This window comes from Myotis yumanensis, unplaced genomic scaffold (genome assembly GCF_028538775.1).
Source record: "Myotis yumanensis isolate MYYU_CA2020_CCGP unplaced genomic scaffold, mMyoYum1.0.hap1 SCAF_21, whole genome shotgun sequence".
Taxonomy (NCBI): Eukaryota; Metazoa; Chordata; class Mammalia; order Chiroptera; family Vespertilionidae; genus Myotis; species Myotis yumanensis.
This window is the reverse complement of record NW_027223772.1, coordinates 11,481,678-11,553,451: the sequence shown is the minus strand read 5'-3', so window position 1 is coordinate 11,553,451 and position 71,774 is coordinate 11,481,678. Positions and strand designations below refer to the sequence as shown.

At 46.9% G+C, this 71,774-nt stretch overlaps 2 protein-coding genes and 1 pseudogene across 2 annotated transcripts; all 3 read left to right on the top strand.

Annotated features, from left to right (window-relative positions):
- Positions 1–955: 955 nt before the first annotated feature.
- Positions 956–1,486, top strand: LOC138998942 (protein tweety homolog 3 pseudogene; annotated as a pseudogene).
- Positions 1,487–28,703: 27,217 nt separating this feature from the next.
- On the top strand, positions 28,704–54,386 carry LOC138998941 (ubiquitin-ribosomal protein eL40 fusion protein-like). The gene is made up of 3 exons (XM_070400980.1): positions 28,704–28,845; positions 54,021–54,110; positions 54,193–54,386. The coding sequence occupies exons 1-3, from the start codon at positions 28,704–28,706 to the stop codon at positions 54,384–54,386; spliced, it is 426 nt and encodes a 141-aa protein (XP_070257081.1).
- A 10,087-nt stretch (positions 54,387–64,473) lies between these two features.
- On the top strand, positions 64,474–71,117 carry LOC138998940 (NUT family member 2G-like). Its single transcript, XM_070400979.1, has 7 exons — positions 64,474–64,489; positions 66,695–67,412; positions 67,764–67,892; positions 68,342–68,481; positions 68,943–69,187; positions 69,574–69,690; positions 70,224–71,117. The coding sequence occupies exons 1-7, from the start codon at positions 64,474–64,476 to the stop codon at positions 71,115–71,117; spliced, it is 2,259 nt and encodes a 752-aa protein (XP_070257080.1).
- Positions 71,118–71,774: the final 657 nt, after the last annotated feature.

Genomic DNA, 71,774 nt, shown 5'->3' with positions numbered 1-71,774 from the left:
CATATTATCTAGAGTCCTTGGGTAACCTAGGTTAAACTTAGGCATGTTATCTAAATTTACAGTTTTGGGTCTCCAGAACACTAAGTTGACATGCTAACTGGAGCCCTCTGACCTTGGGATAGCTGTGCTGTCCTTCCCAGGTAAAGGAAAAATGTGCCTTCTAAGACCAGTATGAAAGTTATAGTTTTTACCTGAATTAATTGTTACTGAAAGGGCGCACTGCGCAGGCGCAGGCCCTGCGCTCCAGCCCCGCCCCTGCTTGCATCCGGCTGGCTCCGCCCCGCAGTCTGCAAGGTTCCGGCGGCTGGAGGACCGCGCCTGGCGGTAGAGTGGGGTGCTGGGCTCGGCTGGTGGGTGCGTGCGGGTGCACCTGCCGCGGGCCTTTGGCGTGTCCGGCTGCAGGCCCGCACCCAGCCTGGGGCGCCTGAGCCTTGGGGACGCGAGTCCCACCTGTGGAGACCTGCCCTGCGTGCCCTCCGCTGGTGCCGCAGCGCCCCGAGGCCAGCCCCAAGCTCCGAGGCGGTGGCAGCCACGTGCGGGGGGGCCCTGAGCCTGCCCCTCTCGGGAGCAGGTGCTCCGTGCTCGGCCTCGTCCGCTGGGGCTGGGACTGAAGGAGCCCACGTGGTGGCGGCGGCACCAGCGAGGCACCGGGTGCGGCCGGCTCCTGAGCGGCCCCCCGCCCTAGAGCCCAGCGGCAGGTGTGGGCCACGGGCCTCTGAAGGGGCGAGTGCGCATGCACGCGCACCAAGCAGGACGAACAAAGAGGCGGTGGACGCAGGCGGCCGAGCGGAGCAGAGCGCCGACGAGCACCGCCGAGCCAGGCCGTGCAGGGCCGGGCCCAGGAGCGTGCAGGTGATGGGGGTGACCAGGCTGGGGTCGGCGGGCCCCTGAACCCGACGCCCCGGGCTGGCGGGGAGCTGCGCGGTGGCTGCGTGTCCAAGGGGCCGGGCCCGCCATGGCCGGGGTCAGCTACACGGCGCCCTGGTGGGTGAACCTCCTGCACCGGCTGCCGCACTTCAGCCTGCGCTGGGAGCCCACCAGTGACCAGTTCCGGCCCAAGGACCCCGACTGCCAGAGGGCGCTGCTGCTGCTCGGGGCCGCTGCGCTGGCCTGCCTCGCCCTGAACCTCCTCTTCCTGCTCCTCTACTCCTGGCTGCGCTGCCGGCGGCGTGGGAACGAGGAGCACCTGGACACCGACTGCTGCTGCACCGCCTGGTGTGTGGTCATCGCCACGCTGGTGTGCAGCGCCGGCATCGCCGAGGGTTTCTGTGGCGACGGGGAGACCAGCGATGGCCTCCATTGGGCCACCTACTCGCTCCGCCACGCCAACCGCACGGTGGCAGGGGTGCAGGACCGCATGTGGGACACCGCGGCTGCCCTGAGCCTCACGGCAGAGCCGCGATGCCGTGATGGAGCGTGGGCCCGAGCAGCAGGCAGAGCCCGGACCAGGCCGGCATCCGGGACCGCGGGGCCGGGCTGCTCGTAGCGGAGGCGACGGAGCCCCCCAGCGGCTGAGGGGCCTCCTCCCAGCCCTCGCGGGCGGCCCAGGCGCAGCGAGCCCCCGTGGGGATCCCCCACGACATCCAGACCCAGAGCACCCCAGGAAAGAGGAGGGAAGCCTCCAGAGCCAACACAGAACGACTCCCACCCCGGGGACGGCGAGGACTTCCTCCGTGTTCAGTGGAAGGGTGAGATCTCGGACCTGTGGACGTGCGCCCCCGCCCTTCCCTGCGTTCTCGGTAGGGGGGGCGGGGACTGCGCCCTCCATCTTGCCCTGGGTCCTCCACTTTTGGGCAGGGCCATGTGCTCAGCGGGGGCTTCTTCCCGGAGGAGGCCTCTGCTAGCCACACCCAGGATTCCTCTGGACTGGCCGGTGATGGTCGGGGGAGGTGCGCGCCATCACTATGACCGCATCCTGTGTGGTGAGATGCCGACTCGCGCCTGGCCAGTCCGGCAGGGCCCACGGTCCCCTCTCTCTTTGCCACTTGCTGCTGCGTCAGTAAGGAAGGTGGGAGAGCCAGGCCTGGGCTTGAAATAAAAGACTCTTTGCTTTTGCATCGGACTGGCTGGCTCCCTGGTGGTTTCTTGGGAATCTTGAAATCTGGGCATAACAGTTACCATACTTCACTTTACCGTGCCCCAGGTGGTCTCTGGGCTGTTGGTTGTCTGGTTTGTCTTCCTCCTGCTGGGTTATACTTGGAGAACTTCAATTTAAAAAGAAATCTTTTTCTTTTACAAAAAGTAACCTATAGGGTTGCTTCCTGGATGTTGACTGATGGTGCCGCAAGGCCATGTATTACAAGTCAAAGTCATGAAACATTTATGGTGACTGTACTTTCAGATTTGGTATTTTAACAGCAAATCATTAGATTATCCTATAAATATTAGTGGAAGATATTTCAAAATTTTAAAATTTCTCCTTTTTATTAAATTTAAAATATTTTTAAACAGCATTCCCTTTCGGCTTATTTGCATATACAGAGGGATCATGGGAAGCCTTCAGTAACTTTTTAGAAGAATTTTACTTTACTAGGATTCAATTGCTTACAAAGGTTAGTAAATTTAGTGATGTTGTATTCTGATACACAAGGTGCAAACTCTGCTCCACCTCCAGCCTAATTTAAAATGCAGCGGCGAGGAGCTTTTGTTATTTTAAACTACATCTTAAAATTCTACTGCTGTATTTTAAGAAATATCAAACAAAATAACTTGCTTTGCCCTTTCTTAGAGGCAAAAACTTAAAATATGCTTATTAATTTATATTCGATAAAGCTTTCCATGTGATTTCAAGTATATTAAATTGGCTTTATTAAAAAATCATTTAAGAAGAGAGAATAAACTTTTGAAAACATTTCAGGGCCCGCGAAATGTCTCAAAGTCATTTCTTGGTTATAGTTTTGAAATCTAACTTGAAAGACCATCAAACACATATGTGTATATATGATTTAAAGATTATATACCTTTTATAATTATTAAGAGATATCAGTTAAATTTAAACTGATCTTTGTATTTAAAAATTTAGGTTGGGATTACAGAATTTATCCTCTTTTTTCAATTAGACAAATGTTGAAATTTTACTATAATTATATGATTTCTCCCAATTTATTTAACCAGAACTATAAACTCTTAGCTGGCAAGTTAAATATTTAGCATTTCTCAATCAGTAACATTTTTAAGAATAAACTTCAAAAATACAAGACACAATCAATAGATTTAATTCTGTCCTCTAAATTTTTCGTGAGGGAAATTTAGATTAATATTTCAGCATTTTGTTATTTTAGAATATCTAATTCAATTTAGCAAACTCCCAAAGCCTTGGGCTGCCATTGACTGGAAACAGGTAACCATTAAAATGCAAATTAGTTACATTCTTTCTACCAAGGATGGGAAACTGGGAAGCAAGCCTCTCTTTAGAAGTTTCCACTGGTAGGAAATTTTTGGCCTACCTGCTTGTGTGTTGGGGGGAGGGAGGCTAGCCCTTCCTCCATCAGAAATTGCCTTGGGCATACATACTCCTCTGTATTCACAACTTCCCACTTCAACCCCAAAAGCAGCAGCTTCACATTTCTACCGTGAATTGGCTCCACCCCTGAGCCTCAGCACCTCAAAACAAAACCCCAATTTCCAGCCAAATTGTTAGTTTTACCTTTTGTGTCAAGAGCTAACTTTGATATGTTCAAAACTAAGTAAAATCCACTTACTCAATCCAAAACAGGCATTAAAAAGAAAAACCCCAAATGCTCTCTTGTATCCATTTTAAGAGTAGGATTGGTGCTTTCCACTATTACCTGAGTCCTGATCTATCACCCCAGGGAGAGCTGCCAATCCTGCACTTTCCCGGGGTGGAAAGGCTGCAGTGGGGTTAAAGATAAGGCTCCTTGGGCCTACCTTCTCCCATGCCTTTACATTTACCTTTCCGGCACCTTTCCTTCCTCAGAAAAGCATGGACATGTTAAAAGATCAATACGGAGTCTTTTTTCTTCTAGACTCAGTATGGCACATCTTCTCATTCTAAAGATCAATACAGAATCTTCTTTCTTCTAGACTCAGTATGGCACATCTTCTCAATCTAAGTTCTGTACTATCCACCCACTGAAGTATGGTACCTTTTTGCTTTGTTTAACAATGGACAGGTTACTTTGATTTTCTAAATTGTATAAGTCATCCCATTCGATTGAATGACTTATTGATTGAATGACTATCCCATTGATTGTGATCTTACTGGTTATCAAAGCACATTCTTCTGGGAAACAGGACAGCACAATTACCCTAAACTGTTTTAGTAGCCACAGGTGGTGCGTTCCAGTTGACTCAGTGGTCCTAAGACCAGGACAGTGCAATTACTCTAAATTGCCTCGATGGCTCTAGATAATGTGTTTCTATCAACTCAGTGATCCGGAGACCCAGAACTATAATTTAGATAACATGCCTAAGTTTAACCCAGGTTACCCAAAGGCTCTAGATAATGTATTTCTGTCAATTCAGTGACCCCGAGACCCGAAACTGTAATTAACATGCTTAATTCTGCTTCTGTAATCTGCTTTTTTGCGAGCCAGGTGCCTCATTCCAAAACCTGGGATGTAATCAATACCTTTGTGATTTTTGCCTATATAAGTCTGGTTTTGCCACCATCTTATTGTTATGCCCAGATTTCAGGATCCCCAAGAAACCACATCAGGGAGCCAGCCAGTCCGATGCAAAAGCATAAGTGTCTTTAGTCGAGCTAGCTCGGCTCCCCCACCTTGCCGACGCAGCGACAGGAAGCCGAGAGAGAGATAACTCTGTGTGGAGACCGGTTATATAGGGGGAGTTGGAGGAAGGGGAGGAGAAAGGACTGTGCTCTGCCGATTGGCCAGGCACAAGTCGGTGTCTTGTTCCTGGGTGTGGCTAGCAAAGGCTTAGACTTCCGGGAAGAAGCTCCTTGCCAAGCACGTGGCCTAGGTAACATGGAGCACTTACCCTGGGGCAAGGTGGAGGGCATAGCCCTTACCCTGGGGCAAGGTGGAGGGCCTAGCCCTTACCCTGGGGCAAGGTGGAAGGCCTAGCCCTCGCCCTTTCATTCCCCCCTTTGTCTTGGAACTTCCGGCTCAATCATGAGACGGACTGCTTTTCTATTCCACCATTGCTAGAGGCCCGTACTGGGCATATCTTAACAAATGATCTGGTGGAAGGGAAAGAAACCATTTTAGCTTTAACAACTTCTATTGAAATAGGATTTTTCTTCTTAAAATTCCTCCATGGCTATCCATAAGCCAAATCAAGATTAATTTATCTACTGTCCTGATGTTTGCATAAACACAACAAGAATGGTAATTGACTACCTTTGCTGGAATCTCATGGTTGAATCTTAATGTGCCCCATAGGGCCAGGAAGCCGCGCCACCCAGCTGCCATCAGGCCCGCCTGCAGTATCTGCTGAGTTAGGTGAATCCCTCACCTGTAGCAACTCCACCTGAGCCCACGCTCTAGGCTTTAAGCCCATCTCAGTAGCCCTCCTACTTGTTGCGGCCCAGAGTGTGTGGGGGTTCCACAGGAACGCAGAGGCATCCCTACTGCTCCCCTTCTACTCTTACCAACCGCCAATAATGGTAGGGCATGGGCCTGACGCTCCAGCGCCAGCCATCTTCAGGGCTTCCAAGCAGGATACCAGGCTTTCTTCGTGGCATTTTTACTGGCTACAAGTCTTTAGAGCTCAGACAGGGCTCTTTAAAACATGATACTCCAGTCAAAGTTTTCCATTAATAAAACCACTATTAGGAACCAGTCTTATTGAATCTATGCAAAGAAATGTATTGCCATGACTTATTTATCATTGCTAATATTTCAGAGGAATTATGTAAGGAGAAAAACATACTGATCTGCTCTAAGATTTTCTGATTTTTCCTTGCCAATTCCTTTTCATGGAGTTATAACAAAACAGTAACTGTTGCCATTAAACTTTCTTTCTATGCATAACCATGCCTTAGACCTTCTATTCCAAACAGGCCTTTCCCAGCTTTCTACAGTTGAGGTTTGTACTACCCCTGACATGGGCATGGTTACGCAGGCCTGCAAGACAATATACAGGCTGCCAACCATCAACTGTCTCTCAACAGAGACCAAAACCTGATGGGCACCCTTCCCTGCCCAGTTGGGCACCTGCCCTCTTGGCAGCCAGACACCCTCTACTCTTGGGGTTCACCCCACACAGTCCCCTTCCAGGACAGTCAACATACATTCAAACCTGCAAGAGAATCAAAGGTCAATATAACATATCAATACAATGAAACATAATATTGGCATCATGGCCGCTTCAGGCAGCCAAATCCTACTAAAGTCTATTCTTGATCTTCCTATAAATTGTCCTTGTCTCTTTGGAGCCATGTCCATGAAGATGCAGGCATCATCTAAGTCTATTACACAGTATTGTGGGGGCTCCCAGCAGCAGGAGTGATCGCGAGCAATGTTACCAGCATCAGGCAGGTCGAGCACGCCGTAGCTTGAGCTTGAGCGGGTGGCGTTGATCTCGATCGACGCTCCATTTGGTGACGAAGTCTTCCCGGATCACGGATGGGTCCGCTGACCAGACATGAGTGTGATGGACCCAGGTCGCTACGCCGTCTACCTTGAGAGCGGTGGGGGTCGTCAGCACCACAGTGTAGGGACACTTCCAACGTGGTTCGAGGGTCTCCTGGCGGTGCCTTCTGTCGTAGACCCAATCTCCTGGTCTGTGCTGATGAGGAGTTGGGGTTGGGCTGGTCTTGTACAGATTCTAGGGCCTGTTGCCTTCCTTTCACAGGCAGGGGGAGGGCCCATGAAATCTCTGCCCTGAGGAACTGTGAGCCCCACCCTTAAATGTCCCGATCAGACTAGAAAATCCACAAATACCTTTTAAATCTACCCCAGAATTTCAAATTCCCAACCCAGCATAGAATATCACATAGCAAATCAAAGTTCTCAGCAAACAAACAGACAGAGATGTTTACTAGTTAGGCGGGCCAATTCCACCTCTGACAGAGAGCAAGCGCCCTTAGGGAAAGATCCCAGCGGCCGCTCAGGGTACTTTGCTATCCGCCAGAGCACTCAGCCTCAAAGAAATCAAGCTTGTGGTTGTTGTTTTTTTTTTAGACACAAACAGAAATTTCACTAGCTAAACAATTTTCAATAAAGACAGATAACATTTCCCATTAAAAACTTTGAATCACCACAGGAGAAAACAAAACAAAACAGGAATAAACAAAAACACTTTTACACAGGCACATGCCACATTTACAGCACAAAATACCAACAGATAACCTAGTTTGATTAACATATTATCTAGAGCCCGTGGGTAACCTGGGTTAAACTTAGGCATGTTATCTAAATTACAGTCCTGGGTCTCCAGAACACTGAGTTGATAAGTCAACTGGAGCCCTCTGATCCTGGGATAGCTATACTGCCCCTCCCATGAAAAGGAAAAATGTGCCCTCTAAGCCCAGTATGAAATTGGATTACTGCTATCAGTCCCTTTTAAGACTTTGACATAAGCTATTTAACTTTTGTTTAGGGTGGGAACATATAACCTTTAATTGCCCTTAGTTTAAGGAAAGCAGGGTTTTCTAGATTTAAGAGATTAGATTAAATAAATCCGTGCGGCAAGCACACTTCCTGCCCCATAAAACTCCACCTTAAAGCTCCACCCTTGACTAAATCAGAGGGAGGGGCCTTTGCTGTTTCAAGATGGCGGGCCCCAGGGGAGCAGCAAGTCATGTGGCTGACATGGCGGCTGCCAAGTCATGCAGCCCAAAATGGTGGCTGTCTACACTTTTTTTTTTGCAAATCAGGATCAATAAGCAAAGGCATTTAGTTACCAGAATTACACAAATTTTCCCAATTCAATCCGAACCTTAAACTTTTAGCTGACAAGTCAAAATATTCAGCATTTCTCAATCAGTCTAGAATCTAGCTAGCATCTGTTTTTTTCCTTGGGTAAATGATCAGTCTTGGGCTCCATCCTGCACATCTGCAAAGAGACTCTAGCTCAAAACTCTATCCAAAATCGGACAGTGCGCGCATTAGTTTTAAGCCAGCTTTTCTCTCTACACGTGCACAGAAATCCCAGACGCATTTACTTGGGGAGGGGGTGACCTGTTTTCACAGATCCTCACTCAGATGCCCACCTGACCGAAGTCGTGGAGCCACACAAAGGAGGGGAGAGGGCAGGCCCCCTCCCTCCACACTCACACACTTTCACCAGACATTCACTCAGAGTTTAAACAATAACAACTTCCCAACTCCTGAGGGAGCTCTACAGCCTCCCCCAATCTCCTTGAAATGATCAATCACAATACCCAAAGGAGCAGTCTGAGTCCGTCCCATAACATCCGTCCAGTAAGTCCACAGAAAACAGAAAAACACAGACACAGACAAACAGAGGGCCCCAAAGAACAGCCTTCCAACTCCATGGAAGCAACTAGACGATGGCCTTACGCCAAACCGGCGGGAGCGACCTGCCTCGTCTCAGATTCTCAGATTGAGGGGGTTCCTACAGACCTTCCGACTCCGCGGAAGCAAAACTACACCCCTCCAGATGGAGGGTCGAGGCGTCCCCCGACTCCTCCCGCCCTTGATCCCCCTGTGCGTCCACTTAGATCATTGCGGGCAATTACGGATTTCAGAAGTGAGCTCACACAGAACAGATACAGAGCAAGTCCCTGAACAGAGGCAGTAGAAAACTGCCTAGGAATGCTTCTCTTCTACCTTTTTTAAAAGATAGGCCAGATTTGAACCCTTAGCCAGTCAGAGTTTTGACGGTGAGTACCATCTAGAAGCCATTCCTCCAGATACAGGAAAAGTCCCTTAGAGATAACCTATATCACACAGAACAGAATACACAGCACACAGACACTTACCGCGGCCAGTCAGACTCTACGGATTGGGGGGGTCCCTCAATGGTTTTGGGGATCCCGGACGAGCCCCCAAATGTTATGCCCAGATTTCAGGATCCCCAAGAAACCACATCAGGGAGCCAGCCAGTCCGATGCAAAAGCATAAGAGTCTTTATTCGAGCTAGCTCGGCTCCCCCACCTTGCCGACGCAGCGACAGGAAGCAGAGAGAGAGATAACTCTGTGTGGAGATGGGTTATATAGGGGGAGTTGGAGGAAGGGGAGGAGAAAGGACTGTGCTCTGCCGATTGGCCAGGCACAAGTCGGTGTCTTGTTCCTGAGTGTGGCTAGCAGAGGCTTAGACCTCCGGGAAGAAGCTCCTTGCCAAGCACGTGGCCTAGGTAACATGGAGCACTTACCCTGGGGCAAGGTGGAGGGCGTAGCCCTTACCCTGGAGCAAGGTGGAGGGCCTAGCCCTTACCCTGGGGCAAGGTGGAAGGCCTAGCCCTTGCCCTTTCACTTATTGCTATGAGATTTGGGAATGTCCCCTCATAGTCCCGGATTGCAATAAATGTGACTCTTTAATTCGACTTCTTGAGGCGTCCTTCTGTGATTCGCGGGGTACATTACAACATTTGGAGGCCCCAGCGAGATGCAGTCCCTTAGGGGTGCTGTTTTGGACGCAAAGGGAGGCAAAACCTCCCCTGAGCCATTCGTGGAGACTGAGGGATCTCTAGGGGGTGCGCACCCTGAGAAGTTCCAGGGCCCCGGAGAACTCCCTTCGGATCCAGCGAACGGGCAGGGGACGTTCGCACGTCCCTAAAAAATTCATCGAGTCACCTGGAAAATCCTCTAGAGGTAAGCTCTGGAATTCTGGGACCGGTCACTGGTGGTGGACTCAAAAGAGGGCTGGACGCAGCGGAACCTCGGAGTCCAACTCCCTACGCGACAGCGTCTGGGGGTCCTGGTCTGGGCAACCTTAGGTTGTATTTGTCTGGTTTGTTTTGTCTTTGCTAGCCTTTTTGGTTTTGGATTTTTGTGAGCCTTTTTGGCTTTGGTTTTGGATTTGTTTGTAAGCCTTTTTGGCTTTGTTTGTGAGTCTTTTTGGTTTTATTTGTTAGCCTTTTTTGGTTCTGGTTATTGTTTGTGAGTCCAATGTGTTCAGTCTGTCGATTTCGTCATTTTGCTGAAATCCTCTTGGAGGATATTGAATGGTTCTTTCCTTCCTCTTTAACTTTTGGGGGATTGTGTGAATGGATTACTGATCTAGATTATCAAGGATCTCTAAGGGACTTGTCCTGTATCTGGAGGAATGGCTTCTAGACGGTATTCACCGTCTCTGGGACTTCCAGGAGGGAAGTCAAAACTCGGACTGGCTAAGGGTTCGAATCTGGCCTATCTTTTAAAAAAGGTAGAAGAGAAGCATTCCTAGGCAGTTTTCTACTGCCTCTGTTCAGGGACTTGTTCTGTATCTCGGCACAATTGAAACTGATTTGTTGGTATTTTGTGGTGTAAACTTGGCATGCGCCAGTGTAAAAGTATTTTTGTTTGTTTCTGTTTTGTTTTGTTTCCTTTGCAAACAACCTTCTGAACTTCTCCTGAGTTTCCGTGGTGATTCAAAGTTTTTAATGGGGAATGTTATCTGTCTTTATTGTTTAAATGTGTGTCTTTGTTGTTTAAAATTGTTTAGCTAATGAAATTTCTGTTTTTGTCTCTTAAAAAATATAAATGTATTGCTAATCTGAGGAATGTTAACTATTTACATGTCACCTAAAAATTAAGGTTAAGAGTTCTAACTAACTGGAAAGTATGGCTTTGGTGCCATGGGAGGAAGATAAAGAGAAATACTTAATGGAAGGTTTGAGGCATGGTTATGCATTTTTGAAGGACATAGAAAGAAAGTTTGAAGGCTAATTTGAAAGTGTGAAATTTGTGAAGGTTTTGTATGTGATGAGAAGGAAAAGAGAAATGTTCAAAGAAAGTTGAATGCATGATAGGCCAATAAGCTGGGACAAGTAAAATAGGGAAACTGAGCAGAAATCTTATCTTCCCTAAACAAAGGTTAAATAGATTGTGTCAATCTGATTAGTGTCATTTGCTGTCCACACCCAAGGACAAATGTAGTTAGAAAATAAGCCTTGTTTTGATTAGTTCTTTTATTCAGGTATTTTTTAAGGAGGAGGCAACCCGGTCCCTCCCTGCAACATGGGTGATAGCTCCTCCTCAAACTCAAACTCGATTGTCTTAGAATATATGTTAAGGAATTTTAAAAATTGCTCAAACCTTGCCGCCTTGGGTCTGGTTCTGGGTGTGTAAGAAGGGACAGAGTAAGGGTTAGTAGCAGAAGTGAAGAGGCAGGCATGGCAGGAGCAGGCCAGAAGAAGCTGGCAAGGCCATCCAAACCATCCAGCCGCTATTGGCCAGAGCCGCCTGAGGCAGACCTCCTCGGACTGGCAACAGCTGACTCTGACTAGGACAGGCTGGGCTCTTTCCAACTGGGCCCCCATGAACCGATGGTCGAAATGAAAATCGATGGCCAGACTGTGAACTTTATGGTTGGTACAGCGGCAGAGCACTCGGTAGTTACTCAGAAGGTAGCTCCCCTCTCAGGACAGGAAGTCACCATTATTGGAGCTACCGGGACCACAGCTGCAGACTGTTCTGCCGCCCCCGCCGATGTCAGTTAGGCGGCCATCAGGTGGTTCATGAATTCCTGTATTTGCCAGTTGACCTGGTCCCTCTAATGGGCAGAGACCTTTTAGCCAAAATGGAAGCAGAAACCACTTTTGCCCCAGATGGCTCAGCACAGCCTTGCCTAGGTGAAGAGACCTCTCCAATGATCCTGCCCTTAGCAGTGCCGAGAGAGGAAAAATGGAGACTTTATACCCCCCCCCCCCCCAGCCAAAGGCCCCCACATCTGTTCCTGTCAGGCCCCCATCAGGGGACTTGGGCAGTGTTTCTGTTATCTGCTCAAGATCCCAAGACTGTAAAAGTATTTGTTCACTGAAAGGGTGTAAGTGTACATGTTTATCTGATGTTTGTATGTCTACTTAGGTATAATTATTTGTTCATGTAAGTGTGGAAGTCTGTGAGAGGAAAAAAAAAAATGTTTGATTTCAGGCTGAATGCTCTGACCGATAGCAAAATGCCCTTTCCCAAGGGCGCTTGCTCTCTGTCAGAGGTGGAATCTGCCCGCCTAACTAGTAAAAATTTCTGTCTATGTTTGTGTACTAGGGACTTTGATTTGCTCTGTGATATTTCTGTGTTGGGTTGAGATTTTAGAATTCTGGGGTAGATTTAAAGGTATTTGTGGCTTTTCTTGTCTGATTGGGACATTCAGGGGTGGGGCTCACAGTTCCTCAGGGCAGAGATTTTATGGGCTTTTCCCCCTGCCTGTGCTGAATTAATCTGTAAAGGTGGGCGGGAATGAAGCTGGTCAAATGTATTGAAAGGGTTCCGTACCTGTAGCTGCTAGCAGAGGAGGGGCTGAAATCCCCTTCTAGTGCACTCCCTTGGGAGAGGCCTGATTGCTGCTCTGTCACAGGGGACCGGTACCATGGCAGGGGCCTGGTACCCAACCCACTGCCACAGGAGCGCTTTGTCACATGCCGGGCGTATTTCCCCTGGCCAGATAAGGGCTGCTGGCCCCCACCATGCCACCATTGCTGGCTGGAGGCAAGCGCTTTTTCCCAGTGGGAACAGAGAGAAAAGGGCTGCCAGATGAAAATGCTTTTCCCCCCATGCAGGAGCACCTCCACTAGGTCACCTGGGGACCTGCGCCTATCCGGCTCCCATCTCCCGCACCCTCTGCTCACCGGATTGTAATTGCCTCTCATCCCCCGAGGGGTTAGTTTAAGTAGGTGGTGAGGAGGAAATTTCCCTGTGCCTCCTTGTGCCTCCCTGCGCCCAATGAGACCCAAGAACCCCCGGGGACAAGGCCTCCTTGGACACTTTTCACCATGTTCTGTTGGGGGTTTGGGGTGGGGGGGCGAGGGCTTAAAAGGCAGCAGTTAGAAAAAAAAAACTTCAAAAATGAGAAGGATTTGAAGGAATGAATTGGTCACAGCTGGTAGAGGTAGCCCAGAAAGTTGTTAACAGTAGGGACACCCCAGAGGAGAAACAGGGCTTAAGGAAAGGAAAGGCCAGCAGCAAACTAGGAAGGCATTAGTATGCCTATTGTAGGAAGTAGGGGCACTGGAAGAGAGAATATCCTGGGAGGTTAACAAAGGAAAGCGGAAGGCTGAAGGGAAAACTCAGACTCTGAAGGATTTACACTCAGTGAAGGGGACTAATAGGGCCAGGACTCCTTTTCCTTGAGCCCCTTAGAGCCCAGAATAATAATTTGTTAGTTTCCTGGTGTATTCTGGAGCAGCCTATTCAGTCTTGACAGAGCCAATGGGATCCGTAACATCTAAGAAGACATCAGTCCAGGGAGCCACCGGACAAACTGCCTTTTTCCTTGGACATCAAAGAGGACTGGGGACCTTGGAAAGAACATGGGACAGTTGGATACTGCCGCCTGTGGATACTGGGGTTCGCGGAGATTGCTCAACTGGACCAAAGTGGAGCAACGGGCCTTTGAGGAGGTAAGGAAGGCTCTCATCTCAGCACCTGCCCTATCCTTGCCAGAAGTCAGGAAGCCCTTCCACCTCTACCTGAGTGAGGTAAGGGGCATTGGCAAAGGGGTTCTCACCCAGACTCTAGGTCCCTGGAAGAGACCTGTGGCCTATCTGTCAAGAGACTAGACCCTGTGGCTGCAGGGTGGCCAGCGTGCCTCCGGGCAGTGGCCACCACAGCATTGCTGGTAAAGGAGGCAGATAAGCTGACTTTGGGCCAGGAACTAGCCCTGACAACACCCCATGCTGTGGAAGCCCTCCTTCGAGATGCTCTGAAGAGATGGATGTCAAACACCAGGGTGACCCAGTACCAAGTTCTTCTCCTGGACCAGCCCCGAATCTGATTCCATAAGACATTGGCCATCAACCCTGCCAGCCTGCTCCCAGATGAGGATCCAGAGGAGCCATCCACGACTGCATAGAGATAATAGACGCAGCTCGCCCAGACTTGACAGATGTCCTGCTATCATCACCAGACAAGGTACTGTTATGTACAAGATGGGAGCAGTTATGTTCAGGATGAAATCTGGTATGCAGTAGGAGGTGGTAGTCACCCTACACTGCTCAAGGAAACCGAGTTGCAGACCAAGCTGCCAAGGAAGCCGCCCAAAACACCAGTGGGGCCTTTACAAGAGGAGGAATTGGCAGAACAGAAGCAAGCTACCAGAGGACCAAATGGTTGGTGGACTCTACCAGATGGCAGACTGTTGGTCCCAGAGGCTCTAGGTCAGACTTTAGTTGCCCAGTTACACCAGGCTACCCACATAGGTGTCACCAAGACTTCTGAACTTTTGTGAGGCAGGTCACAGGTAAATGCTAAGCAAGGAAAGAGGGTCCCCCTAGGAATTCAGGCCTGGGGGAACCCCCCAGGAGAGCATTGGGAGGTGGATTTCACAGAGATTAAGCCACTGACATCAGTGTATAAGTACCTGCTAGTTTTTATAGACCCTTTCTCAGGATGGGTTTAAGCCTATGCCACCAGGACAGAAACTGCCTATACCTAGATTTGGGCTGTCAGCAGTTATAGGGTCAGATAACAGCCCCGCCTTGTAGTCAAGGTATCTCAAAGTACAGCGAAGGTCTTAGGCTTAAATTGGAAACTCCATTGTGCATACCGGCCACAGAGTCAGGGCAGGTATGAACAGGACTCTAAAAGGATTCTAACTAAATTTATCCCAGAAACCGGTGAAAACTGGACCAACCTCCTGCCTTTGCCTACTTACAGGCCAGGTGTACCCCCAACCGGGAGGGGTTCTCTCCCTTTGAAATCATGTTTGGTAAACCTCCCCCTATCCTGCCCAAAGTTAGGGAAGGAATTAAAAGTTAAAAGTCATAACCGTTCCTTGATCAAGTCCTTGCAGGCTCTGCAGTATATCCAGAGAGCCACCCATAAGCTTGTTCGAGACGCCCTGCCGGTGCCCACCTCGGACACTGTACATCCTTTTCAGCCTGGGGACTCGGTGTGGGTAAAAAAGTTCACAACCCAAGGACTCATCCCAACTTGGAAAGGACTATAGACTTTCTCCCTGTTGATGGCATCCAGACCTGGCTACACCACTCCCAGCTCCTGCACCAGATGGCCTTGATCCCGGCAGCCAGCGGCCTCACCCGTGAGATTCCTAGCCTGGGCTCCACGCAAGCCAGGAAGAGGCTCAACGCCCGCAGGAGGGGAACTGGACTTCAGTGAGGACAGTACTGAGGGGACCGTGGCACTGGGGCACTTAGTAACTGTAAGAACATTTTTTCCTAGCCAGTGAGAAAGTCCAGGGCTAAGTGGGGCTATATGTGCTAGGGAACAGAAGAGCAGAAACAGAATAGAGAATGCCCCTAAAAGAAGTGGGGTGAGTAAATGAAAATTAAATGTGCCAAGCTGGCAGTTTAGAAAAATTAATTTGGTCAAACTACTTGTAGTTAGGGGGCAGTACAATCCCCTAACTAATGAAGATGAGTCCATGATTTGACTCATGTACATAAAACCAGTAGGGAATGAAGTATGGTACCTATTTGCTTTGTTTAACAATGGACAGGTTACTTTGATTTTCTAAATTGTATAAGTCATCCCATTCGATTGAATGACTTATTGATTGAATGACTATCCCATTGATTGTGATCTTACTGGTTATCAAAGCACATTCTTCTGTACCTGGGAAACAGGACAGCACAATTACCCTAAATTGTTTTAGTAGCCACAGGTGGTGCGTTCCAGTTGACTCAGTGGTCCTAAGACCAGGACAGTGCAATTACTCTAAATTGCCTCGATGGCTCTAGATAATGTGTTTCTATCAACTCAGTGATCCGGAGACCCAGAACTATAATTTAGATAACATGCCTAAGTTTAACCCGGGTTACCCAAAGGCTCTAGATAATGTATTTCTGTCAATTCAGTGACCCCGAGACCCGAAACTGTAATTAACATGCTTAATTCTGCTTCTGTAATCTGCTTTTTTTGCGAGCCAGGTGCCTCATTCCAAACCCTGGGATGTAATCAATACCTTTGTGATTTTTGCCTATATAAGTCTGGTTTTGCCACCATCTTATTGCTATGAGATTTGGGAATGTCCCCTCATAGTCCCAGATTGCAATAAATGTGACTCTTTAATTCGACTTCTTGAGGCGTCCTTCTGTGATTCGCGGGGTACATTACAACACCATGACGTAAATTAAGAAACTACACATGAAATATAAATTTGGAAGGCATGGGGGAACCAGGGGAGGCTTCACTTTCTAGTGAAGTGGGCTCTCTGAATCTCCGGACCCACCGCTTTGTATTTGCTGGAAAACACACAGGCCCTTTAGGAATGCAAACAGGTAAAGTTCAATAAACAGGAAAACATGATCAGGTTAGGGGATATTCCTTCAGCTATTCTGCCAGCAGCAGGTAAACAGGAAAAGATGATCAGGTTAGGTAAAATGCCTACAGCTGTTTCAGCACCAGGTAATAACATAGGCAGATTTTCAGCCCTGCTGAAGCCCCAAGATCCACCAGCCTTCTGATGAACTTCTTGCTTAATTCTGACCTGCTGGAATTTTCTTCCAGCAGGTTACTAAGACCCCATGCACAGATGCTGACTCTGCAGTTCTGCCCCTAGTCCTCCCTGGGTTCCCTGTGCCAACAGAGCCCTCTATGTAGCTCCTTGCTCAGTCTTCAGCGTACAGCCTGGGGTCACCTGCTCTGTGATTCGGAAACATGGCTGGGTCAGCATTCTTCCAGGGCATGGGATACAGAATAATTGCCCCCAAACATGTCCACATCTTAATCTCAAGATCTTGTGACCAGGTACTTTATGTGGCAAAGGGATTTTGCAGATGTGGTTGAGTTGAGGTTCTTGAGATGGGGATTTTCCTGGATTACCTGAATGGATCCAATGTAACTCCAAGGGTCCTTATAATATGGAGGCAGGAGAGTCAGAGAGCAGATGTGATGATGAAAGCCACGGTTGGAGTGATTCTTTCCAGAAGCTGGAAACAGCAAGAAAATGGATTCACCCCTGTGCCAGAAGCCAATTCCAGCATGTCATAATTGCAAGGTTTCATCGAAAGGTTGATGAAACTTGAGGACTCAACAAGGGCTGAGTCACATATGTTATTGCCTGTTGGGAATGGCTGAGGGCATTATCCCAAACCTGAAAAGGATGCATTAAAATCATTGCTTGCTGCCAGACAGCTCAGGGCATCTTAATCTACATGTTATTGCCTCCTACTGGTTAAACACCTGAACAGCCTGAAGAGGCTAATTCTCCCCATTCTGACAATGGACTGTGTATAGGAAACCTGACCCTTTCAAGTGTATATCTCTGCCTCGCCTCAGGACAATTTGTGTTAATAAAAAGCATGGGGTCCTGAGATGAGGAGATCTTAGTTTCTTTAGCTGGGCTCCTCTGAACCCCGAATGCCTTTCAAAATTATATTTCGTCTCTGGACCCTTTATTAAGTTACACACAGCCCCTTCTCTAGATTGCTGCACACTTCTAGATGCTGGAACAAGACCCCTGGGACCCCTGGCAGGAGCCAGCCCTGCTGACAACTTGATGATAGCCCCTTGAAACCAATCTCACACCTTCAGAATGATGATTGTGTGTTGTTTACGTCAGTGAGTTTCTGGTAATCTGTTACTAATAATAGGAAACTAGCACAGGGGAAAAGCTAGAGCTGGACTCAGCACCATCTTCCCTGTTGTTTGCTAAAGGGGCAATTGCCCATTTTCTTAAGTCATAGCTACATCATATTTGATATCTTTGAAAAGGTTAGTGAGTGTCTGCCAAATTCAGTCAACAGCAACATGCCTGAATGTTCAAAATCTGTACTAGCCCACAGGCTTATCATGGTGGTCAGACGTCTCCTCCTAACCCAGAAATACCTTTGAAGGTCACTGTTACACCTGCCAATGATCTTTCTCAATGTGAAAGTGACCAAAAACCTTCCAAGCACACACTTGCCAACCAGAATGAGAGCAGGAGGACGTGGTGTGGTCCTTCCAACTCATGGAAGTCTCAGGGCTGAGTAAGGTCTGCGGTGGTGTCTTGTCTGTGGCTACCTTCTCATGTTTCTCTAGATGGCAGTGAAGGACAGAGGGCTCAGACTGCCATACTCATTTTCAGTGAGCAGAGTTGCAGGTGTTGCCATAGAAAATGTGAAATGCAAAGAGATTAAGCAATCAATCCAGTTTCAGAATTAATTTCTTGAGTGATATTTGGTCATTGGGGGACAGTTACTGCAGGGTTTATCAAATATCAGGATTATCTGCACCAGGTGTTCTTAAAGTATAAACTTGTTAGACATGCAAATCCTCAGACCCTTCTCTGGACCTAAGTGTTAGGGCCAGCCTGACAGGTTGAGCCAGGCTGAGGTAGGGAGGTGGGAATTGAGAAAAGAAAGAAAGACAGGAGAGCGGGATCGGGAGGACTACAGCTCAATCGAGGAACTGCAGCAAGTTTATTAACCACACAATGCTTTTTATACACAAGACACTCAATAGGAGGTCTGTCAAGAGGAATGTATTCTTTGTTCCTCTTAATCTCTAAGGAAGGGACAGAGCAGAAGGACAAATTCTCCGTACAGAAAATCTCAGTAAATAGTTACAGACTTCTTGATAAGCCATGAAAGGCTGTTCTCATTCTACAAAGGTTGCTCTCATTCTACTGATAACCGCCATGCAAACAAGTCTGGGAAAACTGTGTGGGTAAGGGTCCCAGCCTTGCTAGCCCCTTCAGGTGTAAGGACCATGTCAGCTTACACCTGGTCTCCAACACGTAAGCATTATAGACTGAGAGTCTGTGTCTGCAAAATTTTTATTTTGAAGCCCTTACCCAAATGTGATGGAGGTGGAGCTTTGGGGAAGAGATTAGGTTATGAGGGTGGAGCGCTCATGAATGGGATTAGTGCCATTATAAAACAGTGCTCTCACCTCTTCCACCATGTGAGGACACAGTGAGATGATGGTGGTCTGCAACCCAACCATGCCGACACTCTGGCCTCAGACTTCCAGCCTCCAGAGCTGGGAGAAATAAGTTTCTGTTGCTTAAGGCCCCCAGTGTGTGGTACTTTGTTACAGCAGCCCAAGCTGTCTGAGACACTGCTCGTCCCCAAACACCCAGCACCTGTCTTCCTAGCCCTGGTGATGTGGCGCACATTCAGGTCTGAACACTGACCTGCACTATTCTGCTGGACACCCCCCTGCAGCACCATGGAGCCACAAAGCCCTGCCTGCACCCTCTCGGTGACAAGGGCTAGCTAACTTCTATTAGGCTTGGTCATCAAAAGCTCATTCTTGTTTCGAATCAAGGCCTGTCCCTGGATCCGAAGCCCACAGGCTCCATTCTGCCTCTGGGAAGCACTTAGACCAGCGGTTCTCAACCTGTGGGTCGCGACCCCTTTGGGGGTCAAATGACCCTTTCACAGGGGTCACCTAAGACCATCAGAAAACACATATATAATTACATATTGTTTTGTGATTAATCACTATGCTTTAATTATGTTCAATTTATAACAATGAAATTGGGGGGTCACCACAACATGAGGAACTGTATTAAAGGGTCGCGGCATTAGGAAGGTTGAGAACCACTGACTTAGACAATGCATCTATCCCACTGATATCCTTCCTTTTATCACAGAACTCTGGGCTCTGGGGTAGCTCTGGTGGCCACTGGCTCTGTCTGAGTAGCAGAACATTCTTGATGGCTCATGCAGTCCCCTGTGGGGAACACAGCAGCACCTGGCAGATCCAGGTCCAGGAGCTGCCAAGGCAGCCAGAGGCCCAGCATGGATGCTGTGCGAGCTTCTTGCCTCATTGCCCGGCACCTCTGCAGTGTCCAACAGTCAGAGCAGGGACATGGGCCACCAGCATGGCTGCCTTTTCCCAGGACACAACACTCCAAGGGAACTTTGTTGCCCTGCCATCACTCACTCTCACTCAGGTTGGCATGTCCTGGTGCTTACAGAGTTGCACCCTCAGAGTTACATGATTATGTGTGTAAAAGCACATTGTGTATGTAACATACTGCAATTATACATTCCTAAGGATGGAGTGGAGTAGAGGGAGAAGGCTTCTTGGAAGGGCTGGGTATATCTGAAAAGCTGCCCAGAGAGTACATAGATACATTTCAGGATTGAGGGAAGAGGGTGGGAGACATGATGCTAGGAACACAGGCAGGGCAAGATCATGAAACACTTTGCATGTCACCCTAAGGAGTTTGGATTTTTGAAGGATGTGGAAGCAAAGAAGGCATGTGAAGAGGGAGTGGAATGACCAGATGTGTAGTGTGGAAAGCTTCCTGGGAAGACAGTACAGAGGACTGAAGCGGTTGGATGAGGCTGAGCGATCACTCAGGAGGCAGGTGTAGTCACTGGCCAAATGTGGACTCAGATTAGGGCGGCCATACTGTAAGTGGAAGAGAGCATGTTAACCCAGGTGGTTCTGAGGAGGTGGAGTCCACAAGATGGATGGCCAATGAGCAGGGAGAAAAAGGAAGGATAGAGGATGCATCCTGGTTGCTTATCTGGGCTGATGGATCAAAGGTAGTTCTATGGACTCATCTGGAAGGAGAAGCAGTTTGGTGAAAGAGCAAGAATCCAGTTTTAGAATGTTCAGTTGTAGATACCTGTGGGATAAAGCAAGTACAGGTGTCTAATAGACTGTTAAATATAGTGTTGGGAACACAGGAGGGAGGTGTGGGATGGAGATAAATGGAAGATACTCTTAGTGTGTGATACTAGGGTCACTGCTTTATAGCTGGGATAAAAGATATTCTAGATCCAGGCTTCTTCAAACTCACCCTCTTCATTCCTCAGGGTTTTTAATAAAAGAAAACCAAATAAGAAATCCCAATATTAAGAACATATTCCTAAAGGTCTTTAAACAGATTAAATCTTCATCTGGCACAGCTAGTTTGAATGTGATCAGATCCATAATGATCTATGCTAAGAATACTGCTGCGAGACACACTTTTCCAGGATGGGCACTCCTCAGTGGTGTGCCCAGTGTCACAACAACACTTGCAGTCAAGGGTATCCGTCCACATCCAACCTACCTCTCTCGCCATGTACCCTCACTGCTTTTGGCAATTATCCTCATTAGAAAGTTTAATTTCTTGCCATCAGCTGACACAATAACACTTTTTAACTTTAAACCTGTGATTAGACTATTCCAAACAAATAGATGAAAAATAAAAAATGTAGTTGTCAAAATGTTCCAAATATAACCAACAATGAACATTATTGGTTCCCCACACCTTAGAACAGAGACCTAAGCAATTTAAAAGGCCCAAGAGGCCCTGCCTAGTCTGGTCCCCACCTCCTTCTGTACTGCAGTGTATGCCTTTGCCCAGTGCCCACTCCTCATCTGCCATATGGGCATATTTGGGAGGCACCAGGCCCTTTTTTCACTAACTGCTTCTTTATAATGACTGCAAATAAACTGAAATACAATGTAAAGTCAAGGGCAGAAATCGGGTCATTTCCTCTCTTTTGGGTCTTGGTTTCTTCATCTATAAAAGAAGAAGGTTGAACTCAATCAGGGTTAGACTCCCAAGAATGAGATCCCAGGGACTCTCCGTGATATGAATGGGGATCAATAAGATGATAAAATGGAACTTTTGCTCACAAAAAGGCTATAGAATAAACATTTACTAAGTGCCCACATATGAAGTTCATGCTTTTTCACAGTTACTTAAGTAGGTGCTACTATACTGATTTTACCATTTCCATTTTCTGACAAGAAAATAGTCCATGAAGAAGTGAAATGATTTTTTAAGGCAGAGCTATGGTTTTACAAGGCTAAATAAAACAAAAAAAATATCTCCCCCCCCTTTTTTCCTTGTATTTTTAAATTTACTTTTAAAAATTTAATATAGCTGGTATATGATATATATACCTTACAATGTGATCACCATACTTATTGTAGTGGTTATCTGTTACTGTTTGTTTTTTTGCTTTTAAATAGTATTATATCAACTTAATAATGCAACCAAGATTATCCAGATAATAGAGTGTGCTGGGGGGGTGGGGGAGAGGGAATAATTGCATTTTGATTGACAGATACCTTTCAAAATACGACCCATAGGAGAAGGCAGATTATCATATGTATCTTTCTCAATAAAGTTGGGAACCTACGTTACAGTTGTATTTTAAAGCAGAGATCTTCCATATCAAAAAATACCTACTAGGACTCTAAGAAAACTTGACACAAAATATGTGCATTGATAATTAACTACCAAAGGTGGCGCAATTCACAGTAAAAGAAATGAGGTCAGTCCAAGTCTGAAATTTTAACTTTTGTTTTCTCCACTTAAAGCATGCTTTATCCTTTAGAAATTTAACCTTGATTTTTAAGTTTATTTATAGAATTGTATTACATGAATGTGTTTATTTATTTGGCCTGAAATCCCTCCCACCTCCCTTCACTGGGTAACTCACATTTACCTTTAGTTATCACCTAAATATTACTTCCTGAGGATCTCACCTCCCTGGACTAGGTTAATTTCCTGAGACCACACTTCTAGATAATATTGCCCTTGGCCATCAGGCTACTTTACACTCTTGAAATGTCTAAATTCTAGATTTTAAGCCTCATATAAGGCAAGGAACCACATTGATCCATTTGCAGCTCAAACCTAGAGGTCAGTCCAGTTTCTGAGTCATAGTAGTCAGTCAAAAATTAACATTTGTTCAATAAATAAATGAACGGTAAACTACATAGTAGAAAAAGATGTAACCTATAAGGTTTCTTCCAGATTGAAACTTAAAAGATTTCAGAGGGAAAATATCTTCCCACCAGAAACAAAAGATTGACCAACCAAGTTTTCATCTTGTCTGATCTTTAATTCTAAATAACGGTGGTAGAAAATTAGCACTGCTTAGCAACCACCTTAATAATTCTTCAGTTAGTCTCACACTATTACCCATAATTGTTGTGAAATTTAACTAACAACTCCCAGAGCAGGTGTCTGGAGTCATAGTCAAGCCTCTGGGATGATGAGAATAGCTTGCATCTAGTGTGGAGAGGGGATTTCCTCCAAGCTCACCTGGCAAAGGAAGGACTTTTGTCAGGAACAAGGGCTTTCAATGCAAATGCATCAGGAGAAGTGCTCTCAGACCAGGAGGCACTGTGCTTTGAGGCCACTCGGGTTTAGTGTGTGCAAAAAGCTTGAGCACAACCCATCAGAGATTTGCTCTAATCTCTGCTCTTTTTTTATGTGTGTTAATTCAATTTACCTCAAGTTAAGTTTAATCTGACACTGAGCATCTGCTGTGTGCAAAAAATTGTGCTGAGTGACTTGTGATGTCAAGATGTGAAAGGCTGAGAACTCTGGCCCTGGAGCTGTTTGCAATTCAGCAATTCTGATTCCAGCCCTGTAGATGAGGAGAGATTCAGTGTGCGCTTACTGAACTGATAATTCTAACCAGCGAAGGTCAAGTTCAACAAAACTATCCCCCAGAAGGCACAGGCACAAGATTCGGAATGAATGAGCAGTGATGATGTGGGCTGAAAGTTAGAGAAATGATATCAGGTCAGAACACAGGCACCCTAACCCTTCCTGCTTCTCCACCCCACGTGCTCCTGCTGTAACGCCCTGGACGCAAGCCGCTGTCACAAAGAACCAAGAGACGCTTCTCATGCAAAAAGCAAAGGGTTTATTGTTTCCAACATGTTGGGGCTCACAGCTTACTCTGAACGCAGCAGAGCAGCGGCTGCCAGCCCCGACCAAGGGTTTGAGCACACATTATATACTCTTTAGCAAATGGGGGAAGTAACCTGAGGTCATTCTACTGGAGATCTGGCGCCGTGTCAACATACCTATCTGCTTTCGGCGGGGAGGGAATGTAGTTTGGAATTTTTCACTAATGATCTGGCTTTCTAAGTGAGTTAATGCCTGTCTGGTTTTTTTTATCAGGCATTTGTCCTTCAGTTCCCTCCCGGGCTGCAGCCATCTCCCGTAACCTCCCTGGCTGCAGCTGTCTCCCATAAAAGTTGTTTGTTCTGTCTGCCCCTTCTGACCTTTCCTGATTACCCTGGTGCCGTTTGTTCCATCTGCCTTTTCTGACCCTCCTGACCTGATTATATTGGTGCCTCTCATTCCCCCCTTTTTCTGTGGACGGTTTCTAATCTTAGAGACCTTCAGGCTTAGCTAAGGCTGAGTATTGTTGCCTGATAATAAGGAGTTTAATGTCCCCTACCCTCTGTTGTATGAATTCCATAATTTTATTTATAATACAGGGTCCTATAGAGAGGATTAACAACAGGATTATAAGCGGTTCAGCAACTGCTGATAAGAGGGTCCTTAACCATGGCGACTGTGTAAACTAAGATTCAAACCAACTTTTCTGCGCCTCCCTCTCTCTCTGTCGCTCGGCCAGTCGCTGCCGGAGTTTGGTCATGGACTCCTCTACTACCCCTGTATGATCGGCATAAAAACAACACTCTTCCCTGAGGGCTGCACAGAGCCCTCCTTCCTGCATAATCAGGAGATCTAAACCTCGTCTCTTCTGTAAGACCACTTCTGAGAGTGATGTGAGGGAGACGGACTGATTCCACCGTTGCTAGAGGCTTGTACTGGGCATATTTTAACAAATGGTCTGGTGGAGGGGAAAGAAACTATTTTAGCTTTAGCAACTTCTATTGAAATAGGATTTTTCTTCTTAAAATTCCTCCATGGCTATCAAAAAGCCAAATTAAGATTAATTTATCTATTGTCCTGATGTTTGCATAAACACAACAAGAATGGTAATTGACTACCTTTGCTGGAATTTCATGGTTGAATCTTAATGTGCCCCGTAGGGCCAGGAGGCCACGCCACCCAGCTGCCATCAGGCCCGCCTGCAGTATCTGCTGAGTTAGGTGAATTCTTCACCTGTAGCAATTCCACCTGAGCCCACGCTCCAGGCTTTAAGCCCATCTCAGTAGCCCTCCTACTTGTTGCGGCCCAGAGCGTATGGGGGTTCCACAGGAACGTAGAGGCATCCCTACTGCTCCCCTTTTACTCTTACCAACCGCCAGTGATGGTAGGGCATCGGCCTGACACTCCAGCGCCAGCCATCTTCAGGGCTTCCAAGCAGAATACCAGGCTTCCTTCGTGGCATTTTTACTGGCTTCAAGTCTTTAGAGCTTAGATAGGGCTCTTTAAAACATGATACTCCAGTCAAAGTTTTCTGTTAATGAAACCACTATTAGGAACCGGTCTTATTGAATCTATGCAAAGAAATGTTTTGCCATGTTAGCATCGCCAAATTTTGGAGGAATTACATAAGAAGAAAGACATACTGATTTACTCTAAGATTTTCTGACTTTCCTTGCCAATTCCTTTTAATTGTTGGCATTAAACTTTCTTTTTATGTATAACTATGCTTTAGACTTTTTACTCTAAACAGGCTTTTTTTCTCTTTTCAGACTACCCCTGACATGGGCATGGTCATAAAGGCCTGCAAGCAGTACACAGGCTGCCAACTGTTAGCTGTCTCTCAAAAGAGACCAAAACCTGATGGGCACTGTTCCCTGCCCAGGTGGGCACCTGCCCTCTTGGCAGCTAGGCACCCTTTACTTTTTGGGGTTTACCCCACATAGTACCCTTCTAGGACAGCCAATATACATTTAAACCTGCAAGAGAATTAAAGGTTAATGTGACATATCAACATAATGAAACATAATATAGGCATCATGGCCGCTTTAGGCAGCCACATCTTCTGCTATTAAACATGTGATTCTATAAATTGTCTTTGTCTCTTTGGAGCCATGTCCATGAAGATGCAGGCATTATCTAAGTCTATTCAATGTTACCAGCATCAGGCAGGTCGAGCACGCCGTAGCTTGACGAAGTCTTTCCGGATCATGGATGGGTCCGCTGACCGGACGTGGGTGTGATGGACTCAGGTCACGACGCCGTCTATCTTGAGAGCGGTGGGGGTCGTCAGCACCACGGAGTTGGGTGTAGGGACCTTTCCATCGAGGCTCCAGGAGGTGCCTTTTGCCTGGGTGGCGCCAAGGCGCAGCCAAATGTCCTCGTGCGCCCTCTGGAGCCCTCTCAAGAAAAGAGACAATTCTTGCAGCAAGAAAGTCAGGAATGATAGGGGGTGGGGCCTGACCAGCTTCATTCTCGTCTATTTTTACAGATTTCAAGGCCCATTATCTTTCTTCACAGGCAGGGGGAAAGGCCCATTAAGTCTTTACCTTGAGGAACTGTGAGCCCCATCCTTAAATGTCCCAATCAGACTAGAATTCTAAAATCCCAACCCAGCACAGAATATCACATAGAAAATCAAAGTTCCCAGTAAACAAACAGACAGAGGAGTTTACAAACATACTTACATCTTTTTAGTGAACAAGTATCTTTACAGTCTTGGGCTCTTGAGCAGATAACAGGAACATCATCTAAGTCCCCTGATGGGGGCCTGACAGGAACAGATGTGGGGGCCTTTGGCTGGGGGCGGTATAAAGTCTCCATTCTTCCTCCCTCGGCACTGCTAAGGGCAGGATCATTGAAGAGGTTTCTTCACCTAGGCAGGGCTGTGCTGAGCCATCTGGGGCAAAAGTGGTTTCTGCTTTCATTTTGGCTAAAAGGTCTCTGCCCATTAGAGGGACCAGGCAATTTGGCAAATGAATTCATGAACCACCTGATGGCCGCCTAACTGACATCGGCGGGGGCGGCAGAACAGTCTGCAGCTGTGGTCCCGGTAGCTCCAATAATGGTGACTTCCTGTCCTGAGAGGGGAGCTACCTTCTGAGTAACTACCGAGTGCTCTGCCGCTGTACCAACCATAAAGTTCACAGTCTGGCCCCCGATTTTCATTTCGACCATCGGTTCATGGGGGCCCAGTTGGAAAGAGCCCAGCCTGTCCTAGTCAGAGTCAGCTGTTGCCAGTCCGAGGAGGTCTGCCTCAGGCGGCTCTGGCCAATAGCGGCTGGGTGGTTTGGATGGCCTTGCCAGCTTCTTCTGGCCTGCTCCTGCCCTGCCTGCCTCTCCACTCCTGCTACTAAACCTTACTCTGTCCCTTCTTATACATGCAGAACTGGACCCAAGGCAGCGAGTTTTGAGCAATTTTAAAATTTTTTAACATACATTTTATCATTCATGTTGCAGGGAGGGACCGGGTTAGCTCCTCCTGAATGAAAGAACTAATCAAAATAAGGCTTATTTTCTAACTTCATTTGTCCCTGGGCGTGGACAACAAATGACACTAATCAGATTGACATAAACGATTTAACCTTTGTTTAGGGAGGCAAATGCAAAGCATTTACTCCAAATGTCTTTGGTTTAGGGAAGACAGGATTTTTGCTTAGTTTCCCTATTCTACTTGTCCCAGCTTACTGGCCTATCATGCATTCAACTTTCTTTTAACATTTATCTTTTTTTTCTTATTACATACACAATTTTCACAAATTTTATTCTTTCAGGTTAGCCTTCAAACCTTCTTTCTATGTCCTTCAAAAATGCATAACCATGCCTCAGACCTTCCATTAAGTATTTCTTTACCTTCCTCCATCACATCAAAGCTGTACATTCCAGTTAGTTAGAACTCTGAGCCTTAATTAATTTTTAAGGTGACATGTAAGTAATTAACATTCCTCAGATTAGCAATACATTTATCATTTTTTTTTTTAGAGACACAAACAAAAATTTCACTAGCTAAACAATTTTAAACAATAAAGACATATACTTAAACAATAAAGGCAGATAACATTCTCCATTAAAACTTTGAATCACCACAGCTAGCAATTATCAGTTTGTGAGTATACAGGCCTTGTTGACGTCATCTTGGGATAGCTGTCTGTCTCTCTGTGGTCAGCGACTTCTCGTAAACTTCAAAAATACAAGATACAATTAACCAACAGATTCAATTCTACCCTCTAGATTTCGTACGAGGCATATTCAGATTAATATTGTATATTATGTCTCTTCAAAATACCTAGATGAACGTTTTTTATCATTTGATTCAGTAAACTCCAAGTTCCCAAGTTCCTAGCAGCTATGGAAAACCACACCTGAGGCTGGCAAACAGGCCTGGCCCAGCCCTTGACTTTAAAACCACCATTTTTCTCTGGGGAAAGTCAAGAAGCAAATTTGTAGCTACATAATTTCTTGAGATTCAAATCCAATTATTATTATTAAGGCATTTACTTTGGCAAATTTTGTAACAGAGGCAATCTTACTGAATTTTCTTTTGGAGGCTTGTTGCTAGAACAAGCCTGCATTGCTTCCCTGGGTAAAATTAGCCATTTTCCTTAGGAAATAATCAGTCTTGGGTTTTATTCTGTACATGTGTGAAGAGAGTCTAGTTCAAAACTCTATCTAAATGTCCAAAAACAGGACAATTGCGCGCATTAGTTTTAAACCAGCTTTTCTCTTTACACGTGAACAGAAATGCCAGACACATTTTAAAACTTTTCAATTACAAGAAGGACTTTTTGTCATCTAGCTGGCGCGATCTCCATGGGAAGAGCCCTGCTCCCGTCCAGAGTAGCCGCGCCGCCCCCAGGTGTCCGGCCCGTGGGCTCCGCGCGGGACCTTTCCCAGACCTTCCCCCGGACCCGACGCCGACGGGGGCCTCGCTGCTCCCGCCTCCCGTGAGCCATGCGCCGGCCCCGCCCCCCCGCGCTCCACCTGGCTCCACTCACTGCCACAAGCCCGGGGCCAACGCTGGCCAACGCCGGCCACCGCCGGCCGCTGCCGCCGCCGCCTCCGCCGCCAGGCTCCACGAACGAGTCCGCGCCCGGCCCGAGCCCCCAGCGCCGCCCCCCGAAGGCGCGCCGCCGCCCATGGCGCTGAGCGAGCGCAGGCCCAAGCTGCGGGGCTCGGGCCGCCCGGACTGCCGCCACCCCTCCCGGCCTCCGGCCTCTTCCAGGCTGCGCCTCTCGGGCTCCAGCTCCGGCCCAGCGCCTGCTGCCGACCGGGCCGGAGGCCGAGCTCCCAGGGCCGCCACTGAGGGCGGTCACCGCGCACCGTGCTCCCTCACGCTTGCCCCCCCCCCCCCCCCCGCCTTCACACTCACATCCAGGAGGAGCAGAGGGTGGAGGGGAGGGAGCAGAGGGTGGAGGAGAGGGGAGAGCCAGCTTCACAGGGAGGATTGCCGGCTCAGAAGCAGAGACCGAGGACCTAGGGAGAGAACCAGGGGGGAAGAAGGGCTTGACCCACGCCGGGGGGTTCTCACATAAGTCTTGCCAGACTAAAATGTAAGGCTCCTGGTCTGGGTGTCTGTGTCGGCCAGGTTGAAAAACCAGATTCCTCACTTCCCTGATGAGAGGCAGATGGAAAGACCCCTCCGGGGGCCATCCGACATTAAAGGTGGGCCACTCGGACGAGCAGAAAGTCTGCCATTTACTCTTTCTGATGATAAGGGATAGATTTTGAGCTCGTCCCTTGACTTCTGACCAGCGGTCCAGGGTCAGAGACAAAGGAGTAGAAGCACTCTGGCCCATGACAAACAGAAAACACAGACTAATGACAGACAACAAAGAACAAATAACCAGAACAGACACAACGCGTTGAGACAAAAATCGAAGGATCCAAAAAGAAGGTTTTTCAAAGCCAATTGACCCAGCTGGCAACAGAGTTTCAGAACAAACGAGAGGAATCCAGGCACCCCTGGTCCTCTCCAGACTCCACCAGGGCGTCCCCCGGGGATGTGGCCTGCGACCTCCCGACACGTCTGTCAGCCGCAGTCGGGGGAGGCTCACGCCCCTCCCCGACAGCCACCAAACAAACAGATCTCTGACCAAACAGATTTGCCGGCTTCAGACAAAATTCGAGCTCTCAATATCTAAGCGATCGCTATTCTTATCCAAAAAGGCGCCGTCACTTACCCCAAGAAGCGTCTGTTGGAACGTTGATACCTGAAGGCGGCTGCGGTTAATCTCGGTGGAACCTCCAAATGTAACGCCCTGGACGCAAGCCGCTGTCACAAAGAACCAAGAGACGCTTCTCATGCAAAAAGCAAAGGGTTTATTGTTTCCAACATGTTGGGGCTCACAGCTTACTCTGAACGCAGCAGAGCAGCGGCTGCCAGCCCCGACCAAGAGTTTGAGCACACATTATATACTCTTTAGCAAATGGGGGAAGTAACCTGAGGTCATTCTACTGGAGATCTGGCGCCGTGTCAACATACCTATCTGCTTTCGGCGGGGAGGGAATGTAGTTTGGAATTTTTCACTAATGATCTGGCTTTCTAAGTGAGTTAATGCCTGTCTGGTTTTTTTTATCAGGCGTTTGTCCTTCAGTTCCCTCCCGGGCTGCAGCCATCTCCCGTAACCTCCCTGGCTGCAGCTGTCTCCCATAAAAGTTGTTTGTTCTGTCTGCCCCTTCTGACCTTTCCTGATTACCCTGGTGCCGTTTGTTCCATCTGCCTTTTCTGACCCTCCTGACCTGATTATATTGGCGCCTCTCACTGCAACAATCTCCCAACTAACAGTTCCTCTGAATGAATACCCACTTGGGATTTAGTTTCACAAGTGTGATCCACCTTCTGCACGTGCTGTGGCCTCTGGGCTGCTCCAGCCCTACCTGCCTGGGAAACTACTTACCTTCAAAATGTAGCCCAGGCTCATAGATGCCTCTGACAGAGCCTCCCTCCCCCTCAGGAGCTTCAGATCACTTTGTCATCACAGCTCTTTCAGGAGGACATCACATTCCGGCTGCATCTCATTCCCACAGCCCCTCCAGGAGCTGTAGGATGCTGGAGGGCAACCTGCCTCCATGTGCACCTTGGCGTCTGCCACAAAGAGGGGGCCCTCCGCAGTTAGAAATTCTTTCTCTTCCCTGTATGTCCACTGATGTGGCCCTAAAATACAGATTACTTTCATGGGAAACGGACCTAGAAGATCCCAGGAGGCCATACGATGACTAGATAAATATTATTAGACTGAGTACTATTCTCTTTCATTGGTACACTTTCTCAAGATTGAAGAGCTTTCATATGCATTATTTTCTTTCAGTCCTTACAAAAACACTGATTTAAGAACCTTAGAATCATCTGAGCTAGAAGGAACCTTAAAGATCATATGTAACTCTTTCAAACAAAAACGAAGAACAAAGGTTAAAATATTTGCTCCTAGTCTTGAGATTTAATAAGAAAAATAGTTTTCTACTGCAGCAAAGCAAATTACCACCAACTCAGTCGCTTAAGACAATAATACTCATTTATTAGCTCACGGTTTGGGTCAGAAGCCTGGCCCTATGTGCCTGGTTCCCTGTTCAGGGTTTCAAAAGGCTGAAATTCAGGCATCAGTTGGGCTGCGTTCCCACCTAGAGGCACTGGGAAGGGCCACTCCCAAGCTCAGTTCTCTCACTTGCTGGACCAAAGACATCTTTCCTTGCTGACTGCTGGCTCTTGGCTGCTGGAAGCCACTCTGTCCTTTCCACATGGCTGCCTCCACCTTCACGCCAAAAACAGTGCATCAGATCCTTCCCATACTTCAAATCTCTCACTTCTGCTGCTGCTACCAGTTAGAGGAAATTCTCCGCCTCTGACAGTCTGGTGTAATTAGGTTAGGCCCAGTAGGGTCCTCTCTTTTTCTTAACATCAACTGTACCAATTGTTGTAATATAACCTAATTACAACAGTAAAGCCCATCAGATTCAGTCCCAAGGACTATACAGGGTTTGTGCAAGGAGGTGGAATGGGAGGGGAATTCTTAGAAGCAAGTTAGAGTCCTGCCTCCACACAAGGGCCTGAGCATCACACAGACATGGGGCTGACACCAGCTCCACCTCATGCCATCTCTGCAGTTCACAGTATCATTACATTGGAGCCCCTGTTTCTTCATCTGTAGGATGAGAACAGTAGACACGCCACAGGGGTTTTGTAAGGGGTAATGAGAAGGACATAAAAAGTGGTTTTCAGGTGTAAGACACTACCTGGCAGGGTTTAGTTGAAGGAGTATGTACAGGTGTGGCACCACTAGACTCAAAGTACTTAAAGTTAGAGGAAAATTTGTCTCTTCCAACCTGCCAGACCAGGACTTCCTCCCCTGCAGTGAGCCGTACTTTGTCACAATGAGATGGAATTTAAGGCACCAAGAAATGAAGAGCAGCCACAGGGCTTCAGACAGCGCTTTCTTCCTACCAGAACGCTGAGCTGCCTCGGCTGGAGTGACCAGACAGCCCTGGACCCCCAAACAGCGATGGTTCACCCATGAGAGTTGGGCTTAACTCAGAGGACAGTCTACTGATTGGAGCAGGCACAGTGGAGATTACCAGGCAGATGTTTTTGCAGGAATGACAGCCTGGCTACTCTGCCCTGTTCTTGAACGTTCCTTAGGGCAGAAATTGTGAGTTATGATAACAAATAATCATAACTCTCTTAACTTACAACACCAAGGGGAACTTCTCCATTGTCCAAAAGAAACACTGAAAGCCAGCCAGCACACACAGCTGTGGGAGCCGCATTCTCTCTTCCTTCAGTGTGGCTTAATTCCTGAGACAGGAGCACACAGACGTTCATTTAACTTGCTTAGGATGATAGTTACATATATTAATCATAATTTCCATGTCAGCAGAAGAAATCATTATGTGATGATCTCCTCAACCCTTTCTTGCTAAATACATAGAATAGAGCACAACACTTGACACATAATAGATATTTCAAAAATGCAGTCGCTGAGTGAAAAAATTAATAAAACAGTGAGCAGGAACCCAGTTCTCCTATCCTTCATCCACCAGCCTTTCCAGTACACTCTGATTTCTACTATACTGACATGGTGGCTGCCTTTTGAACAGGTTTAATAAGCAGTAGTAAGGCTCTAGCTGAGCTTGAACATGCCAGCTCTCACAGCCACTAGCCAATTCCAAGCCTGCCTGGAAAGAGCTGTGCAGCTGAGGAAGTGAGCAGCTCATTGACCATCTGTCATCTTCCTTCTCAGGGGAGCTGAGTAAAGGAATTGGGAAGGTTAATGAGTCCTCCCTAGCTCATGTGACCTGCACAATCTGTGGGAGTAGGCCTTGTCCATTTGGGAAGATAAACACCTACCTCAAATGCCTGGAGTATACACATGCCTATACAATGATTAGAGTTTTCTTGCCATAGTGATCTGTGACTGTTTTAGAGGCTAGGAAGGGATACGGGAAAACTACTTGGGCATTGTAATCAGACAGTGCAGGGTTTGAAACCTTGATTTCTCCACTTAATTGAATAACTTTAGTTCCTCTCTGAGCTTCTGTTTCTTCACGTACAAAATGAGAATACTAATATTTTATCCTGTGGGGATATCATGAGTACTAAATGAACTGAGTGTGTACAGCATTTAATGTAGAAACGGGCATCCATTGAAGGGGCTACTCTGATTGTTGGCATGTAGGTAACTAACCTTCCTCTTGAATGCCCATGTGTTTGTTTCTTCAAATCATCCAATCATTTAGTCCATAAACATTCACAAAGTGCCTAACTTGCCAGTCACTGTGCGAAGTGATGGGGTTGAAACAAGTAGGAGGACTGGTCAGGGGAAGGGGTTGGAAATTAGCATTTACTGAGAGCCCACATTAAGCCTGCTCTGTGCTAAGAGCTAGGAATCTCAGGAAAACAAGTCAAGAGCATTCTAATTTAATACCTGCTTCTGCTTCTTCATTTCATGCTTTCCTTCATGTAAGAGACATCAAAGCTCACAAAAGCTCCTTTGGTTGTCTGGTGACCAGAATTTCCATTGGACCGGTCTTCTCTGAATTTCACTGTGGAAAAAGAGTGAGGAAACCTGAGACGCTTGCCCTACACTCCAGCCAGGGCCAAGCTCAGTCTCAGCTGCCACTACTCCCTAGACATCTTTGGTTTCCCACTCACAGCCATGAATAACTGCCTTCTCAACAGAAACCTCGGTGCCCTTGAACTCAGCATGATTGCTTTCTACAGTAATTGTGTTGTAGCAAGATCATCCTGCCCTCTTAAGGGCTTTTGTTTTTTGTTTTAATCTTCATTGTTGGCAGAATTACATATGCCCCCTTCATTCCCCCATTGACCTCTTCTAGCCGACTCCGCCCTCCCTCCTCACGCATTCACCAACATATTGTCTGTGTCCATGGGTTATGCATATATGCATACAAGTTCTGTGGTTGATTTCTTCCCAACCACCACCTACCCACCCCTGCTGTCCCTCTGAGACAGGGTTGCTGCGACTGTTCGTGGTCTTTCTTGGTTCCAAATAAATTTTTGGAGTATTTGTTCTATATCTGTGAAATATGACATTGGTAATTTAACAGGGATTGCATTTAATCTACAGATTGATTTGGGTAGTATAGATATTTTAATGATGTTAATTCTGCCAATCCATGAACATGATATATTCTTCCACTTGCTTATATCTTCCTCTATCCGTTTTTGCAATGTCCTATAGTTTTCTAAGTACAAGTCTTTTACCTCCTTGGTTAAGCTTATTTCTAGGGATCTTCATTTCTTTGTTGCAATGGTAAATGGGATTGTTGATGTAGTTACTCTGAGAATTCATTATTGCTGTATAAAAATACCATTGATTTCTGGGTGTTAACTTTGTATCTGCTACATTGCTGAATCCACTTATTAAATCTAGTTTTTTGATGGAGTCTTTAGGGTTTTCTATGTACAATATCATATCATCTGCGAATAATGAGTTTTATTTCCTCCTTTCCACTTTGGATGCCTTTCACATTTTCTGCTTGTTGGATCACTGTGCCTAGTACTTCCAGTGATATGTTGATTAAGAGTGGTAAAAGCAGATATCCCTCTCTTGTTCCTGTTCCTAGGGGAAATGATTTTAGTTTTTGATGTGGAGTATGATGTTGGCTGTAGGTTTGTCATATATGGCCTTTATTATGTTGAAGTATGATCCCTCTATTCCCACTTTGCTGAGAGTTTTTCTTTAAAACAAAAAATGAGTATTGGGTTTTGTCGAATGCTTTTCTGCATCTATTGATATGGTCATGTGATTTTTGTCCTTCAATTTGTTTATGTGATACATCACGTTTGCTGATTTGTGAATATTGTACCAGCTTTGCATCCCTGAAATAAATCCCACTTGATCGTGGTGTATGATCTTTTAAATATATTGCTGTATTCGATTTGCTAATATTTTGTTGAGGATTTTTGCATCTATGTTCATCAGGGATATTGACTTGTAATTCTCTTTTTCTGAAGTGTCTTTATCTGGTTTTGGAATTAAGATAATGCTGGCCTAATAAAAATAAGTTGAAAGTGTCCCTTCCTCTTGGATTTTTGGGAATAGTTTGAGGAGCACAGGTGTTAGTTCTTTGAATGTTGGTTAAAACTCCTCTGTGAAGCCATCTGGACCAGGGCTATTGTTTGCTGGCAGTTTTTTTTTATTACTGCTTCAATTTCATCAATTATTATTGGCCTATTCAGATTTTTTGATTCATGCTTATTCAGTTTTGGAAGATTGTATTTTTCTAGGAACTTGTCCATTTCATTCACATTGTCCAGCTTATTGGCTCATATTATTTTCTTACAATCCTTTGTATTTCTCTGATGTCATTTGTTACTTCACCACTTCATTTCTGACTTTATTTATTTGGGTCCTCTTTGTTTCTTGATGAGTCTGGCTAAAGGTTCATCAACATTGTTTATTTTTCTGAAAGAACCAGCTCTTGGTTATTATTAATTTGTTTGTTTGTTTGTTTATTTTTGTCTCTATGTCATTTGTTTTTGCACTAATATTTATTTCCTTCCTCCTACTTACTCTGGGCTCTTCTTGTTGTTCTCTAATTCTTTAAGTTGTTTAAGTTGTAGGGTTAAATAGTTTAATATTACTTTTTCTTGTTTTTTGGAGGTAGGCTTCTAGTAGGACTTGTTTTGGGTCCTAACATGTGGTCTATCTTGGTGAATGACCCATGTGTACTGGAGAATGTATAATCTGCAGCTTTGGGGTGAAATATTCTATAAGTATCAATTAAATCCATCTGATCCAGTGTGTCATTTAGGGTCACTATTTCCTTGTTAACTTTTTGTCTGGAAGATCTACCCAGTGAAGTCAGCAGGGTGTTAAAAATCCTCTACTATGACTGTATTGCTGTTGATCACTCCCTTAAAGTCTTCTTGAAGTTTTAAAAAATAGCCCTAACCGGTTTGGCTCAGTGAATAGAGTGTCAGCCTGTGGACTGAAGGGTCCCGGGTTCGATTCCGGTCAAGGGCATGTACCTTGGTTGCAGGCACATCCACAGTGGGGGGTGTGCAGGAGGCAGCTGATCGATGTTTCTCTCTCATCAATGTTTCTGATTCTCTATCCCTCTCCCTTCCTCTCTGTAAAAATAAATATATATATATTTAGGTGCTTCTACAGTGGATGAATGTTTACCAAGGTTATATCCTCTTGTAAGATTGATTCCTTTAGTACTACGTAGTCACCTTTATTGTCTCTTGTTATAGCCTTCATTTTGAAATCTATTTTATCAGATATGAGTATTGCTACCCAAGCTTTTTATTTTCCCATTCACTTCGAAAATTTATTTCCATCCCTTCACTCTCATTCTGTGTGAGTCTTTGTTCTGAGGTGGGTCTCTTGTAGACAGCACATATTTGGGTCATGTTTTCTTAGCCACTGACCTATCCTATGTCTTTTGATTGAGCATTTAATCCATTTACACTTAAGGTTATTATTGATAGATGCTTCTTTATTGCCATTTTAATTCTTATGCCTAAGTTTCTCTCTCTACTTTTTCTTCTCGTTATAGCAGTGCCTTTAGCATTTCTTGTAATGCTGGCTTGGTGGTGATGTACTACTTTAGCCTTTCTTTTTTTGTCTGGGAAACTCTTTATTTCTCTATTTTGAATGACAGTCTTGCTGGATATAGTAATCTTGGGATCCTTGCTTTCCATTACTTTGAGTACTTCATGCCATTTCTTACTGGCCTGTAGAGTTTTTTATGAGAAATCAGGTGTCAGCCTTATGAGAGCTCCTTTGAGGGTAACAATTTGCTTTACACTTGCTGCCTTTAAGATTCTTTTTGTCTTCAAATTTTGACATTTTAATTATGATGTGTCTGGGCACGGGCCTTTTTGGGTTCCTTCTGCTTGGGACTCTCTGTGTCTCCTGAACTTGTATGACTTTTTCCTTCAATAGGTTAGGGAAGTTTTCTGCCATTATTTCTTCAATTACATTTAGTATTCCTTGCTCACTTACTTCACCTTCTGGCATTCCTATGATGCAAATACTGTTATGTTCATGTCCCAGGGCTCCCTTAAGCTGTCCTGTTTGTTTTTTATTTTTTTCATCCTCACCCAAGAATATTTTTCCATTGATATATTAGAGAGAGTGGAAAAGAGAGGAATACCCAGAGAGAAATATCAATGTGAGAAAAACACACGTATTGGTTGTCTTCTGCATGCATCCCAACCAATTGTTTTTTTCTTTTGGATTCTCTGCCTGAGTGATATTTTTCTACCCTGTCTTCTAATTCACAGATCCAATCCACAGCTTCCCCTAATCTGCTGTGTATTTCTTTCACTGTGTTCTTTGTTAGTGCTATGCCATTCTTCATTTTTTATTGGTGTTTTTTCATAGTTACTACATCTTTTCTCATGCTGTTGAGCATCCTTGCCATCGTTATTCTGAACTGTATGTCTGGTAAATTTCTTATCTGCATTTTATTTAGCTCTTCTTCTGGAGAATTCTCTTATTCTTTCACTTGGGTTTTTTTTTGTCTCCCTGCTTTGGCTCCCTTTTTGTGTTTGTACCTATGTATTAGGTAAAGCTGCTACAACTCCCAATCTCTAGTGCATGACAGTATCAGACACTGTTTCTGACTTCCCATGAGTAGCCCTCTTTGGAGGTACCAGCATTCCACAGCTTTTGACTCCCTCTACTGGGGATGGGTGCCTTTAGAAAGAACCAAGATGTCTACTTTTCCTAGTGCCAGACCCCGAATTAGGTCAGGCAAAGACTCAAAGCCTCCAGAGACCCACCTCTGCTTGCACTCTGATTGTTATTCAATCTTGATAAACTTCAGGCTATGGACCACAGGGTGTGGTTTTCCAACAATGTGGGACAATTGCTTCTATCTGCAGGCTGATTATTATTCTCAGTCTCTTAATGGGCCTCAGAAACTCCACAGGGTGGGATAAGGATTTTTCCAATAGAGTGGGGCAATCACTCTTCCCCTCCCCAGGAAAAAGCTGCCTGGGTGGAAAAGGTCTGCTGGAGAAAGATATCCTCTGCATTATGAGGGAATGAGTCAACACAGGAGACCAGGGTGTCTATCTTCTGAGCTCTAATCCCAGAGCCCCCAACCCTGGCTTTTGGTCACATAGCTCCTGTCCTCTCTGCCCTCCTTCTGCCAGAGCCCAAGATGAATGTCTGCACATGAAATTTTCTGCATTGGCCTTTTAAGAGGGTACCTGCATTTCCAGCTGTGTCAACCCTGTGGCTTTTCACCCCCAGGTGTTATGTGGCCGCCTTTCTCAGTTCTGGTGCTCTGGGCTGGGGGGACCAGCTTGGCGTTTAGATCTCAGAGTTCTTAGTGGGAACTCTACACCATTGAGATATCTCTCCAGAACTTCAGCTGATGTCTGTGGGAGCCTGGCCAGCCCTTTTGCACCGCCACACTTTCTACCATTCTCTATGCTGTTCCCACTTTCTGTCCTTGGTTATCAGGGTTCTCTACAGCTAGTCTTCAGTTGATTATTCAGGATGGTTTTTCTGTATTTTACTTGTTATTCCAGTTTGGTCCTGGAGGCATGTCTGTTTAGTTTCCGCTTACTCCCCGCTATTTTGAAATCCCCTTTTAAGGGATTTTGTGGTTTGATGCTTGTCCCAGGTCCTCCTAGTCAATCATGTTCATTTATTCATGTTGTCAATTTCATCTATAAGTCATCTCAGAAGTCACGGGACTAGTGACATGTTTCCACAAAATTTCAGGAAAAAAGTGGATAGTACTAGAAATGAAATTACTCAGAGAGCCACAAAACACTTGTCATGGTTTCACTAAACCAATCAACAAATCTCCAGCACAATACTTCATGAACAATTAACACTTAAATGTAAACGGACACTATAAGTATTTTCAAATCACAAATGCAGGAAACTTTTTACATCCCTTAGATGGGAAGATATTTCTAAGCATGACCTCAAAGGCAAAAAGCATTAAGAAAGAGAACAGACAGAGAAACCAAGATGGTGGCATAGGTAAACACCGGAGATTGCTGCCTCGCACAGCCACTTCAAAAATACAACTAAAAGACGGAACGGACATCATCCAGAACCACAGGAAGGCTGGCTGAGTGGAAATTCTACAACCAGAAGGAAAGAGAAAAGCATACCGAGACTCAGAGGAGGTGCGGTGCTGAAGTAAAATACAAAGGTGCGGAGGTGCATGCGGAGAGGGCTGGCGGCTGAGGACATGATTGTCCTTTTCAATCGGGAGGGAGTTTCACTCTCTGAGCTCCAGTTCCGGGAGAGTCTCTGGGGACCCAGACTCATATGGGAGAAACGGGACTGTCTGGCATCAGTTGGAACTCGAGGGCAGCTTTCTCTCAGAGGCGCTCCCAGCAATTGCCTGGGTCTCTGTGGGCAGGACTGACAGCAGCCATACTGCTCACTCCGCCCGCCCTGTTGATCCCCTGAGACCCCGCCCTGCCCACACCCTGCATGGAGGCTTTTGCATATGAAAGGCCTGGCCCTTTGTAATGTGAAAATTACTTAACAAACTGCAGCTGCCCCAAGGCCCCAGGGCAACCTGCATTGCTTTACAGCTGGCTTCTGCTGGGTAGCCTCAGGCAGGGGCTAGATTAGCACCTCCTTAGATCCAAGAGCCAGTGTACCCAGTGGTCAGAGTGGGACCATCCAATTACAACTCCTCAGATCCATAAGGGACACACTCAGGGGGCAGACTCAGTGAGCACCAATGCCTCACTGAAGCAAGTCTTGCCCCAGATGTTCTCCCACCGTAGACACAGCTGATTCTCACAGCCAATTGGCCTGGAAGTCAATTCCTCTCAGTGTTAACTACAACAATCAAGGCTTAACTACAACAAGCCTGTGCACAAAGCCCACAAGTGGGTGCACCAAGGGTGTCTACCTCAGGTAATTCTGGAGGCTGAGCCACTGAGCCCTATAGGACACTTAGCACAGAAAGCCACTATATCGACACAGCAAATCATAAAAAATGCTGAGACAAAGAAACAGGACACAAATGACAGAAATGGAGGAAAGCAAACTACTGGATATAGAGTTCAAAACCACACTTTGAAGGTTTTTCAAGAATTTTCTAGAAACCGCCAACAAACTTAAGGAGACCTACAAGAAATCTAATGAGACCCGCGAGGTTGTGATAAAGGACCAACTAGAAATTAAGCATACACTGACTGAAATAAAGAATGTTATACAGACTCCCAACAGCAGACCAGAGGATCACAAGAATCAAGTCAAAGATATGAAATACAAAGAAGCAAAAAACACCCAACCGGAAAAGCAAAATGAAAAAAGAATCCAAAAAAACGAAGATAGCCTAAGGAGCCTCTGGGACAGCTTCAAGCGTACCAACATCCGAATTACAGGGGTGCCAGAAGAAGAGAGAGAGCAAGATATTGAAAACCTGTTTGAAGAAATAATGACAGAAAACCTCCCCTACCTGGTGAAAGAAATAGACTTCCAAGTCCAGGAAGCGCAGAGAACCCCAAACAAAAGGAATCCAAAGAGGACCACACCAAGACACATCATCATTAAAATGCCAAGAGCAAAAGACAAAGAGAGACTCTTAAAAGCAGCAAGAGAAAGAAAGTCAGTTACCTACAAGGGAGTACCCATATGACTGTCAGCTGATTTCTCAACAGAAACTTTGCAGGCCAGAAGGGAGTGGCAAGAAATATTCAAAGTGATGAATGCCAACAACCTACAACCAAGATTACTTTATCCAGCAAAGCTATCATTCAGAAGTGAAAGTCAGATAAAGAGCTTCACAGATAAGGAAAAGCTAAAGGAGTTCATCACCACCAAACCAGTATTACATGAAATGCTGAAAGGTATCCTTCAAGAAGAGGAAGAAGAAGAAAAAGGTAAAGATATAAATTATGAACAACAAATACACATCTATCAACAAGTGAATCTAAAAATCAAGTGAATAAATAATCTGATGAACAGGATGCACTGGTGATTATAATAGAATCAGGGGCATAGAAAGGGAGTGGACTGACTATTCTTGGGGGGGAAAGGGGTGTGGGGGATGTGGGAAGAGATTGGACAATAATTGTGCATCTATGGATGAGGACAGTGGGGGGGTGGTGAGGGCGGAGGGTGGGGTGGGAACAGGGTGGAGGGGAGCTATAGGGAGAAAAAAGAGGAACAACTGTAATAATCTGAACAATAAAGATTTAATAAAAAAATAAAAAGAAAAAAGAAAGAGATCAATAGAATTGACTTATGTAAACTTTTATATGGCCAACAATTCCCCAAAATATTAGGAAAAATATTTGCAATCAACAGAGTCCTGAGCATATGAAGTACTTTTGCAATTGCAAAATGAGCAAAAGTCACGAAAAGACAATTCACAAACACATAGTTCAGTACCATTTAAAAATGTCTGACCTCACCAAAGAAATACAAATTAAGATAATGAAATATATTTTTTCACCAGTCAATTAGCAATACTTAAATTTATGGATAAAGCCAGTGTTTGAAAGTATGTACACAAACCAGCACTCTCATACATTCTTCCTGGAAGTATCATGGGATTAGATTTCTATTTTGCAATATGTAAAAAACTTTTAAAAGTGCATACCATTTGACTCAGCAATTCCACTTCTGGGCATTATCTAAGGAATTAATTGGAGTAGTCCCAAATATGTATTATAATAAAGAAAAGTAGAAAACATATCTACAGAGAATAGTAAAATTATATTATAACCACACCATATATGTAATATGCTACCATTAAACATGATAATAATTCTCCTTTGATGGCTTTGAAGAAGCTACCATGGTGTGAGAGGGGCTATGGAGAGGACCCCATGGCAATGAATGAAAGGGGCCTCTAAGAGCTGAGAGCAACCCACTGCTGACAGCTAGAAAACAGGAACCTCAGTTTCTAGCTGCAAGGAAATGAATCCTACCAATAACCTGAGGGAGCTTGAAAGCAGATGTTTCTCCAGTCAATTCTCTGATGAGATTGCAACCTGGCCAACACTGGATTTCAGTCTGGCAACAAAAATGCTTAAGTAATAAATATGTGTTGTTTGAAGCTGCTAATTTTGGGGTAATTTATATTGCAGAATTCTCTATGTTAAATAAAAAGTAGTTTATAAAGATGATTATGGCATGATCTTGTTTAAAATTTTTTATTTTTAAAAAAAATCTTTATTTTTGAGAGTATTACTGATGCCCCCTCTTAATCACCCCCTTTATTGCCCCCATCTACCCAGATCCAGCACCCCACCCCAGGCCTTCAACACTCTATTATCTGTGTTTATAGCTAATGCATACCTATAATAATAAAAGCATAATATGCTAATTAGACCGGATGTCCTTCCGTCCTTCCAGACGAAGCCAGGGCTGTGAGGAAAGCCCAGGTTCCAGGTGCCTGCCAGTGGCCAGAGGGAAGGAAGGCCTACTCTTGCACAAATTTCATGCATCAGGCCTCTAGTATACATATAAGTTCTTTGGCTAATTTCTTCCTATCCTCCAATCCCCTTCACTCTGAGATTTGTCAGTCTGTTCCATGTTTCCATGCGTCTGGTTGTTTTTTTTTGTTTTTTTTTTGTTTTTTTTTTAGATTCAATTGTTGATAGATATGTATTTATTGCCATTTTATTGTTCATATTTTTAATTTTTTTCTTCTTCTTAAAGACACTTGAACATTTCATGGAACACTGGTTTGGTGGTGATGGAGTCCTTTAGCTTTTTCTTGTCTGTGAAGCTCTTTATCTAACCTTCAATTCTAACTGATAGCTTTCCTGTGTAGGCTAGTCTTGGTTGTAGGTCCTTGCTTTTCATCACTTTGAATATTTCTTGCCACTCCCTTCTGGCCTGCATGGTTTCTGTTAAGAAATCAGCTGACAATTATATGGGCCCTCCCTTGTAGGTAACTAACTGCTTTTAAGATTCTCTCTTTGTCTTTAAACTTTGGCACTTTAATTATAATGTGTCTTAGTGTGGGCAACTTTGGGCTCTTCTTGTTTGGGACTCTCTGTGCTTTTTGGACTTATAAGTCTATTTCTTTCACCAGTTAGGGGAAGTTTTCTGTCACTATTTTTTCAAATAGGTTTTCAATTTCTTGCTCCCTCTCTTCTCCTTCCATCATCCCCATAATGCAAAGGATGGTATGCTTGAAGTTGTCCCAGAGCTTCCTTACACTATCTTCATATTTCTTTGTATTATTTTGTTTTTTAAATATATGGTTTATTGATTTTAGAGAGGAAAGGAGAGGAATAGAGAGATAGAAACATCAATGAAAGAGACATCAATCGTCTGCCTCCTGCATGCCCCCTACTGGACATTGAGCCTGCAACCCAGGCATGTGCCCGAACTGGGAATTGTACTGGGGACTTCTTGATTCATAGGTTGACACTCAACCACTAAGCCACACCAGCTGGACTCCTGTCATATTTTTGGATTCTTTTTTTCTTTTAGTTGTTCTCATAGGGAGTTTTTGCTTCCTCATATTCCAAATCACTGATTTGATTCTTGGCATCCTCTACTGGATTGTTGATTCCTTGTAAATTATTCATTTCAGTTAGTGGATCCTTAATTTCTGACTGGTCCTTTTTTATGTCATTGTTTTTACTAAGTTCCCCGAAGTTCTCACTAAGTTCCCTAAAAGTACTCCCTAAGTTCCTTGAAGTTCTCATTAAGTTCCTTGAGCATCCTTGTAACCACTGTTTTAAACTGTATCTGGTAGTTTGCTTCCTTCTATTTCATTTAGTTCATTGTCTTGAGATTTCTTCTGTTCTTTCATTTGCAACATGTTTCCTTGTCTCTGCATTTTGGCTGCTTACCTGTGTTTGTTTCTATGTATTAGGTAGAACTACTATGTCTCTTGGAATTGGTAGAGTAGCCTCTTGCAGTAGGTGTCCTGTACGGCCCAGTGGCTCAGCCTCCCCAGTCATCTGAGCTGGGCATTCTGGCTGTGCCCCTATGTGGGCTGTGTGCACTGTCTTGTTGTAGTTGAACTTTGATTGCTGTTGGTGTTACTGGGAGGAATTGACTCCCAGGCGAATCAGCTGTGAGGACCAGCTGCAACTACAGTGGGAGAACTGCTATGCAGGAGATGCCCCTGTGGAGCAAGACATGCTTCAGTGGGGCTTTGGTGCTCACCAAGTCCATCCTTTGAGTGTGTCACTGGTGGATGTAGTCAAGTTGTAATCTGGCATGGTCTGAAGCTGACCATTAGGTGCACTGGTTCTGGGCCTCCCAGGGGGTACAATGTCAGCCACTGCCTGTGCCCTGCCTGAGGCCACCTGGCAGGAGCTACAGAGTGACCTGCAGATGGCTGCTACTTATGTTGGGCTTGGAGGTGTCTAGGAGAGGCCAACCTATGAGCCTTGCCAGGCTGTTGCTACTCCAGCATCTGGGGCCACTTACCGAGAGGTATGGAAGCTGAGGCCAGCTGCTGCTTGTTTGAGAGATTTTAGGAAAGTCTGAAGCCTAAGCCAGGACAGTCATATTTAAAACCCACTGCAAACAGCTTGGGTGGAGCTGCAAATGGGTGGGGCAGGGTCTCAGGGTATCACCAGGGAGGTGGGGTTAATAGTGTGGGCCAGGTTAGTGGAAGCTCAGATATGGCTCCTGTCTGTTGGTTCTGTGGTGGGGGAGGGCTCTGATGAGGAACAATGACCTCTGCCAGCACTTTTGTCTGGGAGAAAGCTGGCCCCCACCTCCAGCCCTCCTATTGGTTTCTGATTTCCAGTCTTAAATCTAAGTCTTTAATCCAGTCTCAGTGTGGCTTCTTTAATTCTCTAGTTATAGGGCTTCCATTCAGCCAGATTTCAGGTGGTTCTGAATGATGGTTATTCTGTGGCTTAGTTGTAATTTTGATATCTAAAATCACACTGATGTTTAAATAAATATTCATAAATTTTTATCTAAATATATAGTTAATATACAATATTACTTTAGTTTTGGGTATATAACATAGTTATTCAACATTTGTATACCTAAGGAACAGATCATCACAATAAGTCTAGTAACCATATGGCACCATATATGGTTACTGTGATATTACTGACTATATTTCTTATACTGTGCATTATATTACCATAACTTATTTGATAACTGGAAATTTGTGCCTCTTATTCTTCATTTTTCCCCCTCCCCGCTACCCTCTTCCCCTCTGCCAACCATCAGTTTGTTCTTCATGTCTATGAATCTGTTTGTTTTGTTTTTTATTTGTTTTATCTTATAGATTCCACATGTAAGTGAAATTATCTGGTACTTCTCCTTCTCCATATGACTTATTTTACTTTGCATAATACTCTTCTAGGCCCATCCATGTTGTCACAATGGCAAGATTTCACTTCATTCTGTTTTATGGCTGAGTAATATTCCATTGCATATCCATCTATTGATGAACATTTAGGTTGCTTCCATATCTTGGCTATTGTAAATGATGTTGCAATGAACATAAGTGTGCAAGTATCTTTCCAAATTAGTGTTTTAGTTTTCTTCTGATAGATACCCAGAAGAGGAATTGCTGGGTCGTATGGTAGTTCTATTTTAATTTTTTTAAGGAACCTCTATATTGGTTTCCATAATGGCTGTACCAGTTTGTAATCCCACCAACAGTGCATGAGGTTCCCTTTTCTACAAATCCTTGCCAACATTTGTTTATTGTCCTTTTGATACTAGCCAACCTGACAGGTGTGAGGTGATAGCTCACTGTGGTTTTGGTTTGCATTTCCCTGATAATTAGTGGTGTTGAGCATCTTTTTATGTGTCTCTTGGCCATCTGCATGATTTCTTTGGAAAAATATCTACTCAGATCCTCTATCCATTTTTTAATTAGATTTTTTATATTTTTGATATTGAGTTGTATGAGTTCCTTATATATTTTGGATATTAACCCCTTATTGGATATGTCATTTTCAAATATTTTCTCCCATTCAGCAGGTCATCTTTTAGTTTTGTTGATAGTTTCCTTCACTGTGCAAATGCTTTTTAATTTGGTGTAATCCCATTTGTTTATTTTTGCTTTTGTTGCCCTTGCCTGAGGAGACATATCCAAAAAGATATTTCTAAAACAAATATCAAAGAGTTTACTGCCTATGTTTTCCTCTAGGAGTTTTCTGATTTCGAGTCTTAAATGTAAGTCTTTAATCCCGTATTGAAATAAAAATTCAGGATATGATTGATTATCCCAATAGTACCTACATCAGATATTAATAAGAAAACCAGTAATGTCCATTAAGTTTCATCAGTCATTTAGGTAAGTGTGTGTAGGCCCTTGAGCCCAATAGTACCCAGGGCACAGCTATGTCCTATAAGTAAGTCCCAAATGTTTGGGGTTAAAGTACACTTAATCCATTACTTTGTGTGCAGTTGGTGTTAGAAGGTGAAGCATGTTCAGCAGTAGCTTGAACCAGAGCAAACAAGTTGGAGCCACATGACCTTACAGTAGGATATTTTCAGTGATTTGAAACACTTCTGTGCTGTGTATTATTTTGGAACAACCACTGATGTTGGGGTTCCCTCTACTGCATGACAACAGCTATGGGGGTGGGGGAGGGTTTCTTTTATTCTTCTCTCTTCTTATTTCCAGTCTAAAGGATTTATAGGAATGCTCTATCAAACATTGGTTTATAAATCATGATTACCTGTCTTTTCCAAGCAATAACCCTATCAGGAGAATATAAACTCAGATATTTCTCTGGAGGTTATCTTTTTATTTCAATTATAGTTGACATTCAATATTATGTTAGTTTCAAGTGTAGAGCATAGTGGTTAGACATTCGTATAGCATATGCAGTGATCCTCCCATAAGTCTAGTAACACCCTGACATTGTACATAGTTTTTACAATATTACTGACTATATTCCTTATGCTATACTTTATATACCTGTGACTATTTTGTAACTGCCAATTTGTACTTTTTAAAAAATATATTTTTATTGTTTCAGAGGGGGAAGGAGAGAAAGAGATAGAAACATCAATGATGAGAAAGAATCATTGATCGGCTGCCTCCTGCACTAGAGATCAAGCCCAAAGCCCAAGCACATGCCCTGACGAGGAATTGAACCATGACCTCTTGGTTCCTAGGTCAATGCTCAACCACTGAGCCATGCCAGCCGGGTCAATTTGTACTTCTTAATCTCTTCCCCTTTTCATCCAGCTCCCTAGCCCCACACCCACCTGGCAAGCATCAGTTTGTTCTTTGTATCTATAAGTTTGTTTGTTAATATAGTTTTCTGGATTCCACATATAAGTAAAATCACATGGTATTTGACTTTCTCTAACTTATTTCATTTTGCATAATACCATCTAGGTCCATCCATGTTGTCACAAATAGTAAGATTTCATTCTTCCTCATGGCTGAGTAATATTCCATAATACTAGTATTATTTGTACCCCCTCTTCTTTATCCAAATCCTGCTCCATGGCATCAACCCCTGTACAACAGTGTGTCTGCTGTACTCACAGCCATTCCACACAGCTAATCAGCCTGAAAGCCAATACCTCCCCTTAACATACCAATAGCAATCAAGTCTCACCTGCAACAGAATGGCACACACAACCCATACAAGAGACACCCCTGGAGTAACTGGCACAGGTGACATGGAAGACTGCACCACTGGGACCAACAGGACACCTACAACATAAGGCCACTTTGACCAAGATCAGAAGATGGAACACATCTACCAAATACCCAAATACAAGGAAATACACAGAGAGAAGCAGCTAAAATGAGGAAACAAAGAAACATGACCCAAATGAAAAAAACAGGGGAAAAAATCCAGAGAAAGAACTCAACAAAACAGAGGCAAACAATCTACCATATGCAGAATTCAAAATACTTTGATTAGGATGCTCAAAGAACGTAGGAAAAACATAGATAAACTCAGAACATTAATAAAGAGATGGGATCTTTCTCTTCAATGAGGTGGCAGAGAAGCCTCCCCAGCAGATGCAGAGATGTAGATATTTGTGAAGTGTGCAGAACCAGTTCAGCCAAGGGTTCAAAAGCCTGAGTGTGGGTGGTGAAAGGATGAAGAAATGACAAAGAGAATAAGCTGGGTCTAGGTTAGCCGTGGGCAAACTATGGCCCGCGGGCCGGATCCGGCCGTTTGAAATGAATAAAACTAAAAAAAAAAAAGACCCTACCCTTTTATGTAATGATGTTTACTTTGAATTTGTATTAGTTCACACAAACACTCCATCCATGCTTTTGTTCCTCTCCCTCCAGTCCAGTTTAAGAACCCATTGTGGCCCTCGAGTCAAAAAAGTTTGCCCACCCCTGTTCTAGGTGGATCTTCCTGTGCCTGGCAAGCTGAGCCTTTATTTCATAGCCAGAGGTGCGGAGGCAACTGCTCTCTAGCAGCGCGACTACATGAACTCAGAGGAGACCTGCTTCCCTCCACAGAAAGCAGATTCAAGCAACAACGGCCTCCTGATCACCACACGCTCTGTCTGGGGAACAGTTGCTGTGTGTGAAGCCTCCCTCCACCAACCAGAACAGCCACCACAGCTGTGAACAGCACCCACCAGAGGCCCTGCTATCAACAGAGGATCCGCTGCTAACTCAACCGCCCAAGGAGCAACCACAGCCCAAGGAGCCACTGCCACCCAGGGAGCAGCCACTGCCACCCAGGGAGCAGCCACTGAACGACGCAACAACTAGATATGTCAGTGAGATCAAACATGGGTAGACAAAGAAACCCCCAAAGGAAAGAGAAGGAGGACTCGCCAGAAAAGCAGCTAAGTGAGACAGAGATATGCAACATGACGGAAAAAGAATTCAGAATAAGGGTCATAGAGTACATGTACCAAATGTGCAAGAAGCAAGAAGAAACAGATGAAAAAATCAACTACTTATGCAAGAAGCTAGAAGAAACAGATGAAAAAATCAACAACTTAAGTAAGTCCCAAGAAGAAATGAAGAGTGACAGAGCAGCAATAAAAAACACCATTGAAAGTATCAACAGTAGACTGGGAGAAGCGGAGGACCGAATTAGTGAATTAGAAGACAAGGAAGCAAAACACAACCAAACTGTACTGCCAATGGAGAAAAAAATTAAAAGACAGGAGGAGAGCCTAAGGGAGCTTTGGGACAACATGAAACGAAACAACATACGAATAATAGGGGTGCCAGAACAACAGAAAGATGAACCTGGATTAGAAAACCTATTCGAAGAAATAATATCAGAAAACTTCCCTGAGGTGGGGAAGAAAAAAATCACACAAGCCCAGAGAGTCCCAAACCAGGTGAATCCGAAAAGACCCACACCAAGACACATCATAATTACCATGGCAAATGTTCAGGACAAAGAGAGAATCTTACAGGCTGCAAGAGAGAGACGGAAAGTAACATACAAGGGATCTCCCATTAGATTATCAAATGATTTCTCAACAGAAACACATCAGGCCAGAAAAGAATGGATGGAAATCTACAAAGTGATGCAAAGCAAAGGACTGAATCCAAGAATACTCTATCCAGCAAGGCTATCATTCAAAATTGAAGGGGAAATAAGAAGCTTCACAGACAAAAAAGGGCTAAGGGAGTTTATCACCACCAAGCCAGTCATGCAAGAAATGCTAAAGGGACTGGTATAAAAAGAAGAAATAACAAGCTCAGAAAGAAAACAGCCACACACACAAAAAGAAATGGCTACAAACAAATACCTTTCAATAATAACTTTAAATGTAAATGGACTAAATGCTCCAACCAAAAGACATCGAGTGGCTGAATGGATAAAAAAACATGACCCATACATCTGCTGTCTACAAGAGACCCACCTCATTAGAAGGGACTCACACAGACTGAAAGTGAAGGGATGGAAGAATATCTTTCAGGCAAATGGAAAGGAAAAGAAAGCTGGGGTAGCAATACTTATATCGGACAAAATACATCTCAAAGTGAAGGCCATAACAAAAGATAAGGAAGGCCACTTCATAACACTAAAGGGATCAATACAACAAGAGGATATAACCCTGATAAACATATATGCACCCAATGCAGGAGCACCCACATACATAAGAAAACTTCTGGAAGATATCAGGGGAGAGATCGACAACAATACAATCATAGTAGGGGACTTTAATACACCACTGACATCACTGGATAAATCCGCTAGACAAACAATCAGCAAAGAAACAGCAATCCTAAATGACTCACTAGATCAGATGGACTTAATTAACATCTTCAGAACACTCCACCCCAAAGCCTTGGAATATACATTCCTCTCAGGTGCTCATGGGACATATTCAAAAATAGACCACATATTGGGTCACAAGCAAAGTCTCCACAAATTCAAGAAGATTGAAATCATAAAAAGCATCTTCTCAGACCACGATGGCATAATGTTAGAAATAAACTACAATAAAAACAACCCAAAATACTCAAACACTTGGAAGCTGAATAGCATGTTATTAAATATTGATTGGGTTACCAATGAGATCAAAGAAGAAATTAAAAACATCCTGGACACTAATGACAATGAAAACACAACAATCCAAAACCTATGGGACACAATGAAAGCAGTCCTGAGAGGGAAGTTTATAGCTCTACAGGCCTAGCTCAAAAAACAAGAAAAAATGGTAGTTAATCATCTAACTCTACAACTCAAAGAATTAGAAAGAGAGCAACAAGAAAACCCCAGAGTGAGCAGAAAGAAGGAGATAATAAAGATTAGAGCAGAAATCAATGAAATAGAGACCAAAAAAAACAATAAAGAAAATCAATGAAACCAAGAGCTGGTTCTTTGAAAGGATAAACAAGATTGACAAACCCCTAGCCAGGCTCACCAAGAAGCAAAGAGAGAGGTCCCAAATAAACCAAATCAGAAACGATAGAGGTGAAATAACAACAGACTCCACAGATATACAAATTATTGTTAAACAATACTACGGACAACTCTACTCCAACAAACTAGACAACCTGGAGGAAATGGACAAATTCCTAGAAAAACTCAATCAGGAAGAATCTAAAAATCTCAATAGGGCAATAACTATGGAAGAAATTGAAGCAGTCATCAAAAAGCTTCCAGCAAACAAAAGCCCAGGACCAGACGGCTTCTCAGGGGAGTTTTATCAAACTTTCAAGGAAGAACTAAAACCTATCCTCCTCAGATTACTACAAAAAGTTCAAGAGGAAGGAACACTTCCAAGCACAATCTATGAAGCTAGCATCACCATAATACCAAAACCAGGTAAAGACAACACAATGAAAGAGAATTACAGGCCAATATCCCTCATGAACATAGATGCCAAAATCCTCAACAAAATCTTAGCAAATCGGATCCAGTAGTACATCAGAAGGATCATACACCATGACCAAGTAGGATTTATCCCAGGGATGCAAGGATGGTACAACATCCGTAAATCAATAAACGTGATACATCACATAAACAAATTGAAAGAAAAAAACCACATGGTCATATCAATTGATGCAGAAAAAGCATTCGACAAAATCCAACACCCATTTTTGATAAAAACTCTCAGCAAGGTGGGAATAGAAGGATCATACCTCAACATAATAAAAGCCATATATGACAGGCCCACAGCCAACATCATACTCAATGGACAAAAACTAACACCATTTCCCCTAAGAACAGGAACAAGACAGGGATGCCCACTCTCACCACTCCTGTTCAACATAGTCCTGGAAGTATTAGCCATTGCAATTAGACAAGAAGAAGAAATAAAAGGCATCCAAATTGGAAAAGAGGAAGTAAAACTGTCCTTATTTGCAGATGACATGATATTATACATACAAAACCCTAGAGACTCCATCAAATAACTACTAGACTTAATACATGAATTTGGCAATGTAGCAGGATACAAAATTAACCCCAAGAAATCTGAGGCATTTCTATACACCAATAGTGAACTTTCAGAAAGAGAGATTATAAAAACAATCCCATTTACCATCGCACCAAAAAAAATTATGATACCTAAGAATAAACTTAACTAAAGAGGTAAAAGACCTCTACTCACAAAACTACAGGACGTTGAAAAAAGAGACAGAGGAAGACATGAAGAGATGGAAGAACATACCATGTTCTTGGATTGGTAGAATCAACATCATTAAAATGTCCATACTACCCAAAGCAATCTATAAATTCAACGCACTTCCCATTAAAATACCAATGGCCTTCTTCAAAGATCTAGGACAAACTCTCCAAAAATTCATCTGGAATAAAAAAAGACCCCGAATAGCTGCAGCGATCCTGAGAAAGAACAAAGTAGGTGGGATCTCAATGCCAGATATCAAGCTGTATTACAAAGCCACTGTTCTCAAAACTGCCTGGTACTAGCACAAGAACAGACATATAGATCAGTGGAATAGAATAGAGAGTCCAGAAATTAGCCCGAACCAATATGCTCAATTAATTTTTGACAAAGGAGGCATGAACATACAATGGAGTCAAGATAGTCTCTTCAATAAATGGTGTTGGGAAAATTGGACAGATACATGCAAGAAAATGAAACTAGACCACCAACTTACACCATACACAAGAATAAACTCAAAATGGATAAAGGACTTAAATGTACGACAGGAAACCATAAAAATTCTAGAAGAATCCAAAGGCAACAAAATCTCAGACATATGCCAAAGCAATTTCTTCACTGATACAGCTCCTAGGGCAGTTGAAACTAAAGAGAAAATGAACAAATGGGACTACATCAAAATAAAAAGCTTCTGCACAGCAAAAGAAACCATCAACAAAACAAAAAGAAAACCCACTTCGTGGGAAAACATATTTGCCAACGTCATATCTGATAAGGGCCTAATTACCAAAATTTATAGGGAACTCATACAACTTAACAAAAAGAAGATAAACAATCCAATCAAAAAATGGGCAAAGGAGCTAAATAGACACCTTTCAAAAGAGGACATTCAGAAAGCCAAGAGACATATGAAAACATGCTCAAAGTCACTAATCATCAGAGAGATGCAAATCAAAACAACAATGAGGTACCATCTCACACCTGTGAGAATGGCCATCATCAACAAATCAACAAACGACAAGTGCTGGAGAGGATGTGGAGAAAAAGGAACACTTGTGCACTGCTGGTGGGAATGGAGACTGGTGCAGCCACTATGGAAGAGAGTATGGAGTTTCCTAAAAAAATTGGAAATGGAACTCCCATTTGACCCTGTGATCCCACTTCTAGGAATATATCCCAAGAAACCAGAAACACCAATCAGAAAGGATATATGCACCCAGATGTTCATAGCAGCACAATTCACCATAGCTAAGATCTGGAAACAGCCTAAGTGCCCATCAGTAGATGAATGGATTAGAAAACTGTGGTACATCTACACGATGGAATACTATGCTGCTGTAAAAAAGAAGGAACTCTTACCATTTGCAACAGCATGGATGGAGCTGGAGAGCATTATTCTAAGTGAAACAAGCCAGTCAATGAAAGAAAAATACCACATGATCTCACTCATTCATGGATAATAAAGACCATTACACACTTTTGAACAATAATAGATACAGAGGCAGAGCTGCCTCAAACTGATTGTCAAACTGCAGTGGGAAGGCCAGGGAGGGTTGGGGGACAGGAGGGAGGGGAGTAAGAGATCAACCGAAGGACTTGTATGCATGCATATAAGCATAACTAATGGACATAAGACACTGGGGGGGAAGGGAGGGCAGGGGTTTGTCAAGGGTGGGGGGGGAAAGGACACTTATGTAATACCCTTTGTAATACTTTTAGCAAAAAATAAAAATAATAAAAAAATAAAAATAATAATAAAAATAAAAATAAATAAAAATATAGCCAGAGGTAAACAAGGTAGTGGTCACAATAGTTACAATGTTCTTGTGAGTTTCACTTGTTTTGGCAGCACTTGCTGCACCTCCCACAGCTCATTAGCTACCCAGGAAGGATCTAGGGAGCGTCCTAAGGTCAAGCCTAATTATGCTAAGAGGACTGTGCCCTCTAAGCTGGGACATGTTTGTGGCTTTGGCAACAGGTCAGTCCAAGGCTTAACCCTATGGCCGTGCCCTACAGTGAAGACCGTGACTGGCAAGGCCATCACCCTTGAGGGTGAGCTCAGGGATGCCACTGAGAAAGTCAAAGCTAAAATCCAAGAAAAGAAGGGCATCCCGCCTAACCAGCAGCATATGATTTTTGCTGGCAAATAGCTAGAGGATAGTCACACTCTGACTACATTATTAGAAAAATACCACCTTGTACTTGATGCTTCATCTGTGGGATGGCATCATCAAACCCTCCTTCCACCAGCTTGCCCAGAAGTACAAATGCAACAAGATGATCTACCAAATGTGTTACAGTCAGTTGTATCCTCACGCTATCAACTGCCACAATAATAAGTGCAGCCACCAAAACAACCTGTGTCCCAAGAAGGTTAAATAAGGCCCCTCCACCAGCTCCTCGACTGCAGGGAAGTCTTCTGCCTGAATCCCAGAACCCTGGGGCCTCAATAAAGTTACCCTTTCATTGACTAGAACAGTAAACAAAATCAAAAGAAGAGATAGGGAACATAAAAATGGAGATGGGAAAAAAAAAGAATCAATCAAATGAAGAATACAATAACTGAAATGAAGAATACATTCGAGTGAGTCTAGAGTAGATTACATGAAGCAGAGGATCAAATCAGCAATTTGGAAGACAAGGTAGCTGAAAATTGGAACAGCAATAAAGATATCAATTTTTTTAAATGCTGATAGCTTAAGAGACTTCTGGGACAACATCAAGCATAACAACATTCAGATCACAGTGGTACCAGAAGAAGAAGAAAGTATAAGGGATTAAAACCTATTTACAGAGGTACGAATGAAAAATTTCTCTAACCTGGTGAAAAAAACAGACACACAAGTCCAGGAAGTGCAGAGTCCCAAAGAAGATGAACCCAAGAGGCCCACACCAAGATACATCATAAGTAAAATGGCAAAGGTTAATGACAAAGAGAGAATCTGAAATGCAGCAAGATAAGAACTACTACTTACCTGCAACAGAGCTCCCATAATCATCTGATTCCTTAGTAGAAACTTTGCAAGGTAGAAGGGACTGGCACCAAATATTCAAAGTGATGAAAAGCAAGAGCCTACTGGTATATCAAGATTACTCTACTCAGCAGGGCTATCACTTAGAATAGAAGGAGAGATATGAGCTTTTCAGAAAAGAAGAAGCAGGAGTTAATAACCACCCAACAGTATTACAAGAAATGTTAAAAAGACTCAAGAAAAAGAAGGTGTGAGTGTGGGTGTGGGTTTGGGTGTGGGTGGAGGTAGAGGTAGAGGTGGAGGTGGAGGTGAACATATGAATTATAAAATGGCAATAACTACAAACCTATCCATAATTACTTTAAATGTAAATGGGTTAAATGCTCCAATCAAAAGACACAGGATGGCTAAATGGATAACACAGCAAGACCCATACATATGCTGCTTACAAGAGACCTCCTTCAGATCTAAAGTAAAGGGATGAAAAATGATATTTCATGCAAATGGAAATTTTAAAAACTGGTATCACAATACTTCTATCACACAAAATACACTTTAAATCAAAGGCCATAAAAAGAAACGAGGAGGACCCAGCAATTCCAATTCTCAGTATTTATTCAAAGAAACATAAAACACTAATTCTAAAAGGTATATGCATCTCTATGTCCATTGCAGCATTAATTACAACTAGAGGCCCAGTGTGGGAATTCGTGCACCAATGGGGTCCCTCAGCCTGGCCTGTGGGATCAGGCTGAAACCGGCTCACCGACATCCCCCAAGGGGTCCAGACTGCGAGAGGGTGTAGGCCAGGCCAAGGGATCCCACTGGTGCTGGGGAGGGATGCGGGAGGTTGGCCAGCCAGGGAGGGGTTGCCGGAGGGCTCCAGGGCGTGTCTGGTGCATCTTGCTCAGGCCCGGACCCCAGCAGCAAGCTAACCTACTGGTCGGATCATCTGCCCCCTGGCAGTCAGTGCACATCATAGCGACTGGTGTACTGTCTGCCCCCTGGTGGTCAGTGCATGTCATAGCGAGTGGTTGAGCGACCTTAGCATATCATTAGCACTAGGGGGCCAGTGCACGAATTCATGCACCTTGAAAGGAACCGTGGGCCGAGAAGCTGCGGCAGGAATAGGGGCAGGTCTCAGCCCATACTCCACGCCCCTACCCAATCCCTCCCCACAAGGCCCTCGGTCCATTGTCTGCCTGCAGCTACAATCCTGCTGCCGCCACTCCCACATACTGATGGTGCCAGCCCCACTTGCACCCACTGACAGAGTGAAGCAAATGGGGTCGGCACTAGCAGCAGGTGCAAGCAGGGCCGGCACCGGCAGCAGGTGCAAGTGGTGGCTACTGCCCTGATTGCCCCTCAGGAGCACGGGGAGGTGGAGAAGCCCTGAGGGGCAATCGGGGCCAGCAGCTACCGCTTGCAACTGCTAATGGCGCCAAGCTACCAGTGCCATGCCAGGCGCCATCAGCAGGTGTGAGAGGGGCCAGCACTGGCAGCAGGTGCAAGCACCGGGCGGGACCACGGCGCAGGGGAGCAAAGAATTTTTAGTAACCACCAGAGGCTCACCCCAATGACAACAACTGGTGCCCCGCCTTGGTCTGGTGCCCCTGCTCACCTGCCCCACCATCCCACCGTGGCCAACACCCAGCACGTTCTATGCACACCACCTGATGGTCAGCACACATCATAGCAACCAGTTGTTCTGTTGTTCCACTGTTGGGTCTATTTGCATATTAGCATTTTATTATATAGGATTACACTTTGATTTGTGGAACAAATGACTGGCCGACTGGACACTTGGCATATTAGGCTTTTATTATATAGGACTAGAGGCCCGGTGCACACAAATTTGTGCACTTGGCGGGGGAGGTCCCCCAGCCCAGCCTGTGCCCTCTACTAATCTGGGACCACTTGGGAGATAACGACCTGCTGGCTTAGGCCTGCTCCAGGGTGGCAGAGGGCAGGCCCAATCCCTAGGTGCAGCCCCTGGTCAGGCTCAGAGCAGGGCCGATTGGGGAGTTGGGGCGCCGCCCCATCATCCACAGAGCAGGGAGGATTGGGAGGTTGCAATGCCACCCTCAGTCACGCTCAGGGCAGGGCCGATGGAGAAGTTATGGTCCTACCCTGTCACACACAGAGTAGGGCCGATCAGGGGGTTGGTGCACTGCACCCTGTCACACACAGAGCCGCAGGGCAATCGGGGGATTGGGGAGCTCCCCCCGTATCAGGCACAGAGCAGGGCTGATCAGGGGGTTTGGGCGCTGCCCCCTGTCACGCTGATCCCGGTGCCGGGAGGCATATTACCCTTTTACTATATAGGATAGAGGCCTGGTGCATGGGTGATGGCCGGCTGGTTTGCCCTGAAGGGTGTCCTGGGTCAGGGTGGGGGTCCCCACTGGGGTGCCTGGCCAGGCTGACTGAGGGGCTGAGGGCTGTTTTCCCGCTGGCAGTTGACTAAAAGCTCCCAACCGCTCCTTGTTTTCTTTTTTTTTTATTCTGGGCCAGCTTTAGCTCTGAGGCCTCGCTGCTGAAAACATGGACACAATGTTGCGGTCCGGGGCTGACTGAAAGCCAGTTTTGTTTAGCTTCTTATTTGCAACATAGTAATAGTTGCTTAGAGGTGCAGTTGAGAGTCCGGCAAGTGAGGCGGGGAACGTTGGAGTCTGCAGTCCCTGGAGGAAGCAAGCCTCCCTGCTCGCTTCAGTGCATGGCTGCCGGCTGCCATCTTGGCTGACAGTTAATTTGCATAAGGATACGCTGATTAGCCAATGGGAAGGGTAGCGGTCGTACGCCAATTACCATGTTTCTCTTTTATCAGGATAGATAGCCAAGACATGGAAGAAACCGAAGTATCCATCAATAAATGAGTGGATAAAGAAAGTGTGGTACTGCAAACAATACAATTCTGCTCAACCAAAAGAGAGAATGAAATCTTGCCATTTGCAACAACATAGATAGAACTAGAGGGCATTATGCTAAGTCAAACAGCTCAGATGGAGAAGGACAAGGACCATGGGATTTCATTTACATGTGGAATCTAAAGAACAAAATTAACCAACAAACAAAACAGAAGTATATTCACAGGTGCTGAGAACATTTTGAAGGGAGGTGGGAAGGATGGGGGAAAAAGTGGAAGGGATTAATATCTACAAATTGCCAATTACAAAAACAGCCATAGGGATATAAAGTCAATAATATTGTAAGAACTACGAATGGTGTCAAATGGGTACTAGACCTATCGAGGTAATCAATTTGTAAGTGATATAAATGTTTTAGCACCATGTTGCACACCTGAAACTAATATAACAATTGTATGGAAACTGTAATAAAGCATTTTCTTAAATTATTTTTTTAAAAAGAACAGAAGATTCCTTCTGTCCATGGAGAGACAAGGAAATGACTACACTCCAAAAAAATATCAGCCCCAGAAAAACCAGCTCTGTCCAAGCCCAGCCATTCTAGCATTTTGCATTAATTGCAGCTGGTGGGGGATTTTCAGTGCTGATTCAAGATACCAAGGTACTCCTGTTCCTCACCCATAAAACTCAAGAGACGTGCCTTCCCATTTCAGAACCAAAGCCAAAAAATTTTCAACAAACAACCCCAAGAACATTACCTTGTATACATTATACTGCATGTTTATTTTTTTTAAATATATTTTATTGATTTTTTACAGAGAGGAAGGGAGAGAGATAGAGAGTTGGAAACATCGATGAGAGAGAAACATCGATCAGCTGCCTCCTGCACATCTCCTACTGGGGATGTGCCCGCAACCAAGGTACACGCCCTTGACCGGAATCGAACCTGGGACCATTCAGTCCGCAGGCCGACGCTCTATCCACTGAGCCAAACCGGTTTCTGCTGCATGTTTATTTAAATATGTAACATTTTAAAATATAAAACTAGGACTGGCTCCATTCTGGCATCAACCCACAACATGATCAGTACAACACACTGTCATTTTATAGGGGCTAGGTTATGGAGAGGGCAGTGAGAGCTACTAGGAATACGCTTCTACTCAGACAAGCAGTTATTGGGGCATTCAAGCAAGTGAGGGGTACATTCTGTTGGCAGGAGGATTCACCATGGGAGAGAAAAGACCAGAAGGAGACTCACCATAAGGAAGGAAGACCCAATAGATTCTTGGGAGGAATTAAGAGAGGCAGGAGACAGCTGTGGGGTCAGCTGATGGCTACACTCATCATAGACCATGGTCATTCTGAATCATTGCATTGCTCTGCCCCAGATGCCAGGATCATACAAATGTTAAAGAATAAAGAAATGTCCACATGCCTGAAGGACAGACACCCCCAATCCATCTGTAGGAAGAGGGGCCAGAAATCACCAACATTTATGGGATTCTTTGGCCGAAAGAATGGACCAACCTGATTAAGAGCAATGCAATGATTCAGAATGACCATGGTCTATGCAAGGCCCGCAGCCCCAGATGCCTCTGGTGGTTTGCAGATCAACATGGAATAGAGAAAAGAGGGTCAGTGCTAGAATCATCCTGAGCCTTCAGATAACAAAGGAGAGCCTGTCTCAAGTGTTCAGAAATGTCAGAGACAGATATGTCCTCAGAGTGGGACTCCCCTGTCTCTCCAGGTGTCAGCTCCCAGCCATCCTCAGGGACAAAGCCTCTTCGCTTCCATCTCTGTCATATCACTGACCCCTGACGTCCTCCCTATCCAAAAGGATTGAGGTTTCCATGGAGATAAGTGGGTTAAGAACTAGTGACATCACTGACCAGCCTGATACACAACACAACTCACCACCTGGACCCCATGAAAAGGCTGTCCTTGCCCACCCACCTTACCTTTAGGCTTTTATTATATAGGCACCTGCTGCTGGTGCCGGTCTCAATTGCTCCAAGCCATCAGCAGGTGCGAGTGGCAGCTGCCAGCCCCGATCGCCCCTCAGGGCTTCTCCACCTCCCCCTACTCCTGAGGGGCAATCAGGGCAGTAGCCACCACTTGCACCTGCTGACAGCCCCGGCCCCGCTCCCAGCTGCTGCTGGTGCTGGCCCCAACTGCTCCGTGCAGTCAGCAGGTACAAGTCAGTAATACCAGTACCTGCCCAGCTGATTCTTAGGGCGTTTGCCAGGGGGAACAGTTTGCCATCTGACCTCCAGGATGCCCCCCCATCTTCTGACTGTAGCCTGTCAGGCCAGAAGTACACCTGCGAAGGTTCTGTTCTGCACAGCTATCTGTCCACCAGGCCCACCCATCTAGGGCCCCAGATGCCAGGATCATACAAATGTTAAAGAATAAAGAAATGTCCACATGCCTAAAGGACAGACACCCCCAATCCATCTGTAGGAAGAGGGGCCAGAAATCACCAACATTTATGGCATTCTTTGGCCGAAAGAATGGACCAACCTGATTAAGTGCAATGCAATGATTCAGAATGACCATGGTCTATGCAAGGCCCGCAGCCCCAGATGCCTCGCTCCCAATTCACACAGAGCCTCCCATACATATGCCCACTGATGCCTGAATATCCCTGCTTCACACGCACATACACTGAGACACACACACACAAGTGGGGTGCTGGTGAATGCTGATCACTCTCAGGAGGATGCAGGAAAGACTTCAATTGTGCTGAGCACCTGGTACAAATATTCCCAGCATGCCTAATTTCAAGCTACCCACCGGATGAACACAGAGCCCCAGAGAGACATGCACCATCAACTATCCCAAGCTAGTATGAGCCAGTTCCAGCACACCCCATCCCCTGTCAAATGATTATGTGCATACAATGCACTTACACCCTGCATAGGAACCTCCACTCCCACCCAGATATATAAACAAAAATGAATTTACATATATGAACACACATGTACATTTCTACCCTCACTCTCCTGGAATATACAGATAGACCACCTCTTACTACCTAGGTTGTTACAAACAAACCCCTAATCATCCGGAATATTCACATTCTACACCTACAATTATATATACACACACACAACATGGGCCTGTATACAAACATGGGCAACCAACATACCACCCAGATATACACACTGAATACTGAATACTTCAGACCCTCTAAAAATACAAGTAGACAACTGTCTCATGTGGCACCCAAAAAAAGATCCATATGCAACTCCACAGCCATAAAATGCACACGCTCCACAATTCCTGAACACACACACACAAACACACACACACACGCACACACACACAACCTACACAGTCTCTTTGTTTCCAAACACAAAGTGAACTCTCACATTCCCTAGAACACACAGCCCATCCATAAGCTCCAAGAACTCAAATACATAGAGTGACAAACAACCTCTACTTATCAAATACATATAAGCCCACCTCACACACAGAGAGGACACATACAAGCAATACCACCAAATTCTGCAAGCATTACATTCTGGAACAGATGCCAAGAGGACACTAAGCTTCCTGATACACTCACAAATCCCAAATACACACACCCACAAACCACTCACGAATATACACCCCACACACTCAGATGGATACATGCAAAACACAAAAGCACTGACAATCCCTTAACTCTCACTAATATGCATACACTATTCCCACACACCTGTGGAAACACACACGCTTGCAAATATTCTCAAGCCCTGAATATACAGACCCCTCAAACACTATACATTATGCCACCTCTCCAGAATACAACCTCGTCACCTCGCCTCTTCAGTATGTAACAAAAGCACACTATACACATTGTTTTCTCTGGCATCACTCTGAATATACAGACCACTGCTTGCTAACTACTACCAAATACATGTAGAAACACTTTAGTATTCTCCAAAGAAATACACTTTATGTACATCTAAGAACCCCATACACCGTATGAACAAACTGATAATTCATGCACCTGATCATAGATATAGACACAGACCAGTATACCTGGGCAAGACACGTAGATATATCCCCAGGAAACCACATATAAAACAACTTCCAAATTCCAAATTACCCCTAGCTAATGAGTCAGCTCTCACATCCACAAACACTAACAAATAACCTTATCACACACCTCCCATACATAGATACCATCCTCTATCCCCTGTATAAGCACAGAAACCATCTCTCCCTCAAATACTCACACCCTCGGTACCCAAAACATGTGAGCCTTAGGGCCCGACTGAAAAATACAAACACGGAGCTCCAGCAAACATCCTTCCCCGGCCACGGCCCTGGAACACAGTACACTCCACACACACACTCTCCACAAGCCCCGAACAGACCCACGAATAGCCCGTGCCCTGCAAACATGCACACCTGTGTCCCATACGTATGTCCCAAACACACTTCATGCCACGTACACACCTGCGCATACATACCCCCTCCCAAATTCCCACAGAACTCACTCTTCCATCTTGGAGAACACACAGCCACACACCCCACACCAAACCGCACACACACTACTGTTCACCGGCATATACACCTCCACACCCTCCAAATACAGCGCTCCGCCTGCACGTTCACACACGGGCATGGCCGCCCCGTGGCCACAGCCGCCCGCAGACACGGCGTGAACCGGAGGCGCTGTCAGAGGCGGAAGAACTGCCGGGAGCCGCGCTGTTCAGAAAGCGGGGGACACAGACCGACGCCCCGAGTTGGACTCACAGGCATCACTGGGCCGTGTAGGCCCCCATCACTGACCCCCAACGGCCAGTGGCTGTCAATTCCCGGTGAAAACACAGAAATATGTGAGGCTGTGGGGGCTGAGCACAGACCCGGGGCACAGAGCCCACAGGGAGAAACACAGAGAAGAGGGGGGCCCTGAGGGGAGAGGGGGCCACGCGCCCCTTACCTCCCTGTTTGCCTAACGGACTCCGGGGGCCGCCATGCCAGGCCCCGCGTGCAGCCTGGGCGGCCGTTGGGGACCCGCCCTGCCGTTAGCGCATGCGCGCGCCTGTGGGCGCCAACCGCCCCAACGGACGCTGGGAGCAGTTGCAGGACAGAGTCCCGCCCCCAGTGGGCGTGCTCTTGCGCCCTGGCGCGAGGCACCCTGGGAAGGGCCCAGGCTGTCCCTGCAGGAGAGGAAGGAGTGGAGGGAGGGGCCCTGTGAGGCCTCCTGCAGGTCTTCCTCCCAGGAACCTCCCAGCCCGTTGCAGGGAGCACTTGTGACTTTAAAGTTGCAAAGGTGCAGTCCATGCACTTGGCTGCCCCTCGGGACGGAGTTTGGGAGAGGCCGGCCTGAAGCACTGTCCTCGGAAGGGCCAGTGCCTTCATGCCCTTGGACTGCAGGTCCGTGGTTTCTAGAAAGTAGGTCCGTCCTCCCAGAAGTCCGGGCGTGCATTGCACAATTCCGGCCAAGAACTTTAGACCTGGACACACTCTAAGAGACACTTGCCCCTGACCCCGTTCCTCCTGTATTTATTCAGTAAGTGGAAGTTTTCAATAAATGTTGCTTCACAGATGTTTCCGTTGCAAGGTTGTTGTGCAAACATTGATCAAAACATGACTGTCTGGGCCAGTTTCCGTTGACATGGCAGGTAGCATGGGAACAATGTCACCCTGCCCGCCCTCATTTTTTGCATTATATTGCAGAATTTCAGTTGGCAATAAAACATATAGTAGCAGAATCAACTTACTAGAGTTTGTCATATTTCAAAAGAAACTGAAATCATCTGATTTTCGTTCTGGTCATTTGCAAGAGGGGAAAGAGGCAGGAGAAAGACACATCACTGCATTTTCCATTTTGCAAAATTTGACTGTGAACTATGCAAAGGCATTACTTTAAAATCTTACAAAACGTAAAAAGTTAGACACTGAACAACGTTATACTCTGAGAAACAAAATGTGGTGGTGTCTGGTCTTGCCCTGTAGGCTACAGGGCCTTGCCCTGATGGACGGGAGCAAAGGGGATGGTTTGTAAGGCTGGGCCGGCTGCATCTGCAGGGCTCCCAGCACTGGGCGGCACTTGGGGCCACAGGACTGCTTCCTAAGGAATGATGTGCACACAGCCACCGAGCATGCTGCCTCTGCTGGGTCAGTCCTAATTTCAAACACTGGGTTCCGTGTGGCCATAAGTTCCCATTATTTCTTCAGGCTGCCCGTTCTGAATTTTGTTCAGAAAGTGTAGTTTGTGTTGAAGTCAACCAAGACCAGATAGGAAGCAGGTTGAGGGACCCAGAACTAGGGTGATGGATCAAGAACTGAAAGAAAGGGCACATCAGGGGACTTTGGGTGCCTAGAACTTACAGAAGGTCATTACTGCTAGTGTGTCTTTAAATTTGTGATTTTAAATTTGAAAGGAACTGCTGGTCCTCGCCTACCTATCAGAGCCCTCCATGGAATGCCCCCCCACCCCCACCCCAGCCCATTGGTCCTCGGCCCCTCCCCCGCTGCAGAATGTCTGGAGCCCTACATTCTACAGTTTAAACCCAAACCTTCCCTCCACTGGATGCTGAGCAGCTGTTGGAGCAGGTCAGTCTCTGGATTCTCGACTTGACTTTTCTCATTGTGGAGGCTACTAGGCAGCGGTGGTCGGTGAATGAGTCTGCGGGGATGGCTTCAGTAGGAGGTAAGACTATAGATTGGAGAGGGGATGTTTTAAACACTGAGATGTCCCTCAAAACTTGGGGTTAAACTGTGACACTGGGGAAACACGGTTGACTGAAGTAGGGGAGGGAGAGAGCACTGGACCTCAAAGCACCTGTCACCTGGGAGGCTGGGAGCCCATGGGAACCTGTGAGGGCACTGGCAGGAGGGCTCCTAGAGGTGGGTCAGGGTGGCTCAGGGAAATGCCTGGGTGTGGAGAAAGGACGGCAGCAGGCACGTGGGTTCTTCCCAGAGGGGAGACAAGCCACTCCCATGTATGTGTGGGGAGTAGTGGGCGATGTCGTGGGGGTGGCACAGGGTGGTCACGGGAAAGCCTAGTCCTGTGTGCTGTTCTTGGGGCACCTGGAGCTTGCCCCGCAGTATCTTTCTAAGGGACTTGACCTGAGTTCACTAGAGCTAATGGGGGCCGTGGGAGGGTTTAGCCAGAAAGCTGTCCAGTGGGGCTGCCTGTGGCCAAGTCCACAATGAAATGTCCCCACTGAGGGCTGGGCTGGAAGGTCCTCCAACTGCTGCAGCCCAGAGCTTCTCCCCTGCTTCTGGCCCAGAGCTCACTCCTCCTCAGCCCAGGGAGCTGCTTGTTGGCTTGGATTCCACAGGGGCAGGGCGGCCGGGTAACTTCCACCAAGAGAGGGCCCGGTTCCCTGAGCTGTCCCGAATCGTTCCCCCTGTGGCCACCCAGGTCTTCAGACCGACTTCCTCTTGTCGAGCATCTCATGGTGCACCCTCTGCCCTGCCCTTTACCTTTGAGATGAAGGGTTTGCTCATAGTCCATGTCCCTGCTTCAGGGACAGAAAACAGATGTGGAGCCTGCGTGGTGTTCCGTGGTACATCTGTGAAGGCGGATTCTTTTTTAAAGGGGAAGGGGAGTGCACAGGGGCAGGAAGAACATGGTCTGTGTCAGTAGTAAATGTCCGAGGCCGCCTGTCCTGAGGAATTAGGGCACGCAGTGTGCAGCCTGCTCTCCTGGACTAGGTCTGCTCGAGTTCCTCTGAGCGGGGATGTGTTCAGACAGCTGTGTCCCACTGTCACCTGCTCACACCTGCTTCCTACTGGCCTTCACTTTCCACTGTTGGGAGCTGGAAGGGGAAGGACCTCAAACAGTCTGCAGTCCCATGACCCATCTAACAGGACAGCAGCTATGGAAGTTTCTGGAAACCCTACCGACAGCCCCACTTTGCCGCATTCCCTGACTCTTCTCTAACCCTCTGCAGCCATTGCTGACTGTGAAATGACAAGCTCCTGAGGGGCCATTAGTCTGAGCCAGTGATGGCGAACCTTTTGAGCTCGGCGTGTCAGCATTTTGGAAAACCCTAACTTAACTCTGGTGCTGTGTCACATATAGAAACTTTTTGATATTTGCAACCATAGTAAAACAAAGATTGATATTTTTGATATTCATTTTATATATTTAAATGCCATTTAACAAAGAAAAATCAACCAAAAAAATGAGTTCGCGTGTCACCTCTGACACCCCTGTCATAGGTTCGCCATCACTGGTCTGAGCGCTGGGGCCGACTGGCAGGACCTGGCCCGTGTTGAGTGTTCACTGTTGGTTCTGACATACGTGTGCATGGTGGTCAGTGTGTTCAAAGGTCAGATCAAGGTCCCTGTGCCTTCTTGTGGAGAGACATTACTCAAGTGTTTCTGTGTTGTTGTGCAAGCCCAGGACAGAACGGGGGTGATTTATTGAGAAAAGGGAAGACTGAGGAGCAGATGGGGCCCTGATATTTCAGACACGGCCTGTTCTCAGAGGCCCTTTGGGTGCCTAGAACTTACCTTAGAGACGGTCACTACAGGAGTGGGTCTGCCAGGGGTCATTTCCCTCAGAGCTGACTGCTGCCCAGGGCCATGCCCTGAGACTGGCAGGGTCGGTGCCAGGGAATCCTTAGGGCGGCTCTCAGGGTCAGCGCTGGCTGGGGCCGTTTCTTCTCGCAGACAGTGGTCAGGGAGCCTTGGCGCTGGGGAGCAAGCTCTCCAGTGGAGTAATTCCCAAATGGAGCGTGACAATGACCTGAGGACATCTGCCACCTCCGCAGTTTGCCCATCCCAATGGCCCTCCCCTGGGAGACTCACAGCTCTGATTCCCGGGTGGCTACAGGGGCCCAGAGCGCCTCAGTGCTGTTTGCTGGTTCTCCTCCTCCCTTCACCCTTTCCTTTGTCTCAACAGCATCTGCAGCGCTGGGAGCGGATGTGACCCTGAAGCCCGGTGCCCCCATCACTCCTTTCACAGCACAGCCCTTTCCCCTGCCCACTACTGGCCCTGCACACCGGCCACCTTGGGAGCAGCAACTGCCGCCCCTCAAGACCCCGTCATTCCCTCCTGGCCGCCCCCTGGTGCTGCCCGCTTTGCCCAGGACACCTCTGGTGGCAGGAGATGCTGGTCAAGGCCCCGTTGGGCCTGGGGCTTATAACATCATGGACCAGGCCAGGTCAGAAGGGGGACGACCACAGCCCTCCCAGACTCAGACCATTGTCCTGACTCAGGCCCCCCTCAACAGGAGTGCCCCAGGTGCCATCTGTGGGGGTGCTGTGTGTCCTGCACCCCTCTTCTTGGAAGCCACTGAGGTGGAGGTGATTATGCCCCCCTCGGCTTTTGGGGGCACCCAGGCTGGCGATGGAGGCTGGTGTCCCGGCCTTCCTCCTCAAGCTCCACTACCAGCTGCCCAGCTGGCCCCCATCGTCCCCCGAGTGGATCCTGGACCACGGCCACACACGGCTTCCAGGGAGGGTGGCCTGGCCGGCTCCCAGTCCAAGGCCTCTCTGGATGATGCCTGTAACCCCAAGAGTGTGTATGAGGACTTCCGTCGTTGGCAGTGCTTCAAGGCCCTGGCCCGGGGGCACCTTCTCCAGAGTCCTGATGCGGGAGCTCTTTGCTGCTTCCTCATGTGAGTGCACTGGGCAGGGCAGGGGACGCGCCTGGAGCTTTCACATCAGAGGAGCTGGGAGGGACTTGCAGGCTGGCTAATCCCAGGATGCTGGAGGGCAGGTCTGAGGGTGGGGTCCCAGCGATGGGTGTGAGTGTAGGGTCAGCCTCCAGTCCTGGTTCATGGGCTGGTGTGAATGTGAGGCCATGACAACAGCAGCTGGAAGGCTTGTCTTTGCACACAGACGCCTCTTCCCTCACCTGCCGGTGCTCAGTCCTGCCGGGTGGGGGTGGGAACCTGGCGCCACTGAGCTGGGGTGGGCAGGCAGGTGGAGGCCAGGCTGCAGCCATGATTGACCCTGAGGCATTACAGGCCAGCGCTCCGGTCCCTGTCCCGCCTGAGGCCCACCATGACGCTGCAGGAGGGAATAGGGCAGGCCATGCAGGAATGGCAGAACAAGAGCAACTTTGACCGGAGGGTCTATTTCGAGATGGCAGAAAAGTGAGTCCTTGGTCCCCACAGCTGGGGGTGGGGGTGTGGTTGCCTACTGGGCTTGGTCCAGCTGTGAGGTCTCATCAGAGAGCAGGGTGGTGGGAGGGTGTCACTCAGCACGGGGTCCCCGCTGCCCAGAGGCCCTTCTCTCCTGGGGAAGCCTCTCCCTCAGCTTCAGAGCGTGGGTGCTTCTGTCCCACCTCCCGGGAGCCCCCCCCCTCCTCTGACCCTGACCCGTCCTGGGCTGTACATGAAGGCTCAGGACAGGCTGGGGGAGGTGCCCACCCCGTGGGCAGGCTCCAGCCAGAGGGGCTGTGCAGGAGTGTGCTCAGCCAGCCTCCTGCCTCCCCAGTGTCCGGGCCCTGACAGCCCCAAGGCCCTGGCTCTCCCATCCCCCCACCTGCTGCTGCCTTTCTGGGGCCTCCTTCTCAGCACAGCTGTGCCCCCCTCACCCCCAGGTTCATGGAGTTTGAGGCGGAGGAGCAGATGCAGTTTCAGAAGTTGCAGTTGAAGAAGGGGACGCAGACCCAGCCCCTTCCTGCCCCACCGAGACCTGATCCTCGGGGGCCCCCAGCCCCAGCGGTGGGCGGGCAGCCAGGTAGGCCAGCATGTTCTCATGGGAGCCCATGGCCTAAGGCAACAGGGCCTAGGGCAGGCCACTGTCCCACCCACAGGGGCCCTTCGCCTTCAGGGGGGCTTTGGTCTTTCAAGGGAAACAGCCCTGAGAGTTGGGCCTCAGCGGCCCTTGGTCCCCATGGGGTCTGGACCTGGTCCACTTTCTCATCCCCTCTCCCCGCTCCCTGTCAAAGGCCCCACATGAAGTCGGCTGAGAAGCGGGCTGGCTGCGGGGCCCCTTGGAGATTCAGTGGCTCCACACTTCCTCAAACATGACTCTCTTGGGTGCTCCCCTCTGGCCTCTCCCCTCACATAGTCACAGGCTTCAGGTGGCCCGACCCAGCCGCACCCATATTAATGCCCCGAACACTGCCCTCAGCATCGCATGCCCCGGAGGTGGGAGCTTTATCCCCTCACGCTCCCTCCTCTTCCCTCTCTGCCCAGCTCGCACTACCAGGAAGGCTGTACCCAGCGCCCAGTGCACCCACACAGCCCTGCTGCCCCGGGAGACTGAGTCCCAGAATGGGATCCCCCCTGAGGCCGAGCAGGAGGACATGGACATCATGGATGAGCTGCCCATGGGGGCGCCAGGTGGAGGATGGGAAGATGAAGAAATGGAGTGGCTGCAGGATGAAGATCTCCTGAGCTACCTGGACCAGCTGTGCTCCCAGGAAGACTTTGTCACCCAGGTGGGCTGGCTGGCAGCTCCGGGTCTATAAGATCCCAGAGGGTGGCACTGCAGCACCCGACCCGGGTTCTCCCAGGCTGATGGGATTGGGCTCTGCTCTTTGTTCCTGAGCTGGGCACGTGAGAGTATGTGTGTCTGTGTGCATGTGTGCGCTTTGTGTGTGTGTGTGTGGTGTGTGCTGTGTTCATGTGGGTGTGCCTGTGTGTGTATGTGCATGTATGTGTGTGTGTGTGTGTGTGTGTGTGCACCTGATGACCATGATGGAGTAAAACACCCGCCTGTGCAGGAGGCCGGGTGGGTCTTGGCTTTCCCACTTGTGCTCCAGGCCCCGCTGACTCCCAGTTTGCTCCCTGCCAAGGGGCTCACAGCCGCTTCCTTCTGTCCCAGGTGGAGGAGGTCATTGACCTCCAATTCATGGAACAAATAATTTCGCCAGACACACAGCAGGATCCCTTGGCCCTAGCTGAGGAGTTGGAGCAGGAAGAAGGGCTGACTGCTGCCCAGGTGAGCTAGGGGAGGGTAGACATTAGGGAGATGGGAGGGGGTACCCAAGTGAGCCATAGCATCCAGGGACCCCAGGGGAGTTAGAGGAGGGAAAGGCCCTAGTGAGTCAGGGAGGAAGGGAGGTTGATCGGGGTGGGAGGCCTTCAGGGAGCCAGGAAGGGCACACCCAGGTAAACCAGGGCAGGGAGCAGCCCAGAACCAGGACACACATGCCTGTGTCCACGCCACCCCTGCCTGCAGGCACCGCATGCCGAGGGGCCAGTCCTGGGTGGGAGCAGGGCAGGACAACAGAAAGGAGAGGGCTACAGAGAGGAGGGGGTGGGAGCCCAGAAGGGGAGGGGCCACAAAGCTGGGAATATGGCACAGGGGACAGAGTAGAGACACATGACTGCGGTGGATTCCAGTCACCTTGTCACCTCCCACTCCCCTCCCCCCGCCTCCCCCGCCCCCCACCCATGCCATTGTCCTGTCACCCACGCTCCTCCTCCTCTCACATGTGAGCAGCGCCAGTCACTGTCCCTTCTTCCTCCCAGCTGGTAGAGAAGCAAGTCCTGGCCTCCAAGGAGGAGGGCGTGCAGGCACCCCCGAGTCACAGTGCTCCCCTGTGGGACTCAAGTCCTTCTGAGTCTGCGACCTGCCAAGATGCCCAGAGGCATGACCGTGGCCCCCAGCTGGGAGTCAGTGACAAAGCCTGCCCACCAGAGACTGACTTCAAGGACCAGCAAAGGCGCGGCCCAGCAGGCGCCCACCGGCCCAGGCCCCAGGCCTTTGCTGTCTCTGCGGGGCGTCAGGAGCATCCACCACTGCGGGCTCGATGCCCCCCCTCTGCTCCCCAGGGCCATGGGCCTGCTGACTGTGCACTGGGCCCCAGGGAGGCCTGCGTCCCCAGAGAGGCCTCTCCTGTCAGGGAGACTCGCGGGCCATCTGACAGGCCCCGTGAGGAGGACGAGGATCTCTGCAGCCTGGCCTTCCTCTGGGCCTCTCCCGGCCGCCTGCTGCCCTGCACGCTCTCTCTGAGTCCTGTGCCCGCCTCGGGCCTGGCCTGCCCTGGAGGTCGGGGGCCCCGGGGTGCGGCCCAGTCCCAGTCCCTTCAGAGACGAGGCCTCAGCCGAGCGGCACCTGCAGCATCCAAGTCTCAGAAGCGGGCTCTGGGGGGAGGCCCCGTCCATGCTGAGAAGACCCCCCGCCCAGGGGCCGACCTCGGGGTCTGTGGGCGGCCAGCACTGGCTCTGGGGCTGGTGCCCTCCTCACAGCCTCGCAAGAGGAAGTGTGACCCGTCTGACCCAGGGAGTGGGAGGAAGCGGCACTGCAGCCAGGATGGAGCAGAGGGGTGTGCCCCCCACGGCCAGCGCCCTGAGGGGCCCAGACTGCATGGGGCCTGGCTGTCCCCCAGAGGAGCCAAGGGCTCCTTCTCATCGCAGGGCTGATCCTGCTGCTCCACTGACATGGGAGGGTGGGAGGCAGGAGGGAGGGCGGGACCCTTAGGGCAGGGGTGGGTATGGGGTGGGGGTAGGAGGGAGGGCAGGACCATTGGGGGGGGTGCCTGGGGAAGGGGTAGGAAGGAGGGCAGGACCCTTAGGGTGGGAGTAGGTCTGGGTGGGGGTAGGAGGGAGGGCAGGACCCTTAGGGTGGGGGTGGGTCTGGGGTAGGGGTAGGAGGGAGGACAGGACCATGAGGGTGGGGGTGGGGGTAGGAGTAGCACCTTTGGGACATTGTGGGTCTGTTATGAATAAAGATAATTTTGTTTGAAAATGCTCTGGGGGCCGCTGTGTCTGTACTCGGGTCTGCACTGCTCCTTGGAGAGGGGACCTGAGAGGAAGGGAGGATGCGGGAGGTCCTGGGCGCTCTGCATCCACAGGGGACCCTCAGTCCCTCCTCCTGATTGACAGGGACCTCTTCTTGCTCCTGGGAGCACAGAGCTCTCTAATGCCCAGGGACCCCTCCCATCACTTCTGCTCCCAAGGCCAGACTGTGCCCTGACCCGAGAGGGAAAGGCTGGGCCTCAGGGGCACCTGTCCCCCATGGGCCTCCTGCAGGAGGAGCATCCTCTGTCTCAGTGGGTGATTGAAAGTGGAGGGGGGTGG

Coding starts and splice junctions, on each gene's coding strand:
- LOC138998941 (XM_070400980.1), top strand. CDS start 28,704: ATGGCGCTGAGCGAGCGCAGGCCCAAGCTGCGGGGCTCGGGCCGCCCG. Junction 28,846..54,020: donor TGCTGCCGACCGGGCCGGAG/GCCGAGCTCCCA, acceptor CGTGCCCTACAG/TGAAGACCGTGACTGGCAAG. Junction 54,111..54,192: donor TAAAATCCAAGAAAAGAAGG/GCATCCCGCCTA, acceptor ATTATTAGAAAA/ATACCACCTTGTACTTGATG.
- LOC138998940 (XM_070400979.1), top strand. Junction 67,413..67,763: donor GCTCTTTGCTGCTTCCTCAT/GTGAGTGCACTG, acceptor GAGGCATTACAG/GCCAGCGCTCCGGTCCCTGT. Junction 69,691..70,223: donor AAGGGCTGACTGCTGCCCAG/GTGAGCTAGGGG, acceptor TCTTCCTCCCAG/CTGGTAGAGAAGCAAGTCCT.